Source organism: Bos indicus x Bos taurus, chromosome 29, assembly GCF_003369695.1.
Source record: "Bos indicus x Bos taurus breed Angus x Brahman F1 hybrid chromosome 29, Bos_hybrid_MaternalHap_v2.0, whole genome shotgun sequence".
Taxonomy (NCBI): Eukaryota; Metazoa; Chordata; class Mammalia; order Artiodactyla; family Bovidae; genus Bos; species Bos indicus x Bos taurus.
Window position 1 is genome coordinate 12,776,161 of NC_040104.1, and position 72,089 is coordinate 12,848,249.

At 41.7% G+C, this 72,089-nt stretch overlaps 2 pseudogenes; both read left to right on the top strand.

Annotated features, from left to right (window-relative positions):
• Positions 1-562: 562 nt before the first annotated feature.
• On the top strand, positions 563-12,983 carry LOC113886322 (annotated as a pseudogene).
• Positions 12,984-48,458: 35,475 nt separating this feature from the next.
• LOC113886004 lies at positions 48,459-56,045 on the top strand (annotated as a pseudogene).
• Positions 56,046-72,089: the final 16,044 nt, after the last annotated feature.

A 72,089-nucleotide genomic window follows, 5' to 3' on the forward strand; every position in this document is an offset into this window, starting at 1 on the left:
TAAATATTTAATGCAGCCTGGCATCATAAGTGCCCCTGATGTATGCCATTAGACCCCCTACCTAAAGCCAGTTGTATGTCCCTGGGCTGTCCCTGAGGTCTTCACTTTGTCATTTGACAACTTATCCTCCTAGCAATCTCCTCTCCAATGAAGATAGCAATGCATATCTCATGAAGTATCTAGGAAGAAGACATGAAACCACGAATGTCGAGCATGGCCCTTAGTATCCATTTTTATGATGTTTTATAGCAGTTTTTTTCTCCAAGTAGGCAAGGTTCTCCATCTTCTTAGATGTCCGTGCAGATCAGTTTGATTTTCCAACCAAGCTTCAAGAAAGACATTACAGTTCACTTCTCTGTATTCTGTGAAGCTTCAAAGTCCACTCGCCAAGGACACTGATGAAGGTAAAGATTTTATCGAGACCTTTGTGTTTTTTTCAGGCCTATTATTGGCCTAAATGGCTAAACTAGGGCATGTCAGAGCATATATAACTAGGGGCTCCCGGTCACCACTACATGCTAAGAACCTGAAATTCCCTGAGTACTCGGAGCCAGGAAAGAGCATGAAGTGGCTTGTGCTCCTCGGGCTGGTGGCCTTCTCAGATTGCAGAGTCATGTAAGTATGGAAACTGTAAGCCACATCATCTTCCTTTCTGTGATTTTTCTTTTCACCTGATTATTCTGCTACTCATCACGTTTAGAATGGAATGGAATATTTCCCTGACAATCTTAAAGTTTAACCCTTAGTTATTGATAAGTACCCTGCTATAGGAACTGTGAGATCCAAGGTTCTTGGTGTAGATTTGCATAGTTGCACAACTCTGGGGTCTAGTCATGTCATGACCTATTGAAATTGGAACTCCTTGCAATTGTTCAGTGCACCATCAATGCAGATGTAGGTGTGGTCCTGTGGAATAGCACTTTTCTACCTTTTATTTAGCATGTCCTCTTTGTTCCCTCTCTACTTCAGTGTGTATATGTCTATGTCTGCACCTCTGTATCACTATCATTTATCTCTCCATCCCTTTGGAAGTCTCTGTGAGTGTATTTTTCTCTGTGGTGTTTTCTTTTAACTTTTCTTTTAATTTTCTACATTTCCTGAACTTGTTCCTTATCTCCTGGATTCTTCTTTCAACTCTCTCTTGTCTTTCAACGTGAAGATAGATTGGGAGAGCTGCTTATACACTGCTTTATATCTGACAAGCAGTGTGACCATATCCAATTCACAAGCCTCTTGCATTTTAAACTCCTCCCCTGTAAAAGAGGATAAGAATCTGTGGGAGAGGGAGAGGGTGGGATAATTTGGGAGAATGGCATTGAAATATGTATAATATCATATATGAAACGAGTTGCCAGTCCAGGTTCAATGCATGATACTGGATGCTTGGGGCTGGTGCACTGGGACGACCCAGAGGGATGGTATGGGGAGGGAGGAGGGAGGAGGGTTCAGGATAGGAAACACATGTATACCTGTGGCAGATTCATTTTGATATATGGCAAAACCAATACAATATTGTAAAGTTGAATAAAATAAAATAAAATAAAAAAGAATCCCCCTTCTACCTCCTTCCCTGAGCTTCTTTGAGAAGGATACAGTGGGATGGCAACAGCAATGCTAATGGCTGTCGTTGTTGAGACTTCCTATTTATCTGGTGCCTTACATCCATCACTTCACTTTTCCCCAAGATATTCTATTTGCAAGGTTTGAATTGTTACATTCCACCATTTTACCAAAGGGGAGACTGAGACCCCACGTGGTCACCCAACATTATAGAATAGAATCTTTATTCAAACCTATGTCTTTGCCATGGAATATGAATAAAATTCTTATAATAAGGTTACTCATAAAAATGATGAGAAAATACACAGTGCCATTACAATGACAGTTATAGCTTAACACTGACAGCTAATTGTAGCATCTTCTTTGTTTTCTTTGTCAAATGTTTGGTGAAAGAATACCCCTAAGGAAAGTGAAAACCATGAGAAATACCTTCAGTGAAAAAAAATGCTGAACAATTTCCTCAAGGAACATGCTTACAGACTGTCTCAGATTTCTTCTCGTGGCTCAAATATAACTATTCACCCCCTGAGGAACATCATGGATGTGAGTGTTTTGGGAGGATGGTGCTCCACAGCGCCCCCTGGTGCTCCATCTTAGCATGGGGGCTCATCTGGATATGCCCCTTGGGATGTTGGGGCTGCGGCTCCTGCAGGAGGCAGAAACAGTGGGCAAAAGGGGCCCCACGCAGAGGAGAAGGCACTATCATCCTCAACTCTTGTCTTAGTGATTGGGCCCAGAAATTACCACGTGGCAGGTAAACATCCATTTCTGTGTCAAAGATGTGTCATTTATTTGAGGGAGATTGTTCCTTCTAAGCAGAAGGCAATGCAACCCACTACAATACTCTTGCCTGGAAAAACCCAAGGACGGAGAGGCCTAGTAGGCTGCAGTCCATGGGGTCACTAAGAGTCGGATACGACTGAGCGACTTCACTTTCACTTTTCACTTTCCTGAATTGGAGAAGGAAATTGCATCCCAATCCAGTGTTCTTGCCTGGAGAATCCCATGGACGGTGGAGCCTGGTGGGCTGCTGTCTATGGGGTTGCACAGAATCAGTCACAACTGAAGTGACTTAGCAGCAGCAGCAGCAGTTCTTCCTGAACTAAGGGAGTGAACTAGTTACAGATGAAGAATGAACCATCTCAGATCAGAAGGTAGAAGCAACTGCAAAGCAATTGTGAATGACCAGGCAGAGGAATTCAGTTTGCACAGATGCAAGAACCACAGCAGTAAAAAGTTACTGAACCCATATTCTGTGTAAGGCCATCAGAATCTAACACAGTGGTTACTGTTTTTAGATTAGAAAAAGGGCTTATTTTGTCTTCAAGAATGCCCATGCCAGCCTGAGAGGCACAGAGTAAATACATGTCAAATGAAAGGGTCACTTCTGTGGTGTTGATTGGATGTGGTCTGAGTTTAGAGGGAGTAGGTGGGGAAATGGCAACCCACTCCAGTGTTCTTGCCTGGAGAATCCCAGAGACGGGACAGCCTGCTGGGCTGCCATCTATGGGGTCACACAGAGTCAGACATGACTGAAGTGACTCAGCAGCAGGTGGGGTTGATCCAGAAGGACCTCGTGGAGAAGAGGGTGCTAAGGCTGGGTTTGAGGAGACTACAGAGTTTCTCAAATGAAGGCACCCGTACTTCCCTGGGTGTCCAACGGTCCTGGAGGTCCAGTGGTTATGCCTCTGCACTTCCAATGCAGAAGGTACCACTTCAACGCCTGGTCATAGAGTCAACATCCTGCATACAATGTAGCATAGGAAAAAAAAATCAAATGCAAGCACCTCTGTGATCAAAGGCTGTGAGCTTCACAGTGGTTGGAAAATGATCTAAAGAGACATGTGACACCCAGAGGGAGGCAGCAGTGTGGGAATAGAGGGTAGCCAGTTCTGCATTAATCCACTCCTTTCTTCTCCCTGCAGATGCTCTATGTGGGTAACATCACCATTGGAACACTCCCTCAGGAATTCCAGGTTGTCTTTGACACAGGCTCATCTGACTTGTGGGTGCCCGCCCTCTTTTGCCCAAGTCCAGCTTGTTGTGAGTAGACACCCTGTACCTGGACCATCCTTCTTGCCCTGCCGATCTGTTTCCAACCTTGGCACCTGATGACACTCATCTGTCTGTCGTGTCTGCAGCTACACAAGTTAGGTTCAGACGTTACAAGTCTTCCACCTTCCGGCCTACACCGAAACCTTCAGGATTGCCTGTGGATCTGGGAGCATGAAGGAATTTCTTGCTTATGACACCATTCGGGTAACATGTAAAGAGAAGCTGAGTCAGGACTGGCTGTGGAGTGACCTCTGCTTGAAAAACAGATGCAGGACCATCAGGTAGGACCCTTCCTAGCCTAACTCCCATAGATATTGGCCATCTTACCCAAAGGATCCTGTCCCTGGGGAGGCAGTGCCAGTGGTGACACACAAGAAAATGGATTAGCTAACCCAGAGAGTGGCTGGAGGTGTGGACTTGCAGCTCCTCTGCCCATGAGCAGTTCAAGGTTCATTTTGTTGGGAGCGAGAAGAGGGGAAAAGAACATCCACTTTTATATTCACAGACTGTTCCAGGCACTTTCAGGTAATAATTGGTTTAATCCTGCAACAACCCCACGCAGCAGGTGGTCTGATTAGCTCATGAGACATATGAGGAAACTGAGGTGCAGACAGCAAGGGCCTTGCTGAGGGCACACATGTGGTAATGGTGGAGTGGGGTTGGCTTTTCAGAACTGCAGTTGTTATAGGTTTTAGTGACAGGATAAAACTGATCTGGGTACCGTGAGGGCATCAAGGGCTTCAGGTATCCATAGTGGCAAACTGGAGGCTAGAGATGTAAAGGGGCCTGATAAATGATTTCTTACTCTAGGGTGCCTTTGAGAGTCTAATAAAATGTATGGCCTGCCTCCCCAGAGTACTTGAGAGTTCCCCTCTCTCTCTTTATCTATCATACACAGTCACACAAATACACACTTATCCCCAAAAGTGAACTTCCCAGGCAGTAGTTTCATAGATCCCTGCAAGCAAGAGTGTGTTTTCAGTTTCTGTCTTCCTGGACAGATGCAGAATCCACAGTACCTTACAGAGAATTCAGTCCATTCCTGTCATTATGTCATAGTGATGCCCGGGAATCATACCATCTTGATTATCTTGGTCGCAAAGATCTTTTTTGTACAGTTCTTCTGTGTATTCTTGCCACCTCTTCTTAATATGTTCTGCTTCTGTTAAGTCCATACCATTTCTGTCCTTTATCAAGCCCATCTTTGCATGAAATGTTCCCTTGGTATCTCTAATTTTCTTGAAGAGATATCTAGTCTTTCCCATTCTGTTGTTTTCCTCTATTTCTTTGCATTGATTGCTGAAGAAGGCTTTCTCATCTCTTCTTGCTATTCTTTGGAACTCTGTATTCAGATGCTTATATCTTTCCTTTTCCCCTTTGCTTTTCACTTCTCTTCTCTTCACAGTTATTTGTAAGGCCTCCCAAGATAGCCATTTTGCTTTTTTGCATTTCTTTTCCATGGGGATGGTCTTGATCCCTGTCTCCTGTACAGTGTCACGAACCTCAGTCCATAGTTCATCTGGCACTCTATCAGATCTAGTCCCTTAAATCTATTTCTCACTTCCACTGTATAATCACAAGGGATTTGATTTAGGTCATACCTGAATGGTCTAGTGGTTTTCCTTACTTTCTTCAATTTAAGTCTGAATTTGGCAATATGGAGCTCATGATCTGAGCCACAGTCAGATCCCGCTCTTGTTTTTGCTGACTGTATAGAGCTTCTCCATCTTTGGCTGCAAACAATATAATCAATCTGATTTCAGTGTTGACCATCTGGTAATGTCCATGTATAGAGTCTTCTCTTTTGTTGTTGGAGGAGGGTGTTTTCTATGACCAGTGTGTTCTCTTGGTAAAATTCTATTAGCCTTTGCCCTGCTTCATTCTGTATTCCAAGGCCAAATTTGCCTGTTACTCCAGGTGTATCTTGACTTCCTACTTTTGCATTCCAATCCCCTATAATGAAAAGGACATCTTTTTTGGGTGTTAGTTCTAAAAGGTCTTATAGGTCTTCATAGAGCCGTTGAACTTCAGCTTCTTCAGCATTACTGGTTGGGGCATAGACTTGGATTACTGTGATATTGAATGGTTTGCCTTGGAAATGAACAGAGATCATTCTGTCGTTTTTTAGATTGCATCCAAGTACTGAATTTTGGACTCTTTTGTTGACCATGATGGCTAGTCCATTGACTCCAAGGAATTCCTGACAGCAGTAGTAGATATATGATCACTCACCTAGAGCCAGACATCCTGGAGTATGAAGTTAAGTGGGCCTTAGACAGCATCATTTCAAACAAAGCTAGTGGAGGTAATGGAATTCCAGTTGACCTATTTCAAATCCTGAAACATGATGCTGTGAAAGTGTACACTCAATATGCCAGCAATTTGGAAAACTCAGAAGTGGCCACAGGATGGGAAAAAGTGAGTTTTCATTCAAAACCCAAAGAAAGCCAATGCCAAAGAATGCTCAAACTATGGCACAATTGCACTCATCTCACACGCTAGTAAAGTAATGCTCAAAATTCTCCAAGCCAGGCTTCAGCAATATGTGAACCATGAACTTCCAGATGTTCAAGCTGATTTTAGAAAAGGCAGAGGAACCAGAGATCAAATTGGCAACATCTGCTGGATCATGGAAAAAGCAAGAGAGTTCCAGAAAAACATCTATTTCTGCTTTATTGACTATGCCAAAGCCTTTGACTGTGTGGATCACAATAAACTGTGGACACTTCTGAAAGAGATGGGAATATTAGACCACCTAACCTGCCTCTTGAAAAACCTATATGCAGGTCAGGAAGCAAGAGTTAGAACTGGACATGGAACAACAGACTGGGTCCAAATAGGAAAGGAGCACATCAAGGCTGTATATTGTCACCCTGTTTATTTAACTTATATGCAGAGTACATCATGAGAAACAATGGGCTGGAAGAAGCACAAGCTGGAATCAAGATTGCCGGGAGAAGTATCAATAACCTCAGATATGTAGATGACACCAGAAAGTGAAGAGGAACTAAAGAGCCTCTTGATGAAAGTGAAAGAAGAGTGAAAAACTTGGCTTTTTCACTAAAGAGCCTCTTGATGAAAGTGAAAGAAGAGTGAAAAAGTTGGCTTAAAGCTCAACATTCAGAAAATGAAGACCATGGCATCTGGTCCCATCACTTCATGGGAAATAGATGGGGGAACAGTGAAAGCAGTGTCAGACTTCATTTTTTTGAGCTCCAAAATCACTGCAGATGGTGTTGCAGCCATGAAATTAAAAGATGCTTACTCCTTGGAATAAAAGTTATGACCAACCTAGATAGCATATTGAAAAGCAGAGACATTACTTTGCCAACAAAGGTCTGTCTAGTCAAGGCTTTGATTTTTGCAGTGGTCATGTATGGATGCAAGAGTTGGACTGTGAAGAAAGCTCAGCACTGAAGAATTGACGCTTTTGAACTGTGGTGTTGGAGAATACTCTTTAGAGTCCCTTGGACTGCAAGGAGATCCAACCAGTCCATTCTAAAGGAGATCAGTCCTGGGTGTTCTTTGGAAGGAATGATGCTATAGCTGAAAACTCAGTACTTTGGCCACCTCATGCGAAGATTTGACTCATTGGAAAAGACTCTGATGCTGGGAGGCATTGGGGGCAGTAGGAAAAAGGGATGACAGAGAATGAGATGGCTGAATGGCATCACCAACTCTATGGATGTGAATTTGGGTGAACTTCGGGAGATGGTGATGGACACAGAAGCCTGGCGTACTGCGAAACATGGGGTTGCCACAAGTCGGACACAATTGAGCGACTGAACTGAACTGAACTGATGCCAGAGAAGGCTACCTTACTCTCGACTCATTTTGTCCACAAGTTGGCACCAATGGGTCCTGGCCTGACTCGGTTGCACCACCTGGACAGAAGCCACAAGGCCAATTTTACTGACTCTGGTAGTGTTTTTCAGAGGGGCAGAGGTTTTAAAATTCACAGCCTCTCACAAATGGAACCCAAATTCCCCTCCCAGCTTGGTCTAACCATCTGATGTCCACCAAAGACACAGCCCATACTCAATTCTTCTCTGAGCATTTAATGGCAATGCACCCCAGCCCAGTCTTAGCCCCACTTCACATATCTGTAAGTGGGAACACTCTTTTCTCCCACAAATTGTGGACCTTGTAAGTACTGACCAGCTGTTTGGTCTAAGCATTATGGAATACGGGTGTGAGTGTGCACTTTTTGATGGCATCTTGGACTTGAACTACACCAACATATCCATCTTTGGAGCTATCCCCATCTTTGACAACCTGAAGAATCAAGGTGCCATTTATGAGCCTGTTTTTGCCTTCTACTTGAGCAATAAGTCTGATATGGACAATCCCTTTCAACAAATTAGCTGTAAGATACTTTCAGTTGAATGAAAATTATAGAACACTTGATAAAGAAGAATCCTGAGAGATAATCTAACCCAGGATAAATATAGCCCCAGGGCTGTACCTGGCTTCACCACTGGCCTTTATAAATAATGTTTTATTGTAACACAACCCTGTTCCTGGGCTTAAAACCAGTAACTTGGTCTAGGGGGTTGAGTGAGGAGGAAGACTAATGGAAGGCAATGGGAAACAAGTTGGAGGAAAAGGCAATACAATTTGCTTATGAATTTGATAAGGAAGGAAGGAGAAGGATGATGGACATCTTTCCTTCTTCATTAGCATTCCACTGGGAGCCCAGGACCAGCTACCCATTTGCGGGTGCCAGTGAAAATGAAAGTGTGGGACACAAAACAAACATGTGGGACCCCTTGTTCAAGAAATATTAGGCATTTCAAGACAAGCAGAGCAGAGGTGGGGTCCCTTCTGAGTGCGGGGCCCTTTGAATCGTAGAGGTCACAGGCCAGCGAATCCAACTCTGGGTGACCTGAACCCACACATTTAGAACTCCCAGGCTTTGATTTTCCTGAAAAGTGAGAAGCTGGACAAGGAGAAAGCCATTATGCTTCAGCATGGTGTCCTCTGAGTGTGTCTGAGCACTTAGGTAGCCGGAGGTAGGGCATCTTCAGAAGATAGAGTAGGTGGAGCCCAGCCAGGTGACTCAGCTTCTAACCTCCTCTCTGCCACTCTTTAGCCAGTAATCGAACTCAATCTGGATCTCAATCGCTCCTAGCCTTGATTTCTGCATCTGTACATGGGCACCTTATTAGGGCCTTGATGGGTGGACCAGCACAGCTCTCAGACAACGCTGTGGTTACTATCCTCCAAGGATCCCCCCCCTCTCTTCTCTCAACATATGCAGGGAAAAAGGCAGTGTGGTGATGTTTGGTGGGGTGGATAAATCCTACTACCAGGGAGTGCTCAACTGGGTACCATTGATCCATGTGGGCTACTGGAGTGTACACATGGACCGGTAACCTCTCCCTCTGAGGATCAGCCCAAGTGATGCTCCTGCTACTGTACATGGACACAGGCTGCTGTTGCTGCTGCTGCTGCTGCTGCTGCTGCTAAGTCACTTCAGTCGTGTCTGACTCTGTGTGACCCCATAGACGGTAGCCCACCAGGCTTCCCCGTCCCTGGGATTATCCAGGCAAGAACACTGGAGTGGGTTGCCATTTCCTTCTCCAATGCATGAAAATGAAAAGTGAAAGTGAAGTTGCTCAGTCGTGTCCGACTCTAGTGACCCCATGGACTGCAGCCCACCAGGCTTCTCCACCATACATGGACACAGGCAGACACACACAAATACATTCTCACACACATAGTCACACAGACGTATGCACCACCCACAATGACACAGACAGACACACAGACACATGGAAACACGTAAGCAGACACATATAAATGTACACAGAGACACATATAAACATGCATAGCTAGTCAGAGACATACAAGCACTCACAGAGACACATAGAAACACACATACAGACACATATACAAACTAACACACAAGCAGATAGATATGCAAACAACCCATGGGTTCATAATCCCCAAGACCTTCTGAAACCAGTGCTCTGACCAGGGTCCTAAAAGGGTCCAGAGAGGTATGGGCAGCTGGGAGAAGATTGCACCCACTGCCCTATGAGGCATGGAGTATGGTTAAAGGACTCTACAGTGTAGTGAACAGAGGACCAGGGAGAATTTCTCCAGCCTGAACAGAGGTATAAGATGACCAACTGTCTGGGGCTACCTGGGACCAAGGAAGTTCTCAGTACAGATAAATGTCAGTTTAAAAACAGGGGAAGTCCTGAGCAAATGGGGAGACTGGTCTCCTAAGGGAGCAACTACTGAGCAGTGTAGAGAGATTTTCTGAAGTCTTAAGACGTGAAAGCAACTAATAAAAAAGACACCCCACATTCATGGGCACATAGTGGGGCAGGGGCTATAACAGAGAATCAGGACAGTGGGATCCAGAAGTGACCTGAGGACAAGAGGCATAATTGATAGGATTCTGTGTGATACCCGAGACAAAAGCTGACCTGTCCTTTGGAGTTTCTGTGGGCTAGTCATGTATTTCCTGGCTAGTGTCTCAGGGTCTGAGCTGGTTGTGGGAGCAGTGCTGGCAGACTCCCTCTCCCAGAGGAGCCCTTCTTCCACCACTATGAGAATCTGCTGCTGTCGTGAATCTGCATCATCACTCTGCGATTGACCCATTACTTGTTCCCCAACAGATATAGCTCTCTGGATGTTCCTCATTCATTATTTTCACAGTCTTCATTCACTCACTAAACAGACAAGCCTTGGGCATCCACTGTGCACCAGGCACTTTAGGGAGGCAATGAGAATAAAACTCGCCCTCACATCTAAGAAGGCAGATGCACAGGAAATGAGACACACACATAGCGAATTGTGACTTTGGCACATGCTAGACATGAGGAAGTGTCTACAGAGACTGTCAAAAAAGGAGACTGATAAACAACGGGGGAAAGACTTCCCTGAAACCATGACAATTAAGCTGGAATCTGGAAGATGAGAAGAAATTTGCTAGTCAAAGGGAAGGGGGCTCCTCTAGGAAGGAAGACCAGCTTGTGTCAAGGAGCAAAAGAGCCTGGTGTATTCAAGTACTGCATTCAAGAATGTCAAGGAAGGTGCCGTGTCAGGAGCAAAGGAAAAGAGTCAGCACAAAAGATGAAGGGCTGTTTAGGAGATGGTCGGGAAGGGGGCAGCTCTGGGGAGACTCAGAGTGACCTTGATGCCTGCTTTGTCACACTGTCTCTCAGCATCTCCATGAAAAATGTTATTGCTTGTTCTGGCGGCTGCGAGGCCCTTGTGGATACTGGGACATCATTGATCCTTGGCCCAAGAAGACTGGTCAGTAACATCCAGAAGCTCATCAGTGCCATGCCACGGGGTTCCGAGGTGAAGGGTCATGCCCCAGGGTCACTCCCAATCTCCACACACAAGAAGGTTCTCCAGGGTCAACCTCTCTCCCTCTCTGTCTAACAACACTACAGTTCATGTTTTGTGGTCAATACCCTGTCCTCTATTATCTGCACCATCAATGGTTTCAACTACCCAGTCCCAGCTCAAGCCTACATCCTCAAGGTGAGGGCAGAACCCTAAGGGGTGGTTCTCAAATAGGAACTTGCAGGAACCCTTGGGCTGCTGCTGGGAAGAGGATGCCCTCTTCAGGCCATCTCACACTATTGCAGATGCTGCTGAGCCCTGGGGCTGTCCAGAGCCTCCAACAACATGAATCCCTTGAGAGTAAAGGGCCATCTGGGACACTGCACATCCTGAAATAAATGTGGAGACACCACGCCATGCTGGCATGGTGGGAGTCACAAGGAGAGGGGAAAACTCAGGTCCTCAGTCCTCAAAGAGCTTCAGTTCAATCTGAACCCTCATACGGAAGAACACAGAAAGTCAGCTCTAGCAGTCCCTGAAATAGGCCATGTTACAAGGAGAATGGCTGGGGACAGTCCCAGTGTGCTGTCCCACTATAGGGATTAACAGTCTCCCTTCCCTTCTCACAGTTTTCCTGGTTTGGATGATAAATTACATGGTCACCCAAATTATTGGATGCATCTTCCCCTAGGTCTGGCCTGGTGCCCCCTTTGTGAGTCAGGCTACCTGACCCCTCTGTGGGGAGGCTGGGTGCTAATGTGAATAAAGGGTTCACAGTGATTGCTCAGCCCCAGCACAGGGTGGAGGCTTCATTTCAGCTCCCTAGGGCAGTTCAGAGCTGGCTGATGGGCTCAAAGAAGACTTTGAGGAAGGGAGCGAATTTCAAGAATTCTAAAACTATAAACTCATGGAGCCATATGGAGGGTTTCTTGGTTCTAGGCAAAACTGCACTGGATTCCATGCAAATGGCATCCCAAGGTGCTCTGCACTGGGGCACTGGGGACTTACTCAGGGTGATGAGGGCTATGGACTGACCAGTGGAGATGGGGAACCAGAGTACGTTACCCACCCAAGCCTGGAGTGGCCAAAGAGGATGAGTGCGGGCCGAAGGAGGCTTCCCAGAGTTCCTAAGTTAAGTCTTCAAGAACGTGTTGTGGGCACTGCTCTATTTAAGATGGATAACCAACAATGAGTTACTGTGTAGCATGGGGAATTCTACTCAGTTATATGACAACCTGGATGGGAAGGGTATTTTGGGGACTAGGATACATGGATACATATGGTTGAGTCAGTTTACTGTCCACCTGAAACTCAGAATATTGTTAATCAGCTATACTCCAATACAAAATAAAGTGGTTTTTTTGTTTGTTTTTTAATAAAGTATGGGTTGTGGGGACGCAGGAGGAGAACCAGCATTCTCTGCAGAGGAAACAAGGAGCAGGAGTCAGAATGAAATAAACAGGGAGAGAGGAGAACTATGGACACTCTTTTTCTTTTCTAAAAATTTTATTGAAATGTGGCTAATCTTCAGTGTTGTGTTAAGTTTTGCTGCACAGCAATGTGACTCAGTTATACACATACAGAAATACATTTTCTTTTTCTTATTATTTCTCATGTGGTTTATGACTGGATAGTTAATATCTTTCCTTATGCTCTTCAGTAGGACTTTGTTGTTTATCATTCCTCTGTATCCCCAACTCCGAGTCTTCCACCCCCCCACACCCTTTCTCATGGCAACCTCATGTCTTGGCCCTTTTTCGTTGTGGATGAACTCTCATATCCCCTGCTAATGGGAAAATCCCATGATACTTACCAAAAGAGGGAAATAAAACCAAGAATTGTGCTGGATCTAGATATTTGTGGGAGTTGCAAGTAAGGGCTTAGTCTGACTGGTGTGTGTCTGACTGCCCCAGGATCCTAGAAGTCACTGCTATACCACCTTTAAAGAGAACACAGTGAGGATATCTAGAGAGACCTGGATCCTGGGTGACGTCTTCCTGAGGCTGTATATTTCAGTCTTTGATTGAGGAAATTACAGGCTTGGCCTGGCAGAGACAGTATAAATGCTTGGAGTGGTTCAGGAATCAGTAAGGCCCTCTGAGCAAACACTAAATCACACTTGGGGTACTCCTGCCCAAGATGCTGGTGAACTGTATTTGGTGGTCTACATACCCTATTTTCAATAAAGAATAAAAGGTTTCACACGTGTACACCTGTAGCAGATTCATGTTGATGTATGGCAAAACCAATACAATACTGTAATTAACCCCCAATTAAAATAAATAAATATATATATTGGAAAAAAAAAAAGGTTTCATTCGTAATGGTGCTGAAACAAATGGATGCCTCTGTTTGTGTCTGGGAGATGTACAATGATCGAGAAGAATCTAGAACAAAGTCTGAATCACAGTTGAGAGGAGCCCACCTACAACTAGCTTCAAGGAAAGGGGAGACTCACTGAAATGATTCTGGGAATCCAGGACTCAAGAATCAGAGCAAATACAAAGATCTCTGTGACTCGACCCAAGAAATCAGAAGTCATCAGTTCTCTCTTTCACACCCTCACTCTTTTATTCCCTCTTCTCTGATGGTCTTGGCTTGACAACTTTCTTCATTAAGGCATCTACACCGAGTGACAGAGTCCAAGCTACCTGCCCTAGGGTTTTATATCCTGAAACCATCTTTAATAAGGAAAGAAAAGATTGAAGACATCAGAGTTCAAGGGTGTTCTCTGAATGACCCACCTCAGATCACATGTACAGTCCTAGATCAGCCATCCTGGCAGGGCCATGGGGTCCTATGATTGGCTTTACATGGTCTTGTGGCCCTGATCCAGCAGCACACATGATTGTCAATTTCCTCCAGAACTACATGACTGAAGCTGGGGAGAGACAACCCCAAAGAAAGCGACTGGGAGATAGTCTAGGCCATGGAAGAGTTTGTGATGACCCACCAACTCCACCACCTCCTCATTCAGAGGAATTATAAAGGGTAATGAAATAGCCTCCCTTCATCCCATCTCAGATGAACTTATCACTGGGTTTCTCCTCCAGGGGAGTTTGGTAGTACAGGTGAGGTACTTCATGGAGAGCTGGTTCCCTTTTGTTCCACACTGAAAGGTTGTTGTTGAATCTTGCAAAGACGCCGGAATTCTTGGCCCCCTGAGGAGAAGAATTAAATCTGGGGCCAGAGACAAGGCTTGATCACTCAGAGCTTTCGTGTAATAAAGTTTTATTAAAGTATAAAGGAGATAGAGAAAGCTTCTGACATAGGCATCAGAAGGGGGCAGAAAGGGTACCCCTGCTAGTCTTCAGCTGGATGTTATATAGTCACTAGCAGTCTGTTAATGAAAGAAAGGAATGTCTTAAAACTCAGAATGGCACTAGGCCCCTCACCCATAAGATGTATTTTGGGATAATCTTGGCACCAAATGGTTCATCCTGGGCCATAAAATGATTAACTTGAATCTTGAAGAAGGGCAGATCACCATACAAATAGTTTCATTTACATAGTTTGGGGAACAATATCTGAGTATAACATACTGGTTTGCCAAGTAGGCTCTAAGCCAAGAGGCAGAACCGACTTGAAGACTGAGTTTGGAGTAAATGCATAGTACATTAGCATAGCTTAAGACAAATATTTCCATAAAAAACAGGCATTTGTTAACTCAAGGTTTGAGAATAGTTAACTTCAGGTGAAACCCGGTGTCATTATGGCAACACAGTATTTTAAGAGAAACTTCCTTTTAAATTTGTATAGAGAAGGAAAAAATATTGCTAGTTTGTTTCCTCCTGCCACTTAAGAGAGATAAAAATGTCTGACACTTGCAGGCTATTTCCTCCGTTTGGAGACCCCTGGCCTTCCTGCCTGTTACCCTCTCATTCCCCTCTTTTCTTTCAGGAGAATGATGTTGCCTAGGGAAAAGGGGTGTCATTCTCATTCCATAACTGCTTCCAAGCTGACAAGGGGCATTGCCCCTAAATTGGTGAGGCAACATATTCTCTTAATCCTCATATCGAGGATATCTGATCCAGGGGCCCTAAATAGTAGTTGGAGGAAGCTTCAGCAGTAGCAGGAGTTTGAGCAACCATTTGTAACTTAAAAGCTTTTATGCAGCTAGAAACAAATCCAGTTATACAGTTACAGATGCAGGGAGCAAACAGAAAAAACAAAACAATCAGAATTACTGTAATTAACATAGTTGTCCACCATGGGGAACTAGTTAACATCTCCCAAAGTGAGACAATTGAGGCTTCAGGAGTATCCATGGCCCCAAGCATCTTCTTCATGTGTTTAGTAAAATGAGTAACATTCATGCTCATATCAGGTATATATGTACAGCATTGGGTATGAATAATGGCACATGTTCCTCCTTGCACAGCTGTCAGAATATCTAAAGCCAATCTGTTTTGTAGAACCACTTTTCTAATTTGTGCTTGTTCGGCATTAAGAGCTGAAATAGCCTTTTGAGAATCTTGTAATGCCTGAGTAAAATTAGTCAAAGCATCCACTAGTAGTATAACATCTGTAGTTCCCAAAAAGGGAACAAACACTGAAGCCAAATAATCATACCAGTGAAATACAGACTTTGCCCACCGAGTTTTAAGGTGGGATAAATTAGCAGGCTTTTCTGGAAGCTCTGAAAATACAAAGCCGTGAGTAAAGGCTAGACCCAGGGTGCATCTCCCTATCTAACCAGGGGGAACCCATGCCCATAGGTTAGAGCCTCATATCCAATAAGTCCCATTTGGAGCAAGCCAGCATGACTGAGGTATCCAGTCCCAATTAGTGCCTGGCCAGACAAAGGGAGGACCTGAACTGGGGTTGGAAAACACAGAAATGATTACGTTGTAAATTTCCTGAGGCAAAAATACCAGTTGTTTTCAATCATTGTAATTAAGCTATTGGCTAACTTTTGGGGATGGCTCTGTTTGTTCCCAGCTTATAGGGGCAGTAGATATTAAACGTCCTTTTTCAGGTGTTAGCCATATAACCTCATTCCGTATTTGGTAAACAACAGGTAAAAAACCATTCGATCTAGACCTATTTGCCTTATGTGTAGCAAAATAGTAATTGAACCGAGACAATGTCTAATCAAAATTAAAAGTCACATTATGTCCATAGTTAAAGTACAAAGTGTTGCACCAGTCCATTTTAGGGTTGGTAGATGTCATCAGATGAAGAAGAGATATCGCATGTGATTGTTGTCAAAGGTATGCACAGACTTGGAGAAAGTCTTTTCCTTGAAGTGGAGATGTTCACCACGGGAAGCCTTCCACTGATGAAGAGGGGAGTGCTCCACAGACCCAGCAGTTAGACCAATTGTGGAATGCAGTGTAGGAGTGAGCCCAGGACAGGAAGGCATTGTCTTAAAGATCAAATGGCAGACTCAGGATTTCTGGAGTCAGCAGAAGTAGGCTCACAAAGATTATCAGGCCCATCTGAAAAGTACAAAGTCAGAGCACAGAAAGTAAAGACATAAAATGAAGTCACTTAGTCTTGGTCAGGGTGCCACCTCTTAACTCAAGTGTGATGTAGCCACGAATCAGTTCCTGGCACTTTGACAGCTGTGGGAGAAGAAAGAATAACCTGGTAAGGGCCTCCCTAGAGGGGCTCGAGTGATGGGCCCCCAGATCCCAATGTTTTTATGAGGACCTCAGTTCCTGGCTCAAATAGAGGCTTGCTTAACTCAGAGGCGGGGTCAGGAGTCCTCTCCTGGAGTTCTGTTAATGCCTGTTGAAAAGCTGAGAGCTGAGTTACATAACTAGTTAATTCTAAGGCTTCAGGGTCTATAACAATGTCTGTGCATAAGAAAGGCCTTCCATAAATACATTCAAAGGGGGACAGTCCCTCCTTTTTTGGGGCAGTTCGAGCCCTCATTAAAGCTATGGGTAGGACTTTAATCCAATTGTCCTGCATCTCTTGTGTTAATTTGTGCAAATGTCTTTTGATAATGCCATTAGCTTTTTCAACCTTTCTGGAGGTTTGGGTTCTCCAGGAAAAGTGTAAGTGATATTCTATCCCTAGAGCTTTAGATACCCGCTGAGTTACAGCGGCTTTAAAGGTGGAGCCATTGCCACTCTGAAGGCTCTGTGGCAGCCCAAACCTGGGGACAATTTCATGGATTAAAATCTTTATAACCTCCTTAGCCTGTTCAGTACGACAGGGAAAAGCCTCAATCCACCCAGTAAAAGTATCTACCCAAACTTGTAAGCAAGAATATGCATTAGCTTTTGGCATATGAGTGAAATCAATTTCCCAGTCCTCTCCAGGATACTTCCCACTTCGTTGTAATCCAGATTTTGCTAGCTTTTTAGTCTTTGGGTTATTTTTCTGACAAATCTCACAGCTTTTGATAATATTCTTTAAAGTTTTCTTTACATTTTTACCTTCAAACAAACGAGAAGCCATTTGGTAAGTACTGTCTGCACCCAAATGAAAACTCTGATGTAAACCCTTAAGAATTTTCCATTGCGCATTTTCAGGAATTATTAATCGTCCATCCTTGGACTGTAACCATCCTTTTCAATAATCTTTGCTCCTCGTTTCTCATATCTTTCTAATTCTTCCTCAGTATATTGTGGTTTTTCCTGTTCCACAGGACCTGTCCAGATCAAAGGCATCTGCAGTGAAGGGGTTTCGTAAAGTGCTGCTTCTGGCTTGACAGTCAGCCAGCTGATTACCTTAGGCTACTTTACTCCCATCCCTGCTGTGGCCTTTGCAATGCATAACAGCTACTTCTTTAGGAAAATATATAGCAGTTAAACGGAGAAGGCAATGGCACCCCACTCCAGTACTTTTGCCTGGAAAATCCCATGGATGGAGGAGCCTGGTAGGCTGTAGTCCATGGGGTCACTAGAGTCAGACATGACTGAGCGACTTCACTTTCACTTTTCACTTTCATGCATTGGAGAAGGAAATGGCAACCCACTCCAGTGTTCTTGCTTGGAGAATCCCAGGGACGGGGAAGCCTGGTGGGCTGCTGTCTATGGGGCCACACAGAGTCCGAAACGACTGACGCAACTTAGCAGTAACAGCGGCATAGCAGTTAAAAGTCTTTTGGTCTCTCTGAAATGCTTCATAGGTTCTCCTGTTGCCGTTTTAAGCTGTCTTTCTTTCCATATTGCAACATGAGCACATAAAGTCAAATAAGCATACTTAGAATCTGTGTAGATATTTACCTGCTGCCCTTTGCTTAACTCTAGAGCTCGGGTCAGAGCCACAAGCTCTGCTAACTGAGCACTGGTTCCCTGGGGGAGAGATTTTGCTTCCAAAACCTGTTCAGCAGTCACCACGGTGTAACCTGCTTTATGCTTTCCATCCCAAACAAAAGAATTGCCATCTGTAAATATTTCCGTGTCAGGATTGTTAATGGGGTATCCATTAGATCCTCCCGAGCTACATAGTTTAAAGTTAGGAATTGGGTACAATCGTGATCAGGTGTTTCATTTTCCTTTTCAGGAAGGAAAGTGGCAGAATTTAAATGTCCACAAACTTTAAGCTTAGTTATGGGTCCTTCTAACAACAATGACTGATATTTAAGAAGCCTACTGTCTGTCATCCAAATATTAACCTTAGAATTTAAGATTCCACTCACATTATGAGAAGTCAGTACAGTAAGGTTTCATCCATTAATTGTTCTTAAAGCTCCAGGTGCTAATAAAGCCGCTGCCCCAACTACTCTTAGACTGTGGAGCCACCCAGGTGAAACTACATCTAATTCTCTGCTTAGATAAGCAATAGGTTGCTGGTGAGGCCCTGGAGGTTGTGTCAAAACTTCCAAGACCACACCTTTTATTTCAGTGACAAACAAAGTAAATTCTGACCCTGTGGGCAAGCTCAGAGCTGGAGCTTGCAGGAGAGAAGTCTGAAGAACCTTAAAAGCCTTTTGAGTTTCTGGAGACCAACCCAGTTTGTCAGTTTGGGCCTGCTGAGTTTCAGCTATAAGTGTATATAAAGGCCAGGCAAGTTTCCCATAACCTGGAATCCAAATGCAACAGTAAGCTGTGATTCCCAAAAATCCTCTCTTAAAGCCATAGGTAGGGGATGATTTAGTATAGGTTTGATTCTCTCAGGGCCTATGGTCCTAGTCTTTTCTGATATGATTAGGCACAGATATCTAACTGATTGTTGACAAAGCTGAGCCTTTTCTCTTGATGCCTTGTAACCACAGCCTACCAGAAAGTTTAAGAAATCTTCTGAGGCTCGCGAACAAGCTTCCTCTGTTTCAGCACAGAGCAAAATATCATCTACATATAGTAACACCACCGCTTCAGAGCTATTAAATTTTTGTAGATCCCATGACAAACTTTGTCCAAATAAGTGAGGACTGTCACGAAATCCCTGGGGCAAAACTGTCCAAGTTAACTGAGAAGCTTGCTGTGTAGGGTCTTGAAAGGCAAATAGAAATTGACTTTCTTCCACCAAAGGCACTGAATAGAAGGCATCTTTCAAATCAATTGCTGAGAAATATTTGGCTCGTTCAGGAATTTCAGACAATAGAATATAAGGATTAGGCACCATGGGGTGTAAAGGAACTATAGCCTCATTTATTATACATAAATCTTGAACTAGTCTCCATTTACCATTTGATTTCTTTATACCCAGAATAGGAGTGTTGCAAGGACTTTACAGGGAATTAATAGTCCCTGCTCCTTTAAACTTTCGATGATGTGTTTTAACCCTTCCTTAACCTCAGGTTTCAGTGGATACTGCTTCTTATGTGGAAATAAGTGCAGGTCTTTGAGTTTGACAACTACAGGAATAGCATTTTGTGCTTGACCCACAGATTTTCCATCAGCCCATACTCTAGGATTTACATTTTGTTCAACTAAAGGGAGAGAAAGGGAGGGCTCCATATTCATGAAAACAGAGGCATGGACCTTGCTCAGTATGTCCCTCCCCAAAAGGGGTGCGGGAGATTCTGGCACGATCAGAAACTCGTGTGAAAATAGCACAGAATCCCAGTTGCAAGATAAAGAATAACTGAAATAATACCTTTTGGCTCGTCCAGACAGTCCCATTATGGAATCAAATCGGGAAGAAAGTGGACCAGGGGCTTCAGTAAGCACATAGTAAGTTGCCCCAGTATCTAAAAGGAAATCAACATATTTGCCTCGCACAATTATTAATACCTGGGGTTTCTCAGGTGTAATTAGGAAGGGAGCTTATGTGGGTTCCCCCAGGCACCTTCAGCCCTGACTGTCTTGAGAGTCCGACCTGGAAACCTACACCTCTGGGTGTAGTCTCTCCTCTAGTGTGGTCCTTTGCAGATTGGACGTGGAGCCGGGGGAGGCTTAGATGCCTGAGGGCAACCCCACTTGAGGTGGCCCTCCTTTCCACAGTAGTAGCAAGCCCATCCTTTTTCGCCTAGGTCCCTCTGGGCATTTTTCTCAGGCTGTTTAAGAAAGTTTTTCACAGCCATTGCGAAGGCTTCTGTCTTTTCCTTTGTCTTTTTTTGCCTTTCTTTCTTTTCTTCATATTCCCTACCATAATAGACTGTCTGAGCCAGTTGTAACAGAGTATCTAAAGACTGATTTGGTCCATACACCCATTTTAACAGCTTACGGCGGATATCTGGAGCCGACTGAGTGAGAGATCTATCCTTTAAGATCATTTTTCCCTTGTTCCTTATAGAACCGGTCTAATTGTAAAACAGTATTATAGTTAAGAGACCCTCCAACTGGCCACCATTCGCTGTCCTCCAATGGATACCGTGGCCATGCAGTATCACAGGAAAACCAGGTGTGTCTTCTTTACGCCCTGGGGATCAAATCTGTCCCAGTTTTTCAGGATACAGTTCAAAGGAGTGAGGCTGGAATTGTTAGCTCCCATCTGTAAGACAGAAAAAAAGTGACCAGCGCCATTTTTCTACTGGAGGAGTCCCTCCCTGCTCTAGATGGGGGTGTAGACAGATTTTACACCAAAAGCTTTTCCTTCCTGGTTGGACTGGGGGAAACATTCATCACCTGAGTGCCTATGCACGACCCTGAGTATATTCCTGACCACAATAAGAATGATAGGAACATAAAGCTGAGATGTTCCTTCCAAGCATCACCACACCAGTATAAGAGCCTCCTCTGGTTGACTAAGAGCCAGTGTTGCCAAAGGGGGGGAAAAATTGCAGTCCCAATCTGAGTAACCTTTAACCTCAGAGATGTTCTTGGAGCTAGAGCTCCATCTAGCTTCCGAACTTTCAATTCCTAGCGAGGCTAGGTGCTTTCTTGACTACCAATCCAAGTTTGGGACCTAAGCCACAGTATACAGTAACAGTATAGATCACAAGTCCCTTGAAAGTCTATCATCCAATAGATTAGGTTAGTACGTTTAATTCCCAAGGAGTTCTGAAATGGTCAAAGAGACCGAAAAGTTTGACCAAGAAAGGAGAGTTTGGTCCACATGCTTTGCCCATTTTCACCTACATAGAGACTTGTTAGGAGACAGGTAAGGTGATATGGAACTCCCATTTCCTTAAGAATTTTCCACAGTTTGTTGTGGTCCACACAGTGAAAGGCTTTAGCATAGTCAGTGAAGCAGATGGAAATGTTTTTCTGGGATTCCCTTGGTTTCTCTATGATCCAATGGATGTTGGCAATTTGATCTCTGTTTCCTCAAACCAGATTGTATATCTGGAAGTTCTCAGTTCATGTACTGTTGAAAATTAGCTTGAAGGATTTTGAGCATTGTCTTGCTAGCAAGTGAGATGAGCACAATGGCATGATAGATTGAACATTTTTTGTAATTGTCTTTCGTTTGGATTGGAATGAAAACTGACCTTTTCCAGCACTGTGGCCATTGCTGAGTTTTCCAAAGTTGTTGACATATTGAATGCAACACTGTTACAGCCTCATTCTTTAAACAGCTCAGCTGGAATTCCATCACTTTCCCTAGCTTTTCTTGTAGTGATGCTTCCTTAATCCCACTTGACTTCATACTCCGGTATATCTGGCTTTATGTGAGTGACGCCAGAATCATCCCTATCCTGCTCATTGTGAACATTTTTGTATAGTTCTTCTGTGCATTCTTGCCAACTCTTCTTAATCTCGTCTGCTTCTGTTAGGTCTTTGACTCTTCTGTCCTTTATTGTGCCCATCTTTGCATGAAGTGTTCCTCTGGTATCTCCACTTTTCTTGAAGAGATCTATAATCTTTACAATTTTATTGTTTTCCTCTAATTCTTGCACTGTTCACTTATGAAGACTTTCTTATTTCTCCTTGCTATTCTCTGGAAGTCTGCATTCCAATGAGTATATCTTTCCCTTTCTCCTTTGCCTTTCACTTCTCTTATTTTCTCAGATATTTTTAAGGCCTCCTCAGGCAGCCACTTTGCATTCTCACATTTGTTTTTCTTGAGGATGGTTTTGGTGACCACCTCCCATACAATGTTACAAACCTCCATCCATAGTTGTTCAGGCTCTGAGACTTAATCCCTTGAATCTATTTTTCATCTCCACTATATAATCATAAGGGATTTGATTTATGTCATAGCTGAATGTTCTAGTGGTTTTCCTTACTTTCTTCATTTGAAGCCTGAATATTGCTTGATTCTGCCTAAGCATTGCTTCCAGATCACCACCCACCACTCCCAGGGGGTGTGGAGCAAAAACACACAATTTGAGGACTGTTACCCTGAGTTTGTGCTTGGCTTTTCACATGATTAGCTGTGTGAGTTTGATCAAGTCTCTTAACCTCTGTTTTCTAATCTGGAAAATGGGCATCATGATGATAATTCCACCTTCTAGATTGCATGTGTACCTGCAAAGAGAAAGTGGCCCTGAGAGGGCTTTCTGGGTTCCTAAGTCTGGAACACATATGAATTATTCTGCCACCTGGAAGAAGGAAATCTTCTGTTTAGAGGTTATGGCTGCCATCACCAAGGCTAAATATTGATTCAAGCCAAATGACATCTATTTCTGAACCCTGACCCAGAATTCTGACTGAGCTGATGCTTCTGTTCTCTGGGCTCACACAATAGCTAATGATTACTGGCTCAGATTACTCTCTTCCTCAGCCTTACCAGTCAGCCTTTCCTTGTCAAGTACTTCTCCCCTGAAATCACACTACAAGCAAAGTCATAAAGGCTCTTGGCCTCTTTTCAGTTTCTCACATTTCCAGAGTAGCAACAAGTAGCTGTTATGGCTACTTGTCATAGCAACAACTATGGCAAACCGTACAGTTCAATCTCAGCCTATTAAATGAATCTTTCCCCATTTGGCTTCTCATGTTTAAATTACCTAGAGTTGCCTTAATAACCTTCCTATGCTTGTTGTTTAATGACGAAATATGTGTGGATTTCATCTAGTTTTCTATCCCAAGCATAATTCCAACCATGCAATTAAGTAATCAAACATTTAGTCATCTAACTACCCACGGGGATTGACAAAAACAAACAACCCATCATGCATTTTTGTTTGCCCCAAAACACCATTGAAGTGATCTGCTGAAACAATGTGATACATTGGCATGTACACTCCAGAAGGAACACTTTTTCTCTGGATTTGTTTTCCATCTAGTGCACAGCGTCTACCATAAGCCTGGCCCTCCAGCAGCTAGTCACCTAATTTTTGCAAACTCAGCCCACTCCAGATACCTTCCACATCCCTCAGTAAAATCTAGAGAACAGACTTAGTCAAACTTCTCACTCCATCAGAAAAAAGTGTTTTGTGTTTTTTTCGAAAGGAATATTTGGTAACATATTCAAAATCTTGTGCTCCTTGTCTTGAATTCAAGGACCTGCACCAGAGGATGGGAAGCCTCCCCTTCCACCTAAATCTTTCACCACTCCCACCAGGGCCACAGGCTTCACTGGACCCCAAAGACTTCTGCCTGCTCTCTGATGTCCTCTGTACATCAGTTCAGTTCAGTCTCTCAGTCATGTCCAACTCTTTGCTATATCATGGGGTGTAGCATGCCAGGTTTCCCTGTCCATCACCAACTCCCAGAGCTTGCTCAAACTCATTTTCATCAGGTCGGTGATGCCACCCAACAATTTCATCTTCTGTCTTCACCATTGCCTTCTGCCTTTAATCTTTCCCCATATCAGGGTCTTTTCTAATGAGTCAGTTCTTCCCATCAGGTGGCCAAAGTATTGGAGATTCAGCTTCAGCATCAGTCCTTCCAATGAATATTCAGAACTAATTTCCTTTAGCATGGACTGGTTGGATCTCCTTGTAGTCCAAGGGACTCTCAAGAGTCTTGTCCAACACCACAGTTTAAAAGTATCAATTCTTTGATACTCAGCTTTCTTTGTGGTCCAACTCTCACATCAACTCACAATATCTGGTAAAACTATAGCTTTGACTATACAGACCTTTGCTGGTAAAGTAATGTCTATGCTTTTTAGTATGCTGTCAGGGTTTTCATAGCTTTTCTTCCAAGGAGCTAACGTCTTTTTTTTTTTTTTTTTTTTTAAACAACTCTGGTCACTATCTATAGTGATTTCTGAGCCCAGGAAAATAAAGTATGTCACTGTTTTCATTGTTTTTCCAGGTGTTTGCCATGAAGTGATGGGACTGGATGCCATGATCGTCATTTTTTGATCTGTACATACCTCATCAAGATCATCTCAAAGAAAAAGAAATGCAAAAAGGCAAAATGGTTGCCTGAGGAGGCCTTACAAATAACTTAGAAAAGAAGAGAAGCAAAAGGCAAAGCAGAAAAGACAGACATACCCATTGAGTTTGTCTCAATGCAGAGTTCCAAAGAATAGCAAGAAGGATTTTTTTTTTTTTAAATTCTTCCTAAGTGATTAGTGCAAAAAATAGAGGAAAACATTAGAATGGCAAAGATCAGAGATCTCTTCAAGAGAATTACAGATAGGAAGGGAATGTTTCAGGCAAAGATGGGCACAATAAAAGAGACATGGGATGGAACTAACAGAAGCAGAATATATTAGAAGACACTGAAAGAATATATAGAAGAACTGCACAAAAAAGATATTAATGACCCAGATAACCACGATGGTGTGATCACTCACCTAGAGCTAGGCAATCCTGAAATATGAAGTCAAATGGGTCTTCAGAAGTATCACTAAGAGCAAAGCTAGTGGAGGTGATGGCATTGCAGTAGAGCTATATCAGATCCTAAAAGATGATGCTGTTAAGGAGCTGCACCAATATGCCAGCAAATGTGGAAAACTCAGCAGTGGCCACAGGATTGGAAAGGTCGTTTTCCTTGCAATCCCCAAAAAAGGTGATTTCAAAGAATGTTCAACTACCACACAGTTGCACCTCACATGCTACCAAAGTAATTTCTCCAAGCAAGTCTTGAACAGTACATGAACTGTGAAATTCCGTATGTTCACGCTGGATTTAGAAAAGGCAGAGGAACAAGAGATCAAATTGCCAACATTCTTAGATCATAGAGAAAGCAAGAGAATTCTAGAAAAACACCTACTTCTGCTTTATTGACCATGCAAAGCCTTTGACTCTGTGGATCACAACAAACTGTGGAAAACTTACAGAGATGGGAATACCAGACCATCTTACCTGCCTTCTGAGAAATCTGTATGCAGGTCCAGAAGCAACAGTTAGAACTGAACATGGAACAGTAGACTGGTTCCAAATCGGGAAAGGAGCACGTAAAGACTGTATATAGTCACCTTGCTTATTTAACTTATATGCAGAGTACAGCATGTGAAATGCCCAACTGGATGAAGCACAAGCTCTAATCAATATTGCTGGGAGAAATATCAGTAGCCTCAGATATGCAGAAGACACCACCCTCACGGCAGAAATTGAAGAGGAACTAAAGAGCCTCTTCAGGAAAGTGAAATAGAGTGAAACATCTGGTTTAAACTTCACGTTCAGAAAATGAAAATCATGGCATTTGGTCCCATCACTTCATGGCAAATAGATGGGGAAACAATGGAAACAGTAAGAGACTTTATGGTTGGGGGCTCCAAAATCACTGCAGATGACGACTTCAGCCATGAAATTAAAAGATGCTTGCTCGTTTGAAGAAAAACTGACAAACCTGTACAAATTTTTTAAAAGTAGAGACATTACTTTACTGAAAAAGTTCAGTATAAACAAAGCTATGATTTTGCCAGTTGTCATGTATGGATGTGACTGTTGCACCATAAAGAATGGTGAGCGATGAACAATTGATGGTTCTGAACTGTGGTATTGGACAAGATTCTTGAGAGTCCCTTGGAATGCAAGGAGATCCACCGAGTCATCCTAAAGGAAATCAATCCTGAATATTCACTGGAAGGACCGATGCTGAAATTGAACTTCCAATACTTTGGCCAAATGATGTGAAGAACTGACTCATTAGAAAAAACCCTGTTACTGGGAAAGATTGAAGGCAGGAGGAGAAGAGGATGACAGAGGATGAGATGGTTAGATGGAATCACCAACTCGATGGACATGAGTTTGCCCAAGCTCCAAGAGTTGGTGAGGAACAGCAAGCCCTGGCGTGCTGCAGTCCATGGGGTTGCAAAGAGTCGGACATGACTGAGTGACTTAACTGAACTGAGCATAGCACATAACAAATACTATTTGTAATGGGCATGTTTCTCAGCAAGACTGGGGCTCCCTAAGGCCCCAACACATATCCCCAATCAAGTTTGCACCCATGCACAGAAGTCAGTGCCTAGCATTCACAAGTCATTCAGTGAACTCTGATTGCAGGGGGACCTCGATTTTAGTCGACATAAAGGAATAAAGGACACATTTATCCTCCTGTATCAATAACTCAAAGTAGAAAAGATAAATGAAAGAGCATTGTTTTACATCAAACATCTGGCAGCAGAGAATGGATTTCCGAGGTGGGCAGCAAGCAAAGAGAGTTCTACAATTGCCCCAACTGTAGAAATAGTTTCCAACACATACATGAAAGGTGTACCTAGGCAAAGACAAACAGTCTCCCCAAGAAGAGAGATTTATGACTCTATATAATTAGAGTTCACAGGAGAGATCTACATACAGAGAACTATAGGAAGGTACAGGTGATACCCTTCCAGTTTTCTGCAGAGAGTTGATAGTACTTGTCTGAATTATAGGGAACAATCCTTGAGTCTCAAATTGAACCAAGTCTACTTGTGCCCCCACCCACCAGCATGGAAATTACTCATTTTTTAAAATATAAATGTATTTATTTTAATTGGAGGCTAATTACTTTACAATATTATATTGGTTTTGCCATACATCAATGTGAATCCACCACTGGTGTACACGTGTTCCCCATGCCGAACCCCCCTCCCACCTCCCTCCCTGTACCATCCCTCTGGGTCATCCCAGTGCACCAGCCCCAAGCATCCTGTATCATGCATCAAACCTGGACTGGCGATTCGTTTCATATATATTATACATGTTTCAATGCCATTCTCCCAAATTATCCCACCCTCGCCTCTCCCACAGAGTCCAAAAGACTGTTCTATACATCTGTGTCTCTTTTGCTGTCTCACATACAGGGTTATCGTTAATATCTTTCTAAATTCCAAGTATATGCATTAGTATACTGTATTGGTGTTTTTTTTTTTTTTTTTCTTTTTTCTGGCTTACTTCACTCTGTATAATAGGCTCCAGTTTCATCCACCTTATTAGAACTGATTCAAATGCATTCTTTTTAATGGCTGAGTAATGCTCCATTGTGTATATGTACCACGCCTCTTTTTTTTTTTTTTTTTTGAATCAACAGAAATTTATTCCTTCACATTTTTGGAGGCTGGAAGTTCCAAATCAAAGTATTGGCAGTGTTGGTTTCTCCTGAGGCCTTTTTTCTTGGTTTACAGATAGAAGCCTTCTCATTGTGTCTTCACATGTTCTTCCCTCTGTCTATGTTGTCTGTGTCCTTCTCAACTAACAACACCAGTCATATTACATTAGGTCCTACCCATATGCCTTCATTTCAACCACTTTAAAGGCCCTGTCTTCAAATGCAGTCACATTATAAGGTTCTGGCAGTGGGTCTTCAACTTGTGAACTTGGGGGATACAATTCAGTTTATAACAAGGCTAACTAAATTTATCTTTTACATTATCTTTTGATGGAGTAGTTTATTCCAGCTGTATCCATTACTCTTTTGGATGAGAGAAGGGTTAAAAAAGCAGTAAACTTTATTGCCAATCACCCCCTGGTGTTTCCAAACATGGCTGAATAACCAGTGTCACATTCAAACCAAAGCAAGAGAAACCCATTCTGGGTCCAATTCTCTGTCAAAATTATCTAGAATCGTGGGGATTTAGAGGTTACCACAGAAAGTTGTTTAAAGCTATCCAAACTGTTATCTGTACCTTTTTTAAAGCATTTCACATTAACTCACAATCTTTTGAGGACAGAGGGTTAAATTCCTTGAGTTTTATGTTTCTGTCATTTTCTTTTCATATGTAGTCGGGTTTATATTTCTTTTTTTAAATGTACTTTTTAAATATAAAGGTACTTTAATTGGAGGGTAATTACTTTACAATACTGTATTGGTTTTGCCATACATGAACATGAATCCACCACAGGTATACATGTGTTCCCCATCCTGAACCCCCCTCCCTCCTCCCTCCCCATACCATCCCTCTGGGTCGTCCCAGTGCACCAGCCTCAAGCATTCAGTATCATGCATTGAACCTGGACTGGTGATTCGTTTCATATATGATATTATACATGTTTCAGTGCCATTCTCCCAAATCATCCCACCCTCGCCCTCTCTCACAGGGTCCAAAATACTGTTCTATATATCTGTGTCTCTTTTGCTGTCTCGCATACAGGGTTATTGTTACCATCTTTCTAAATTCCCTGCATATGCCTTAGTATACTGTATTGGTGTTTTTCTTTCTGGCTTACTTCACTCTGTATAAATGGCTCCAGTTTCCTCCACCTCATTAGAACTGATTCAAATGTATTCTGTTTAATGACTGAGAAATACTCCATCGTGTATATGTACCGCAGCTTTCTTATCCATTCATCTGCTAATGGACATCTAGGTTGATTCCATGTCCTGGCATTACAAACAGTGCTGCAATGAATATTGGGGTACACGTGTCTCTTTCAGTTCTGCTTTCCTTGGTGTGTATGCCCAGCAGTGGGATTGCTGGGTCATATGGCAGTTCTAGTTCCAGTTTGTTTTTTTTTTTTAAGAAATCTCCACAGTGTTCTCCACAGTGGCTGTACTAGTGTGCATTCCCACCAACAGTTTAATTGGTTCCCTTTTCTCCACACGCTCTCCAGCATTTACTGCTTGTCGACTTTTGGATCACAGCCATTCTGACTGGCGTGAAATGGTACCTCATTGTGGTTTTGATTTGCATTTCTCTGATAATGAGTAATGTTGCTCATCTTTTCATGTGTCTGTTAGCCATAGGTATGTCTTCTTTGGAGAAATGTCTGTTTAGTTCTTTGGCCAATTTTTTGATTGGGTGGTTTATTTTTCTGGAATTGAGCTGCAGGAGTTGCTTGTATATTTTTGAGATTAATTATTTGTTGGTTGCTTCATTTGTTAGTATTTTCTCCCATTCTGAAGGATTTCTTTTCACCTTGCTTATAGTTTCCTTTGTTGTGCAGAATATTTCAATTTTAATTAGGTCTCATTTGTTTCCTTTTTGCTTTTATTTCCAATATTCTGGGAGGTGGGCCATAGAGGATCCTACTGTGATTTATGTCAGAAAGTGTTTTGCCTATGTTCTTTCTCCTCTAGGAGTTTTATAGTTTCTGGTTGTACGTTTAGGTCTTTAATCGATTTTGACTTTATTTTTGTGTATGGTGTTAGAAAGTGTTCTAGTTTCATTCTTTTACAAGTGGTTGACCAGTTTTCCCAGCACCACTTGTTAAAGAGATTGCCTTTAATCCATTGTATATTCTTGCCTCCTTTGTCAAAGATAAAATGTCTATAGGTGCATGGATTTATCTCTGGCCTTTCTATTTTGTTCCATTGCCCTATATTTATGTCTTTGTGCCAGTAGCATACTGTCTTGATAACTGTGGCTTTGTAGTAGAGCCTGAAGTCTGGCAGGTTGATTCCTCCAGTTCCATTCGTCTTTCTCAAGATTGCTTTGGCTATTCCAGGTTTTTTTGTATTTCCATACAAATTGTGAAATTATTTGTTCTTGCTCTGTGAAAAATACCATTGGTTTATTGATAGGGTTTGCATTGAATCTATAGATTGTTTTGGGTAGTATACTCATTTTCACTATATTGATTTTTCCGATCCATGAACACAGTATATTTCTCCATCTATTAGTGTCCACTTTGATTTCTTTCAGCAGGGTTTTATAGTTTTCTATAGATAGGTCTTTTGTTTCTTTAGGTAGATATAGTCCTAAGTATTTTAATCTTTCGTTGCAATGGTGAATGGAATTGTTTCCTTAATTTCTCTTTCTATTTTCTCATTAGTAGTGTATAGGATTTCAAGGTATTTCTGTGTGTTGATTTTATATCCTGCAAATTTACCATGTTCTTTGATTAGCTCTAGTAATTTTCTGGTGGAGTCTTTAGGGTTTTCTATGTAGAGGATCATGTCATCTTCAAATGGTGAGAGATTTATTTCTTCTTTTCCAATTTGGATTCCTTTTATTTCTTTTTCTGTTCTGATTGCTGTGACCAATACTTCCAAAACTATGTTGAATAGTTGTGGTGAGAGTTAGTACCCTTGTCTTGTTCCTGACTTTAGGGGAAATGCTTTCAATTTTTCACCATTGAGGATAATGTTTGCTGTGGGTTTGTCATATATAGCTTTGATTATGTCGAGGTATGTTCCTTCTATTCCTGCTTTGTGGAGAGTTTTTATCATAAATGAATGTTGAATTTTGTCAAAGGCTTTCTTTGCATCTATTGAGAAAATCATATGGCTTTTATTTTTCAATTTTTTAATGTGGTGTATTACATTGATTTGCAGATATTTAAGAATCCTTGCATCCCTGGGATAAAGCCCACTTGGTCATGATGTATGATTTTTTAATGTGCTGTTTGATTCTGATTGCTAGAATTTTGTTAAGGATTGTTGCATCTATGTTCATCATTGATATTGGCCTGTAGTTTTCTTTTTTGTGTGGCATCTTTGTCAGGAGTTGGTATTAAGGTGATGGTGGCCTCATAGAATGCATTTGTAAGTGTACCTTCCTGTGCAATTTTCTGAAAGAGTTTGAGTAGGATACGTGTTAGCTCTTCTCTAAATTTTTGGTAGAATTCAGATATGAAGCCATCTGGTCCTGAGCTTTCATTTGCTGGCAGATTTCTGATTACAGTTTCAATTTCCATGCTTGTGATGGGTCTGTTAAGCTTTTCTATTTTTTCCTGGTTCAGTTTTGGAAAGTTGTACTTTTCTAAGAATTTGTCCATTTCTTCCAAGTTGTCCATTTTATTGGCATATAGTTGCTGAGAGTAGTCTCTTATGATTCTTTTCATTTCTCTGTTGTCTGTTGTGATCTCTCCATTTTTATTTCTAATTTTATTGAGTTGATTCTTCTCCCTTTGTTTTTTGATGAATCTGGCTAATGGTTTCTCAATTTTATTGATCCTCTCAAAGAACCAGCTTTTGGCTTTGTTGATTTTTGCTATGGTCTCTTTTGTTTCTTTTGCAATTATTTCTGCCCGAAATTTGAAGATTTCTTTCCTTCTACTAACACTGGGGTTCTTCATTTCTGCCTTTTCTAGTTGCTTTAGATGTAGAGTTAGGTTATTTATTTGACTTTTTTCTTGTTTCTTGAGGTATGCCTGTATTGCTATGCACCTTCCCCTTAGCACTGCTTTTACAGTGTCCCACAGGGTGTGGCTTGTTTTGTTTTCATTTTCATTCTTTTCTATGAATATTTTGATTTCTTTTTTTATTTCTTCTGTGATTTGTTGGTTATTCATCAGCGTGTTGTTCAGCCTCCATATGTTGGAATTTTTAATAATTTTCCTCCTGTAATTGAGATCAAATCTTACTGAATTGTGGTCAGAAAAGATGTTTGGAATGATTTCAGGTTTGTTTTTGTTTTGTTTTGTTTTGTTTTTAATTTACCAAGGCGAGATTTATGGCCCAGGATGTGATCTATCTTGGAGAAGCTTCCGTATGCACTTGAGAAAAAGGTGAAATGCATTGTTTGGGGGTGAAATGGCCTATAAACATCAATTAGGTCTAACAGTTCTATTGTATCATTTAAAGTTTGTGTTTCCTTGTTAATTTACTGTTTTGTTGAACTAGCCATAGGTATGAGTGGGATATTAAAGTCTCCCACTATTATTGTGTTATTGTTAATTTCCCCTTTCATACTTCTTAGCACTTGTCTTACATATTGTGGTGCTCCTATTTTGGGTGCCTTTATAATTCTTATATCTTATTGGATTGATATTTTGATCATTATGTAGTTTTCTTCTTTGTCTCTCTTTACAGCCTTTGTTTTAAAGTCTGTTTTATCTGAAATGAGGGTTGCTATTCCTGCTTTCTTTTGGTCTCTATTTGCATGGAATATCTTTTTCCAGGCCTTCATTTTCAGTCTGTATGTGTCCCTTGTTTTGAGGTGGGGCTCTTTTAGATAACATATATAGGTGTCTTGTTTTTGTATCAGTTAAGCCAGTCCTTGTCTTTTGTTTGGGACATTCAACCCATTTACATTTGAGGTAATTATTGATAAATATGATCCCATTGCCATTTACTTTATTGTTTTGGGTTCGAGTTTATACATACTTTCTGTGTTTCCTGTCTAGACAAGATCCTTTAACATTTGTTGGAGAGCTAGTTTGGTGGTGCTGAATTCTCTCAGCTTTTGCTTGTCTGTGAAGCTTTTTATTTCACCTTCATATTTGAATGAGATCCTTGCTGGGTACAGTAATCTGAGCTGTCTGGTTTTTTTTTTTTTTTCTTTCATCACTCTGAAATTGCCCTCATTTCTTTTAATTCGTTTTTCTTTATCCTCTATTTCATTGATTTCTACCATTCTATCTTCTACCTCACTTATCCTACCTTCTGTGTCCGTTATTCTACCATTGGTTCCCTCCAGAGTGTTTTTGATCTCATTTATTGCATTATTCATTATATATTGACTCTTTTTTATTTCTTCTAGGTCCTTGGTAAACCTTTCTTGCATCTTCTCAATCCTTGTCTCCAGGCTATTTATCTGTAAGTTCTTATTGTTTTCAAGATTTTGGATAATTTTCACTATCATTATTCAGAATTCTTTATCGGGTAGATTCCCTGTCTCTTCCTCTTTTGTTTGGTTTGGTGGACATTTATTCTACTCCTTTACCTGCTGGATATTTCTATGCCTCTTCATCTTGTTTATATTGCTGTGTTTGGGGTCCCCTTTCTGTACTCTGGCAGTTTGTGGAGTTCTCTTTATTGTGGTGTTTCCTCTCTGTGGGTGGGTTGGACAGGTGGCTTGTCAAGGTTTCCTGGTTAGGGAAGCTTGTGTCGGTGTTCTGGGGGATGGAGCTGGATTTCTTCTCTCTGAAGTGCAATGAAGTGTCCAGTAATGAGTTATGAGATGTCAATGGGTTTGGAGTCACTTTGGGCAGCCTGTATATTGAAGATCAGGGCTATGTTCCTGTGTTGCTGGAGAATTTGCTTGGTATGTCTTGCTCTGGAACTTGTTGGCCCTTGGGTGGTGTTTAGTTTTAGTGTAGGTGTGGAGGCGTTTGATGAGCTCCTATTGATTAATGTTCCCTTGAGTCAGGAGTTCTCTGGTGTTCTCAGGATCTGGACTTAAGCCTCCTGCCTCTGGTTTTCAGTGCTATTCTTACAGTAGCCTCAAGACTTCTCCATCTATACGGCACCTATGATAAAACAGATAAGCCAATGGCACCCCACTCCAGTACTGTTGCCTGGAAAATCCCACGGATGGAGGAGCCTGGTAGGCTGCAGTCCATGGGGTCACTAAGAGTCAGACACAACTGAGCGACTTCACTTTCACTTTCCACTTTCATGCATTGGAGAAGGAAATGGCAACCCACTCCAGTGTTCTTCCCTGGAGAATCCCATGGATGGAGAAGCCTGTTAGGCTGCAGTCCATGGGGTTGCACAGAGTCAAATACAACTGAAGCGACTTAGAAGCAGCAGCAACAGTATGATAAAACATCTAGGTTAATGATCAAAATTTCTCCACAGTGAGGGACACCCAGAGAGGTTCACAGAGTTACCTGGAGAAGAGAAGAGAGAGGAGGGAGATAGAGGTTACCAGGAGTAGAAGAGGGGAAAACAAAAGAGGAGAGAGCAAGCTTCCAGTAATCACTTCCTTCAAATGTTCATTTGATGAATTCATTGAGGAGAAATTGGTCTCCCTGTCCTATTCCTCCATCACCTTAGGACTGCCCCCCAAATTACTCATAATTCCCATGAGATTAATAGGGCCATGAAGACAATATTGCCTTGCTAGTGGAGAATAGTAAACCTGGTCTAAAGGCTGGTTTCATCTCAGCTTAAAAAACTTTACAGCAAGCCTTCAAAAAATGCAATTGTTTTCAAGAAATTAACAGTGTTTGCAAACAGTGAAAGGAATAATTTATAAAAATTAAGAAAAAAAAAATCAAGTGTCCAAAGGTAGAGTGACCACATCCACAATCCAATTTAAAATTTCCATAAAAATTGTGAAATTATTTGTCGTAGTTTAATCTCAATTTTTTAAGGTAATTATCCCCTAAGATAAATAAATAAATTTAAAAAGAAAAAATCCAGATGTGTAAAGAAGCAAGAAAATGTCCACAACGAGAGAAAAATCTTGGTAAAAATACAAGTAAAATATACATTACATAATTATCAGAGAAGGACATTAAAATGCTTACTACATCAATAATCCTTATATTCATGAAGCTGAAGAATATTGAGTATGTTAAATAGAGACATGTAAAATAGAAATGCAAAGACTGTGGGAAAAAATTTATTGTGCATCAGAGAGCTTTGAAGTAACTTTAAGAGTGCTAAAATATATGTAAATGGAATCCCACAGGAAGTGAAAGACAGGAGAACAGAGCAAAGAACTTCATAATTACTGGCTGAAAAATTTCCAGGAATGATGAAAGCTTTAAACCCATTAACTCAGAAGCTCAATTAATTCAAGGACAAGAAATAAGACAACTCTACAAAGACACATCATAATTCATGGTTTAAGACAATCAACCAAATAAATGTAACCAGAAGGAAAAACAGACACAGTAGAACTAACAAATGGGGATGACAGCAGATTAGGCAAATGAAACAATGTTAGCCAGGGGACACTGGCACCACATCTTAAATGCTGAGAGAAACACAATTGACTCAGAATTCTATACCCAAGGAAAATACATATCAAAAACAAGATAAAATACTTTCTCTGACATACAACAACTACAAGACTGCATCACCACAAACAGACCAATGTAATATTTTTTTTTTTAAAGGTCTCAAGTCAGAAGGAATTTAAAACGAAGTGAAAACCTGGATCTACAGGGGGAATGAACAGTACCCAAAATATTAAACATATAATATGTATTAAAAGGTAAATATAAGGACTTCTTTGGTGGTCCAGTGGTTAAGGATCTGCTTTGCAATGCAAAGCATTTGCAAATGGCAAAGTTTTGTTCCTTTGCCAGGGAACTAAGATCTCACATGCCACTGAGCAACTAAGCTTGATTGTCTCAAATAGAGTTTACAGGCTGAAAGTACTGAGCTTGCCCTCCTCAAATAGAGAGTTCCTACCACAAAGAAGATCCTGCGTGCCACACTAAGACCCAGTACAGGCAAAAAAAATGATAAATAAATAAATAATTTAATAATTATCATAATTAATAATGATACACTGGCAAGTTAAAGATGCATACCATGGATCTTAAAACTACTTAAAAAACAGTTACAGTTAATAAAGTGACAAAGGATATAAAAGGGAATCAGAAAAACTACTCAATTACAGAAAAGTCAGGGATAAAAAGAGACGTGGAAAGAAAGAACATGGGACAAACTGAAGATAAAGAGCAAGATGATAGAATTAAACCCAACTAGAGTCAACCCCTCAAATGTGAACCCAGACTGAAGATATAACCCAGGGCCCAGATGACAGCAGATCCCCATACACTGCACTGTGCAGCCAAAACAGAGCCTGCCAGGCCTCAAGGCCCTATGTGCTTGGGCACAGAACAGCACCAAAAGTTTATATGGAACAGTAAATTAAAAGACTTCAATCATCCTCTGTTTATAAAGAAATGGCATTAGAAATCAGTGTTCACTGGACAGAAGAAGAATAAGGTGCTAGCATAGTGTGGACCTTCCCTCTTTTACAACTCTAATTCTTTTCAGGAGGGAGCAAATAAATTGACAGGAATTACATCTCTTTAATATTAGACATACTTGACATACATAGACAATGCTAGACATACATGTTTGATTTTCATGGTTCAGTTTCCTCTCTCTTCTCCTCTCTTGCTCATCCTGGGCAACAGGGACTGCTCCTCTAACCCACAGCTCAATCACTACACACAAAGCCAGATGATATCATCCGAGTCTTTCACATAAACCAGTGAAAACTTGTTTCCTCCTATATCGCACTCTTGGCTCTTTTCAACCAACCACGGCTCTTGTCCTACCTCCTGGGATTCTGGTCTTCCGTCACTTGCAGCCATGTTCCCATACACTGGGCCTCAATTACACCCAATGAAATTCCTATTCAGAGTGGCCATAATACAAGCAAAAAGGGAAAGAACAGGCAGCGCCTTACTCTCCTCTCTTGTTCCTTCACTACATACATTCACTGAAAACCTGTGTAGCAAGTTTGTTACATGCAAATGTTCAAGTAGAAAACTTTCAAATATGTAAAAGTACATTTGCATGTGCAATCACATCAGTTAGTTCACAGATCTGACACACATCGTTGTGGGCACATCCAAGACAAGTTGGTGTACATTTGTGTACTTTACTGTACAGAACTGTATGGAGTACAATAGTGCAGGGCTTTTATTTCAAGCCTACACTGTCTTCAAGGAAGCATAAATGCAGTGGTAATGTAGATGGTACTACTTTTCTATTTTTAAAAGTGTGCAGAGTTGCTCAGCTGTGTCTAATTTTCAACATATGGACTGCAGTCCACCAGGCTGCTCTTGCCATGGGGATTCTCCAGACAAGAATACTGGAGTGGGTTGCCATGCCCTATCCATGTACTGCAAGACTAAAAGTGTTTCTTTTATGGTCTTTGTTTTTTATGTATTATTTGTGTGAAAAGTATCATAAAGCTATTAAACTAGAGTAATATATAGCCAATTGTCTTAGTTGGCTGCCTAAGGAAATTTGCTGGATTTATGAAGAAATTTGGATTTTTGAACACCCTTTTCAAATGTAACTTGTTCATATACAGGGGACTTACTGTTCTGCTAAGACCTGTGGATCCAAAAGTGAACACATCCCCTCCAGGTCCAAGGAAGTCATATTATTGGTTGGGATTTTACAGGAAACATGAGATCTCCATAATTCTAGCCATTTCAGTCTTTGCAAAAGACCTTGATCAGGACAAACAAATACTAAAGTAGAAATAGTCATTGTGTTTCTACCCACTTCTAGAAAGTGCTGCTAAATTCTCAATGCTGGATGTTGTAATGCTGGTGGACTAGATGGACAAGTGATGTGAACAGAAATAAGGAAGGTGAGACAGGTAGGTCAGAATGTGAGGTAACAACAACAAGGTATTTAGAAGCTGAAGAATTGAGAGAGATTTGAAACGTGAGTTGAAAAAGCAGTTTTTAAACCATATTGGGTCATGTGTTATGTGTAATCCTCACTTCAGTCCTTATTAGATCTCTACTGACCAGTCTGCCTCTATTTTCTGGAGCACAGTTCAGATCCATCTAGCTGTTTCTCATTGCTGCTCCTTTCTTCTGGCTTCTACCCTGTGCCCAGCTGTTCAGCCTATTCCATTCTTTTTTGTTGTTGTTGTTCTTTAAGGCAGGTGCAGCAGGCTACCTACAAAATGATCTATTCTCTGCTTCTCTTTCAAAAGTTAAAATATTGTTATATAGCTACGAGCCCAATATCTACAGGACTGCACTTCCTACACACCCGTGCTCATGACAGGTGTCTTAGAGATGCAAGCAGATCTGTAAGAGGGATTTCTTAGAAGACTGCTTTCAAGGAGCTGAGCTGAGAGATGGAACTTTTCCCTTCCCCACCTACTTCCTAACTGTTTTCTGGATTTTAGTTGTGATGGCTGGAACTCCTGCAGTTGTATTGGACAATCATGTAACCTTGGGGATGGATAGCACACAACCTCTGGCTTGCCCACCTCCAGCTTTTTTTCAGTGGGAAAGAAAAATCAAGTTTATCTTGCTAAAGTTATAGTTGTTTTAGTTTTATGCAATGTACACCCAAACTTAATCCTGATACTACTATGTGTTTAATACGATATAGCTTTACTATTTTGTTGGGTTTAGTGAATATATTTCTATTTTACATTTCTCTTATTTTTTATTTTATGAATTCATTCATCAACCATTATACCTAAATTGTATAAATGCAAAATTATGATTATAAGCATGCTTTAGTTTAGATTTTCAATATTTATACATTTTTATCTTCTTTCATAGTACATCATGAGAAATGCTGGGCTGAAAGAAGCACAAGCTGGAATCAAGATTGCCAGGAGAAATATCAATAACTTCAGATATGCAGATGACACCACCCTTATGGCAGAAAGTGAAGAGGAACTAAAAAGCCTGTTGATGAAGATAAAAGAGGAGAGTGAATAAGTTGGCTTAAAACTCAACATTCAGAAAACTAAGATCATGGCATTTGGTCCCATCACTTCATGGGAAATAGATGGGGAAGCAGTGAAAACAGTGTCAGACTTTATTTTGGGGGCTCCAAAATCACTGCAGATGGTTGCTGCAGCCATGAAATTAAAAGACGATTACTCCTTGGAAGGAAAGTTATTACCAACCTAGATAGCATATTGAAAAGTAGAGACATTACTTGGCCAACAAAGGTCCGTCTAGTCAAGGCTATTGTTTTTTCAGTGGTCATGTATGAATCTCAGGGTTGGACTGTGAAGAAAGCTGAGCACCGAAGAATTGATGCTTTTGAACTGTGGTGTTGGAGAAGACTCTTGAGAATCCCTTGGATTGCAAGGAGATCCCACCAGTCCATTCTGAAGGAGATCAGCCCTGGGATTTCTTTGGAAGGAATTGTGCTAAAGCTGAAACTCCAGTACTTTGGCCACCTCATGCGAAGAGTTGACTCATTGGAAAAGACTCTGACACTGGGAGGGATTGGGGGCATGAGGAGAAGGGGACGGCAGAGGATGAGATGGCTGGATGGCATCACTAACATGAAGTATGTGAGTCTGAGTGAATTCCCGGAGTTGGTGATGGACAGGGAGGCCTGGCGTTGTGCGATTCATGGGATCACAAAGAGTCAGACATGACTGAGCAACTGAACTGAACTGAACTGATCTTCTTTCCTTTCTTTTTTTCTCCATATTTGTACAGCCTGGGCCATGTCCTCTCTTATAACCTCATCCATATCCATATTTACAGGCCAAAACAGACTGAGAGCTCTGTGGGGAGAATCAAAGAAGAATGAATTACAAAGACGTGAATGAAAGGTGGTGGCCTTTGTTACGCACTATGCATGTTCTGAAATAGGATCACATTCCCCTGCCCTTCTGTGTGCCCACCATTCCCAGGAATGCCATGACCAAGGAAGATACTTTGGCCAGTGGAATTTGAATAGATGTGATATCTCACTTCCAAATGGAAGTATTATTTTCTGTCCCATTAGCTGGAATGCAGATATAATGACAGGAGTGCTGTCATTATAATGCTGGAGTAGCCATGTTAGACCAGAGGTAAGTAGAATATGTGGAAGATGTGACAAGAAAGAAGTGGGCCCTCATCTCTGTGGAGAGACCTGAACTAACATTACATGACAGAGAATTGAAATTCAGTTCAGTTCAGTTCAGTCGCTCAGTCGTGTCTGACTTTTCAACCCCATAAATTGTAGCACACCAGGCCTCCCTGTCCATCACCAACTCCCAGAGTTCACTCAGACTCACGTCCATTAGTCAGTGATGTCATGCAGCCATCTCATCCTCTGTCGTCCCCTTTTCTCCTGCCCCCAATCCCTCCAAGCATCAGAGACTTTTCCAGTGAGTCAACTCTTTGCATGAGGTGGCTGAAGTACTGGAGTTTCAGCATTAGCATCATTCCTTCCAAAGAAATCCCAGGGCTGATCCCCTTCAGAAAGGAGTGGCTGCAGTCCAAGCGACTCTCAAGAGTCTTCTCCAACACCACAGTTCAAAAGCATCAATTCTTTCACACTCAGCTTTCTTCACAGTCCAACTCTCACATCCATACATGACCACTGGAAAAACCATAACCTTGACTAGACGGACCTTTGTTGGCAAAGTAATATCTCTATTTTTCAATATGCTATCTAGGTTGAAATTATATTGTATATAAGACAATGTTATTAAGGTTTGATTACTCATTGAACCTGTAACCTAACACTCATAATAAAATAACTGATCTTTGTGTTAGCCTTGTCTTGACATTAGGGTCTGAATGAGACAATATCTACTGATGTATACTTGCAAGTGAGTCAAGTGACAGCCCTGCCCTCTGGAAGCTGTGCTCTAGAGTGCGATTCAGAAACTCAAGCAAGGACAAAGCCACATGGCAGGAGAGCTTCAATATCCTGTAGGAACCCTTGGGAGGGGAACCTCAATCAGTCCTGACCTCAGGAGGTTCCTTGAAGTAGGGACAATCCTCTATCAGTCTCCTCATAAATAGGCCATGGTGCCAAGTTTCATGTAAAAGTGATTTATTTCAAATTCCTTCCAGAGTGTTTTCCTTTTGATCCAGTGTTTAAGATATGTGTTTAAGACATGGTTTGTGAAGATTCCAAATGCCCCATGTCAACTAACCCCTTGGCCACAACTACTGAGCCTGAGTGCCCTAGAGCCTGTGATCTACATTAAGAGAAGCACAGGATTGAAAAGCCAGTGCACTGCCATTACCGAGTAGCCCCTGCTCGCTGCAAATAGAGAAATCACAAGCAGCAATGAAGACCTGCTGCTGCTTGTAAGTCACTTCAGTCATGTCCAACTCTGTATGACCCCATAGACGACAGCCCATCAGGCTCCCCTGTCCCTGGGATTTTCCAGGCAAGAACAGTGGAGTGGGTTGCCATTTCCTTCTCCAATGAATGAAAGTGAAAAGTGAAAGTGAAGTAGCTGAGTCCTTTCTGACCCTTAGTGACCCCATGGACTGCAGCCTTCCAGGTTCCTCTGTTCATGGGATTTTCCAGGCAAGAGTACTGGAGTGGGTGCCATTGCCTTGCCTTCTCTGCAATGAAGACCTAGTGCTATGAAAATTAAAAAAAAAAAAAAAAAAAATTTCTCCCAGAGAAACCAGTGAGGTCAAGGGGAAGCAGGACATGAAAACGGATGAAACCAGTCTGGGTCTGATTTCATGCAAGTCATGGAGAGGGAACCTACAGCCTGTTTTCACAGGGAACTTGGGATATAAGTTGTGCCTCAAACGTGCCCCAACCCAAGGCTAGGTTGCTGGGATTTCACTCTCCCACTAGCACCTCCCTCTCATCCTTCAACTAACACCCAGCTGGTGTCTCCAAGCCCTTGTATTAGATCCTCCAAGGACAGATCAAAGGTGATACTAGAAGCAAAAGACAACAAAGCTCAGTAAAAGGCAATCTCAGATAATGTCTAGATTTCTGCAACCAGCCTGCCTTCTCCAGCATCATGTCTGAAATCCTGCGAATCTAAAGAACTCCATGAGTCTCTACATGTAAGCATTTTTTAACCAAAAATTGTGGTTTTAATTTATATAGGAGTGTATTTTATTTACAGCATTGTATTAATATTAGTTGTATGGGAAATTAATTCCCTTATACATACATACGTACCCATTGTTTCTTAGATTCTTTTCCCATACAGGATATTACACTATTGAGCAGAACTCCTGTGCTGTACAGTAGTTCTTTGTTGATTATCTATTAAATAAAGTAGTATACATATAGCATACATATATTAATCTCAAACTCTCAAACCTCTCCCACCTTTTCACTTTGTTAACTATAATTATTGTTTTGACTTAGGGAAGGGTCTAGGAACTTTTTGGATGAGTGTCTGTGCTGTGAGAGTGCAGTGGCCAGGGAAAGCAAGCCTGAGAGAGACTCATTTGAGATGATGCTAAATGTTGAGAAGGACCTGGCCATGCAAAAAGCTGGGAGAAAAACATTGTAGATGTGGGAAATAGCCCCTGCTAAGGACTAAGGTAACCAAGCTTAATAAATGGCTACCCTCCACTGCCAGCCTTCCTTCCATGCTTGGAACTTGGCCTACAGGTCAACCACTATGACCTCATCCCATGTTTCAGTTGTGAGTTAGCATCAATGAGCCATGTCACCCACCCCCCAACAAGAAGGGAGAAGCTGGGCCTATCACGAGGCTGAATATGCTATGAACTCAGGGACGTGTTCACAAACTGGTTATCACCAAGAGCATCAGGTGCCAGGGGCACCACCAATACCTCTGACTATTTCCATGTACTTGTTCTCAGGAGTAGAAATGCCAAGGAACCAATAGAGCAAAGAAACAAGTAATGACTCTTGTTTCATCTTGCCCTGTGTGATTCCCAGGGCCATTTGACCACACTGCTCTCTGCCCAAATACTCTTTGCTCTATTCCTTATTCAAAGGTGGCTTATGAATAACAGCAGCACCTGACTGTGAACCCTGGTGGCTGGGAGTCAACTCAGAGTCAGCTGCGACCCAGAGATGTCCAGCCTTGTCCTGTGTTTCTATCCCTTTTCTCCAACCAGATTCAAAAAGCAAAGTCCTGAAAAAACATAAGTGTGACTATAACCCTCCAAAGGCCTTTGAAGCTCCAAGGACTATTTTGAGCATCAAAGAGGGAACACATCTATTTCATGCAGGCTAGCCTCGGACCCCAGCCTCGCTTAGCCAGGGGTTCCCTGAGGAAATATATGACACTTTCTAAGTTACCAGAAGGCTGAGAAAGGAACATTTTTCTCTTGAATGCAGGTGCATGTTATCCAGTCACCCAAGGTCTGTGTTGTGTGAATGAGGAGCGGGAGCTCTTTGGATTCTGAGTTGGGAGTGAGTCAGTCACCACCTGCAGGACTGCCTCCTGGGGTCACTACAGCTGGGCCACCCCCACTGTGCCTGGAACCCAGAAGAAACAGCCCTGAATTTTGCTTTCCTGCTGCTACATGGAGGCAGGTCTGCTGATAAAATCAGAAAGAGACTTGAGGGGCAAAGGGAAAGGAATTTCCACTCTGGTGCTTGCAGATATCTGAGAGCTACCAAGCAGTGGACACAATTGAGCTTTCTCTCATCTTTCCCTTCCTGGAAGTCTCTTAGCCTGGGAAGCAGAGTTCCTTGGTCCCAAGTCTTCACTAACTTACCTGCAGCCTTAAGGTGAGCCATACACCCCAGGGTTCAGTTTCCCATCTCTTAGATGAGGAAGACTGGACTTGCTCCAGAACACTTGTTCCAGACTGAAGCTCAGTGCCAACCAGTGGACAAGTGTCTCAGAGGTGTGTCCTGCTGATGGTGCTGAGGCTGCCACAGGTGGGCAGGGGGCTGTAACTGTCTGGTGATGTTCATGGGTCCTGGGCTCAGGACTGGGAGTGGTAGACCACTTGGCACACAGCTGTTGTGACACCGAGGACTTGAGAGGCCTTGCCCACTGGAACTTACCATCATTTGGGTTCTATGGGATGAGATCAGGTGGTTATAAGTCAGAAGTTACCAATGGGGAAGCTTGTAGATTCCTCAGCAGAACCCAAATTAGGCTAATGAATCATCTCTCCTAAAAAAACTCTGGGAAAAAGATATGCCAGGACTCTTAGACAAATTTTGTAGTATTGTAAATACCATTTAAAGTAGGTCATCTTTTGGATGACCTGCCATTTGCTCTCTGGCTTGGGATTATACCCACAGTTAGAGTGGAATCAAAGGGCTCCTGGGGGAGGCTGTCCCTCTCCCCATGACTCATTAGCAGTGAGTACAGCTCTATCCCCTGCACATCTGGAGCAGAAATTAAAGCAGGAAGGACACAACCTCCAAGTTTAACAGGAAGACTCAGGTAGATCTGCCCCTCAGGTAGGCACTATTCTTTTCCCAGTGCTTCTTCCTTCCCTCCTGGGTCCTGGGCAGCTGCCCACCTCCTGCTTATTGGGTTGTGAATTCCTCCTCCCTTCTGCAAATATCCATGCAGTCTCACTTGTGGCTTCCTCTCTACCCAGGCCCTATCCCTCACTTGCAGATGGCAATAAAGAAGGGAAAACTAAGAAGAGGATTGCCCAGATCATTTTTTCTAAAAATGTCTGCATTCCTTCTCCTTCTAGATCCTGTCCTGAATCATCTAGATCTCCAACTAGATGACTCAGTAGCTTAGCAGGGGAGTGGAGATGCAGATAGAGTTGGAGGTAAGGTTGTCAGGTATCGGGGGATGGTTTTCAGATGACAAGAGAAGAGTTGGAGCAAGGAGCATGTGGTCCTCCAAACACTCACTCATTGGGGACCTGTCTAAATCTGCTATCTTGGGCCCCTCAGGGTATCACTAAGACAGAAACTTCATTCTATAAACTTCTTACTACAAAACTATTTCAAACATAACAAATATAAGAAGGAAGAGTGTCATGAACCCTATATTTCATCATTTGGCATCAATAACTACAAAACTAACCTCTTAGTCCCACAGGTTTTCATAGACCAGAGACTATGCAACTTCAATGTGGTGGACAATTGAGTTCCGGGTGAAGATATTCTTGACTTGCATCAGATCTTTTTCTTCTTGCTATGTTCTCATTTGTGGTGGTCGAAGGGAAGGAGGAAGAGGGAAAATAAGAGAGAAAAAGAGGGGGAGAGGGTAATCCCATCTAGAGGGACACCATCAAAACCCCATGTCAACTTGCATACCTCCCAAAGGCCCTACTTCCTAATACCATCACATTGGGAGTCAAAGTGGACACAATTCAATCCATAGCAGCTATGCAGGTCTGTTTTTAAATCAAGACAGACCCTCATTTCATTCACTATTTTACTCCTTATTTGCTTTTCCTGAAGTGTTTTAGGGACAAGATGACCATTTCACAAAATATATAATGAGTATTTGGGGTAAAATGATAGGATGTGAAAAAAATGCTCATTTGTTCCCAATAAAAATAGCATCTAATATCCAGTCCATGTACAAATGTCCCTGATTCTCAAAAAGCAGTTTTCAAAGTTTATTGAAAGTATGTTGTCATATGTTGCACTTGGTTGTTCTCCTTTAATACTAAATAACTATTTCTCTCCCAATTATAATGCCATTTATTTGTTCAGAAACTGGGCAGAAGCAAGGTGGTTTGTCTTACAGAATGTCCCACAATTGGGTTTAGAGCAGGAGTCCACAATACCAGCACAGTGGGTCAGGACCAGCAGCAGTCCAAGGTCTATCAGGAACCAGACCTCCACAGCAGGAGGTGAGCTGTAGGCCAGTGAGTGAGGCTTCATCTGTATTATAGCTGCTCCCCGTCACTCTCTCATCACCCCTAGAAGGGACAGTCTAGCTTGTTTTCCTGGAACTGTTTGTAGTTACATAACATATGCTTAATAGAAACAAAAATAGCATAAATACAGATGATTATTTTCCTTTCTCAGTGCTCAGAACGGTGAGTTGGTGCCCCAGGAATCTCTCACGGCAACAAATTAGATGTTGCCTTTTACCATTTGGACACATTTGGCCAGCTTAAAATTAAATTTTAGAAAACTAAGATCATGGGATCCAGCCTCATCCTTCATGGAAAATAGAAGGACAAAAGGTGGAAGCACTGACAGATTTCTTCATCTTAGCCTCTAAAACAACTATGGATGGTGCCAGCAGTCATGATATCAGAAGGCGTTTGCTTCTTGGCAGGAAAGCTATGAGAAACATAAACAGTGTGTTGAGAAGCAGAAACATGATTCTGCCCAGCAAATTGGTAGATATTTGGTCTTTTCATTTGGATTCCTATACTTTCTGTCCAGTCCCCATTGGTCTTTGAAGCCCCTTAACTTTCTGGTCCTTCACGATTCCCAAGATTATTTTGTGCATTTCTTTACCCAGTCCTGAAATCAGCCATCTCTTTAAGAATCCATGCATTGTCTCATAGGAAACGTATTTAGAAGCTACATGTTAGACCTCAGAATAGTCACTGTTATCAAGCTGTCATTGCTTGTAGGCTTTACATTGGTCAGAGTAGGAAGTACACATTTTCCTTAAAAAAATACAGTAAGAATGAATATAATTATTTGGTACAAAATTGCTTCCAGTTCAAGATTTAAGATAGCAGAGTTTTAATTAAACTTCTTTATGGTATGTGTGAACCTCTTTTTCTAGCCACTGAAAGGATTACTTCAGAACATTAGTTTTAAGTACTGTCTTGCTTTTACCTGTTAACATGCATAGGATTCTGTCACAATAACAGAAGTTATGAGGAACAATAAGTTGTTGAATATAGTTTCAGATTTCTTTCCTGTTTTTCTTTTGATTTTCTTTGGTTTTGTTTTGGATGGGCAGTATTTTTGTTTTTCCTTAGAAGATATTCCACTCTGAATGTAGTCATAATTCTGAATTTTAAAGCCACTTAAGTAATGTGTTGTTATGGGCAGCTAGTCACGAGCTTGATGCAATTAGATTTATCAGTCTCTTTGTTCTCAATTTGTTCAGTTCAGTTCAGTCCTTTCAGTCATGTCCATCTCTTTGCAACGCCATGGACTGCAGCATGCCAGGCTTCCCTAAGCATCACCAACTCCCAGAGCTTACTCAAGCTCATGTCCATCGACTTGGTGATGCCATCCAAACATCTCATCCTGTCTTCCCCTTCTCTTCCTGCCTTCAATCTTTCCTAATATCAGACTCTTTTCCAATGTGTCCATTCTTCCCATCAGGTGGACAAATAATTGGAGCTTCAAGTTCAGCATCAGGCCTTCCAGTGAATATTCAGGACTGATTTTTTTTTTTTTTTTTTTAGGATGGACTGGTTTGATCTCCTTGCAGTCCAAGGGACTCTCAAGAGTCTTCTCCAACACCATAGTTTAAAGGGTATATATGTATGTCATTTGTCAGTGATGTCATATTCCCCCTGTTGGGATTTAAACACCAGAACTGAATGTAAGCAACATGCAAAAATGCGGATTAAGTCACAGTGCTCCATCTAAACACACCTGGCAACAGGAGAGGTTCCTGTTTTATTCAAGGGACAGGCATGGATAGATCTCATGTAGGAATAGGCCCTGGGAGTCCTGGATGAGTCATTAAACACGATTGTCTTTACCTTGACTGTCACAGTTGTTTTGTCTTCTTTGATTGGGAAGACGCTTCAAACTTATTTTTGTGTATGTTTGGTTTGGCAGACAAAATTTTTCATGACATAGACCCTATGGGAAAATTATATCAGAAATATATCCATTTACCTTCAGCAGTTAAATTTTGTTGGTTTGTATGTCCCTGATGTTCTTTCTTTATAAATAGAAAGGAAACACACATGTTGAATATGCGTTCAGTCTCTTTTTAAATCAACCGACATGAATTAAATTCTACTCGGTCCACACTGCACTCCCAACTCTAGGTGAGAACTAAAAACCTGCAGAGACTGAAGGCTGATTCCAGCACACCACTGTGGATATTTCATTCCCACTGTTTTTGGGGAAAAAAATTAGTTGCTAACGTTAAAATCAGTAGATTGTACATAAATACCCAAACTTCCGATTCTCCTGAAAACATGGCCAACTGGCCTGCTTTCCAGCATGGGTGAAGTGGAGGAAAGGCTGCTCCTAGTGGTAAGGTCTGTGTTGCCCATGGTTCAATATGGCCACCTAGTCCTATAATCATATCTCCTGCCTCCGGGGACCATGACTTTCTGAGAATTAGACTGATAGCTCTCTTAAGATAAAGACTACTTTTGTCTTCATCAACTTTGACTTTGAAACTTTTAACCCAGAGCCTAGCACACAGTTCTTCCTTGTACATTTGTTGGATGCTATAAAATATCTTGTGGATGCATATGACATTTCTTCCAATACTGAAAAAATGGAATTGAAGTACTGCTCGGTCTTAAATCTTTGACGCAGACTGGCAATATAGGTGCCCCTGATGTCTGCCATTAGACCCACTACCTAAAGCCAGTTGTATGTCCCTGGGCTGTCCCTGAAGTCTTCACTTTGCCATTTGACAACTTATCCTCCTAGCAATCTCCTCTCCAATGAAGACAGTAATGCATATCTCATGAAGTGGCTAGGAAGATGACATGAAACGATGAATGTCAAGCATGGCCCTTAGTGTCCATTTTTATGATGTTCTTAGCAGTTTTTTTTTTAATCCAAGTAGGCAAGGTTCTCCCATCTTCTTAGATGTCCATGCAGATCAGTTTGATTTTCCAGCCAACCTTAAAGGAAGAGATTACAGTTCAATTCTCTGTATTCTGAGAAGCTTCAAAGTCCACTAGCCAAGGACAATGATGAAGGTAAAGATTTTATCGAGACCTTTGTGTTTGTTTCAGACCTATTGGCCTAAACTAGGGCATGTCAGAACATATATAACTAGGGGCTCTGGGTCACCACTATATGCTAAGAACCTGAACTTTCCTGAGTCCTTGGAGCCAGGAAAGAAGCATGAAATGACTTGTCCTCCTCGGGCTGGTGGCCTTCTCAGATTGCAGAGTCATGTATGGATGGAGATTCTACACCACATCATCTTCCTTTCTGTGATTTTTCTTTTCATCTGATTATTCTTCTACTCAGCAGGTTTAGAACAGAATGGAATATTTCCCTGACAATCTTAAAATTCAACCCTTTCCTGCTAAGTACTTTACTATAGGAACTGTGGGACCCAAGGTTCTTGGTGTAGATTTGCATAGTTGCACAACTCTGTGGTCCAGTCATGTCATGACCTATTGAACTTGGAACTCCTTGCAATTGTTCAGTGCACAGTCAATGCAGATGTAGGTGTGGTCCTGTGCAATAGCACTTTTCTACCTTTTATTTAGCATGCCCTTTTCGTTCTCTCTATACTTCAGTGTGTATATATGTCTATGTCTGTATCACTATCATTTATCTCTCCATCCCTTTGGAAGTCTCTGTGAGTGGATTTCTCTCTGTTGTGTTTTCTTTTAAATTTCTACATTTTCTGAACTTGTTCCCTATCTCCTGGATTCTTCTTTCAACTCTGTCTTCTCTTTCAACTTGGAGAAAGATTGGGAGAGCTACTCATACATTATTTTGTATCTGACAAGCACTGTGACCACAGCCAATTCACAAGCCTCTTGCATTTCAAATTCCTCCCTTGTAAAATAGGATAAGAGTCCCCCTTCTACCTCCTTCCCTGAGCTTCCATGTGAAGGATACAGTGGGATGGCAACAGAAATGCTAATGGCTGTCATTGTTGAGACTTCCTATTTATCAGGTGCCTTATATCCATCACTTCACTTATCCCCAAGATATTCTATTTGGAGGGTTTGAGTCATTACATTCCACCATTTTACCGAAGGGGAGAATGAGAGCCCACATGGTCATATGGCTTACCCAACTTTACAGAACAGAATCTTTATTCAAACATACGTCTTTGCCATGGAATATGCATAAAATTCTTATAATAAGGTGACTCATAAAAATGATTAGAAAATACACAGAGCCATTACAATGACAGTTATACCTTGACACTGACAGCTAATTGTAGCATCTTCTTTGTTTTCTTTGTCAAATGTTCAGTGAAAGAACACCTTTAAGGAAAATGAAGACCATGAGAAATACCTTCAGTGAAAAAAACATTATGAACAATTTCCTCAAGGAACATGCTTACAGACTGTCTCAGATTTCTTCTCGTGGCTCAAATATAATTATTCATCCCCTAAGGAACATCATGGATGTGAGTGTTTTGTGAGGTGATCCAAGCGTCCCCTGGTGCTATAGCCTAGCACTGGGGCTCATCTGGAGATGCCATGTGAGATGTTGGGGCTGGGGCTCCTGCAAGAGGCAGAAAAACTGGACAACAGGGTCCCCACACAGAGGAGAAAGCACTATCATCCTCAACTCTTGGTCTTGGTGACTGGGCCCAGAAATTACCAGGTGGCAGGTAAACATCCATTTCTGTGTCAAAGATGTGTCATTAGTTTGAAGGAGATTGTTCTTTCTGAGTAGAAGGCAATGGTGACCCACTTCAGTCCTCTTGCCTGGAAAAACCCAAGGACGGAGAGGCCTGGTAGGCTGCAGTTCATGGGGTCGCTAAGAGTTGGACATGACTGAGTGACTTCACTTTCACTGTGCACTTTCCTGAATTGGAGAAGGAAATTGCAACCCACTCCAGTGTTCTTGCCTGGAGAATCCCAGGGACGGTGGAGCCTGGTAGGCTGCTGTCTATGGCGTTGCATAGAATTGGACACAACTGAAGTGACTTAGTAGCAGCAGCAGCAGTTCCTTCTGAACTAAAGCAGTCAACTAGTTACAGATAAAGAGTGAAACATTTCTGATCAGAAGATAGAACTGACTGCAAAGCAATTGTGAATAACCAGGCAGACAAATTCAGTTTCCACAGATGCAAGAACCACAGCGGTAAAAAGTTGCTGAACCTGTATTCCATGTAAGGCCATCAGAATCTAACACAGCACTTACTGTTTTCAGATTAGAAAAAGGGCTTATTTTGTCTCCAAGAATGCCCATGCCAGCCTGAGAGATAGGCAAAGAGTAAATACATGTCACATGAAAGGATCACTTGTTTGTTGTTGATTGGATGTTGTTGGAGTTTAGAGGGAGTGGCTGGGGTTGATCAAGAAGGACCTCCTGGAGAAAGGGGTGCTAAGGCTGGGTTTGAAGAGACTATAGAGTTTCTCAAATGAAGGCACCAGGATTTCTCTGGGTGTACAATAGTCCTAGAGGTCCAGTGGTTATGCCTCTGTGCTTCCAATGCAGGAGGTACTACTTCAACACCTGGTCATAAAATCAATACCCTGCATACAATGTAGCATAGGAAAAAAAAATCAAAAACAAGCACCTCTGTGATCAAAGTCTGTGAGCTTCATAGTGGTTGGAAAGTGGTCTCAAGAGATATATAGCACCCAGAAGGAAACATCAATTTGTGAATAGATGGTAGCCAGTTCTGCACTAACCCATTCCCTCCTTCTCTCAGTAGATGCTCTATGAAGGTAACATCACCATTGGAACACCCCTTCAGGAATTCCAGGTTATATTTGACACAGGCTTATCTGACTTGTGGATGCCCTCCCTCCTTTGCCGCAGTTCAGCCTGTTGTGAGTATAGACACCCCATACCCGGATCATCCTTCACTTGCCCTGTCACCCTGTTTCCACTCTTGGCACCTGATGACACTCATCTCTTGTGTCTGCAGCTAAACAAGTTAGGTTCAGACATTACAAGTCTTCCACCTTCCGGCCTATCCAAGAGACCTTCAGCATTGCCTATAGATCTGGGAGCATGAAGGGATTTCTTGCTTATGAGACCGTTCAGGAAACTTTAAAGAGAAGCTGAGTCAGGACTGGCTATGGAGTGACCCCTTTTTGCAAAACAGATGCAGGACCATCTGACAGGACCCTTCCTAGCCTGACTCCCATAGACATTGGCCATCTTACCCACACGATCATGTTCTGGGGGAGGCAGTGCCCATGGTGACACATGAGCAAACAAATTAGCTAACCCAGAGAGTGGCTTGAGGTGTGGACTTGCAGCTCCTCTGCCCACGAGCAGTTCAAAGTTCATTTTGCTGGAAGCGAGAAGAGGGGGGGAAAGCACCCACTTTTATATTCACAGACTGTTCCAAGCATTTCAGATAATAATTGGTTTAATCCTGCAACAACCCCATGCAGCAGGTGGTCTAATTAGCTCATGAGACATATGAGGAAACTGAGGTGCAGTCAGCAAGGGCCTTGCTGAAGACACATGTGGAGAGCAGAGGTGTGGTCCCTTCTGAGTGTGGGGCCCTTTGGACAGTAGAGGTCACAGGCCAGTGGAGCCAACTCTGCGTGACCTGACCCCACACCCTTAGAACTCCCAGGCTTTGATTTTCCTGAAAAATGACAAGCTAGACAAGGAGAAACCCATTATGCTTCAGCACCGTGTCCTCTGAGTGTGTCTGAGCACTCAGGTTGCAGGAGGTAGGGCATCTTCAGAAGATACAGTGGGTGGAGCGCAGCCAGGTGACTCAGCTTCTAACCTTCTCTGTGACACTCATTATCCAGGAACTGACCTTAGTCTTGATCTCAATCACTCCTACACTCAATTTCTGCATCTGTATTGGGACCTTATTAGGGCCTTGATGGGTGGACCAGCAAAGCTCTCAGACAGTGCTGTTGTTACTGTCTTCCAAGGATCCCCTCCTCTCTTCTCTCCTCATATGCAGGGCGAAAGGCAGTGTGGTGATGTTTGGTGGGGTAGATAAATCCTACTGTCAGGGAGCGCTCAACTGGATATCATTGATCAAAGTGGGCGACTGGAGTGTATACATGGACCGGCAACCTCTTCCACTGAGGGTCAGCCCAAGTGATGCTCCCACTACAGTACGTGGACACAGGCATACACACACAAATCCATTCTCATACACACAGTCACACAGACATATACACCACCCACAACGACACAGACAGACACATAGACACATGGAAACACACAAGCAGACACATATAAACATACACAGAGACACATATAAACATGCATAGCTAGTCACACACACACAAGCACTCACAGAGACACATACAAACACACATACAAACGCATATACAAACAAACACACATACAGATAGATATGCAAAAAACCAATGGGTTCATAATCCCCAGGCCTTCTGAACAGGGTCCTAAATGGGTCCAGAGAGGTCTGTACAGCTGGGAGAGGATTGTGCCCACTGCCCTGTGAGGCATGGAGCATGGATGGAGGACTCTACAGTGTGTTGAACAGAGGATCAGGGAGAATTTCTCCAGCCTAAACAGAGGTATAGGATGACCAACTGTCCGGGGCTACCTGGGACATAGAAGAGTCTCAGCACAGATAAATGTCATTTTAAAAATGGGGAACGTCCTGAGCAAATGGGGAGAACTGGTCTCCTAAGGGAGCAACTACTGAGCAGTGTAGAGAGGTTTGCTGAAGTTTTAAGACTTGAAAGCAACTAATAAAAAAGACACCACATGTTCATGGGCACACAGTGGGGCAGAGGCTATAACAAAGAATCAGGACAGTGGGATCCAGAAGTGACCTGAGGACAAGAGGCATAATTGATAGGATTCTGTGTGATACCCTCAGACAAAAGCTGACCCGTCCTTTGGAGTTTCTGTGGGCTAGTCATGTATTTCCTGGCCAGGGTCTCAGGGTCTGAGCTGGTTGTAGAAACAGTGCTGGCAGACACCATCTCCCAGAGGAGCCCCTCTCTCCCACCACTATGAGAATCTGCTGCCCTCATGAATCTCCATCTTCACTCTGCGATTGACCCGTTATTGTTCCCCACAAGATACAGCTCTCTGAATGTTTCTCATTCATTATTTTCACAGTCTTCATTTACTCACTAAACAGATAAGCCTTGGGCATCCACTGTGTGCCAGGCACTTTAGGGAGGCAATGAGAATTAAACATGCTCTCACATCTAAGAAGGTAGCTGCACAGGAAATGAGACACATACATAGTGAATTGTGACTTTGGCACATGCTAGACATGAGGAAGTGTCTACAGAGACTGTCAAGAAAGGAGACTGATAAACACCGGGAGAAAGACTTCCCTGAAACCATGACAATTAAGTTGGAATCTGGAAGATGAGAAGAAATTTGCTAGTCAAAGGGGAGGGGGCTCCTCTAGGAAGGAAGACCAGCTTGTGTCAAGGTGCAAAAGAGCCTGGTGTAATCCAGTACTGCATTCAAGTATGTCAAGGAAGGTGCCGTGTCAGGAACAAAGGAAAAGAAGGCAAGAGACAAAGGGCTGTTTAGAAGACAGTCGGGAAGGGGGCAGCTCTGGGGAGACTCAGAGTGACCTTGATGCCTGCTTTGTCATAATGTCTCTCAGCATCTCCATGAAAAGAAAGGTTATTGTTTGTTCCAGCTGCTGTAAGGCCCTTGTTGATACCAGAACATCACTGATCCTTGGCCCAAGAAGACTGGTCAATAACATCCAGAAGCTCATCGGCGCCATGCCACAGGGGTCCGAGGTGAGGGGTCATGCCCCAGGGTCACTGCCAGTCTCCAACCCCAAGAAGGATCCAGGGCCAACCTCTCTCCCTCCCTCTCTAACAGCACTACGTTTCATGTTTTGTGGACAATACCCTGCCCTCTATTATCTTCACCATCAATGGTATCAACTACCCAGTCCCAGCTCAAGCCTCCATCCTCAAGATGAGGGGAGAACCCTGACGGGTGGTTCTCAAATAGGAACTTGCAGGAAACCTTGGGCTGCTGCTGGGAGGAGGGCGCCCTCTTCAGGCCATCTCACACTATTGCAGATGCTGCTGAGCCCTGGGGCTGACCAGAGCCTCCCACAAGACGAACCACCTGAGAGTAAAGGGCCGTCTGGGACACTGATCATCCTGAAATAAATGTGGAGACACCACGCCATGCTGGCATGGTGGGAGTCACAAGGAGATGGGAACACTCAGGTCATCAGTCCTCAAAGAGTTTCAGTTCTATCTGAACCCTCAGCTGGATGAACATGGAAAGTCAGCTCTAGCAGTCCTTGAAATAAGTCATGTGACATGGAGAATGACTGGGGACAGTCCCAGTGTGCTGTCCCAGCATAGGGATTAACAGTCTCCCTTCCCTTCTCACAGTTTTCCTGGTTTGGATGATAAATTACATGGTCACCCTAGTTCTCGGATGCATCTTCCCCTAACTCTGGCCGGGTGCCCCCTTTGTGAGTTGGGATACCTGACCCCTCTGTGGGGAGGCTGGATGTTAATGTGAATAAAGGGTGCACAGTGCTGCTCAGCCCCAGCACAGGGTGGAGGCTTCATGTCAGCTCCCTAGGGCAGTTCAGAGCTGGCTGATGGGCTCAAAGAAGGCTTTGAGGAAGGGAGGGAATTTCAGGAATTCTAAAACTGTAAATTCATGGAGCCATATGGAGGGTTGCTTGGTTCTAGGGAAAATTGCACTGGATTCCATGCAAAAGGCATCCCAAGGTGCTCTGCATTGGGGCACTGGGGACTTACTCGGGGTGATGAGGGCTACGGACTCACTGGTGGGGATGGGGAATCAGAGTACATTACCCACCCAAGCCTGGAGTGGCCAAAGAGGGTGAGTTGCGGGCTGAAGGAAGCTTCCCAGAGTTCCTAAGTTAAGTCTTCAAGAATGTGTTGTGGGCACTGCTCTATTTAAGATGGATAACCAACAATGAGTTAATGTGTAGCACGGGGAATTCCACTCAGTTATATGACAGCCTGGATGAGAGGGGTATCTTTGGGACAAGGATACATGGATACATATTATTGAGTCACTTTACTGTCCACCTGAAACTCAGAATACTATTAATCAGCTATACTCCGATACAAAACAAAGTTTTTTAATAAAGTATGGATTGTGGGGACACAGGAGGAGAACCAGCATTCTCTGCAGAGAAAACAAGGAGCAGGAGTCAGAAGGAAAGAAATAGGGAGAGAGAAGAACTATGGACACTCTTATTCTTTTCTAAATATTTTATTGAAGTGTGGCTAATCTTCAGTGTTGGATTAATTTCTGCTTCACAGCAAAGTGACTCAGTTATACACATACAGAAATATATATATATATATATATATATATATATATATATATATATATATATATTTTCTTATTCTTTTTCATGTGGTTTATGACTGGATATTTAATATATTTCCTTATGCTCTGCAGTAGGACTTTGTTGTTTATCATTCCTCTGTGTCCCCAACTCCAAGTCCTCCACTCCCCCACACCCTTCCACATGGCAACCTCATGTATTGGCCCTTTTTGGTTGTGGATGAACTCTCATATCCCCTGCTAATGGGAAAACCCCATGATACTTACCAAAAGAGGGAAAGAGAACCAAGAATTATGCTGGGTCTAGAAATTTGTGGGAGTCACACATCAGAGCTCAGGCTGACTGGTGAGTGTCTCTGACTCCCCCAAGATACTAGAGGCCACTGCTATACCAGCTTTAAAGAGAGCAAAGTGAGGACATCTAGAGAGACCTGGATCCTGGGTGATGTCTTCTTGAGGCTGTTTTTCTCAGTCTTTGATAGAGGAAATGACAGAATTGTCCTGGCATAGGTGGTATAAATGCTTGGAATTGTTCAGGAATCAGTAAGGCCACTCTGAGCAAACACTAAATCACACTTAGGGTACTCCTGCCCAGGATGCCTGTGAACTGTATTTGGTGGTCTGGACACCCTATTCTCAATAAAGAATAAAAGGTTTCACTCGTAATGGTGCTGAAACAAACGGGTGCCTCTGTTTGAGTCTGGGAGGTGTAACGATTGGGAAGGATCTAGAACAAAGTCTGAATCACAGTTGAGAGGAGCCCACCTCCACCTAGCTTCAAGGAAAGGAGAGACTCATTGAAATGATTCTTGGAATCCAGGACACAAGAATCAGAGCAAATTAAAAGATCTCTGTGATTGGACCCAAGAAATCAGAAGTCATCAGTTCTCTCTTTCACACCCTCACTCTTTCATTCCCTGTTCTTTGATGGTCTTGGCCTGACAACTTTCTTCATTAAGGCATCTACACCTAGTGAGGGAGACCAAGCTACCTGCCCTAGGGTTATATATCCTGAAGGCATCTCCAATAAAGAAAGAAAAGATTGAAGACATCAGAGTTCAAGGGTGTTCTCTGAATGACCCACCTCAGATCACATGTACAGTCCTAGATCAGCCATCCTGGCAGGACCATGGGGTCCTATGATTGGCTTCACGTGGTCTTGTGGCCCTGACCCAGCAGTACACATGATTGTCAATTTCCTCCAGAACTACATGACTGAAGCTGGGGAGAGGCAGCCCCAAAGAAAGCAACTGGTAGATAGTCTAGGCCATGGAAGAGTTTGTGATGACCCACCAACTCCACCACTTCCTCATTCAGAGGAATTATAAGGGGTAATGAAATAGACTCTCTTCATCCCATCTCAGATGAACTTATCACTGGGCTTCTCCTCCAGGGGAGTTTGGGTGAGGTACTTAATGGAGAGCTGGTTCCCTTTTGTCCCACACCCAGTCACCAGGTCACTGTGGCATATGCCTGCTCTGTCCTTTCCAGTCCTAGTTGGTAAGTGATGGCCCCAGTGGGGCCATACCCCTCCTCCAGGGCCCAGAATGCCCTTTCCTTGGCATCCAGTGCTGCTGGGGAGAATGCAACACATGTATAGGGAGACCCAGGGTACACGGGGCTTTCAGTCTTTCTGAGCTGCTCCATGGGTGAGGCTACAAACTATTTGCTTGGAGCTGCCATGGTTAGGTACTTTTGCAGTGGAAGCATCCATTCTTTCCACCTGGAGGCCCTCAGTAGATGCCTCAGCTGAGACAGCAGGGGTCACAAGTTGATTTCCTTTCAGATTGACTGGTTTGATCTCCTTGTTGTATAAGGGACTCTCAAGAATCTTCTCAAGCACCGCAGTTCAAAAGCTCGTTTCTTTGGCATTCACCATTTCTCATGGTCCAGATTGCACATCTGTATCTGATTACTTTAAAAACCATAGCTTTGACACTACAGACCTCTGTAGCAAAGTGAGTCTCTGCTTTTTAATACACTGTGAAGGTTTTTCATAGCCTTTCTTCCTTCCAAGGAGCAAGTGTGTTTTAATTTTGTGGCTGCAGTCAAGGTCCATATTGATTTTGGAGCCCAAGAAAATAAAATCTGCCACTGTTTCCACTTTTCCCTCATCTATATGCCATGAAGTGGCTGGACTGGATGCCATGAATGTTGAGTGTCTTTTCGTGAATAGCTTTTGGAATGTTGAGTTTAACCTAGTTTTTTCATCTCATCTCATCATCTAGAGGCTCTTTAGCTCTTTTTTGCTTTCTGCTATTAGGGTAGTGTTATCTTCATATCTGTGGGTGTTGATACTTCTTCCAGAAATCTTGATTCCAGCTTGGGATTTATCCAGACCAGCATATTGAATGATGTATCCTACATATAAGTTAAATATCCAGAGTGAGAATGTATACCTTGTCATTCTCCTTTCCCAATTTTAAATCTTTCAGTTGTTTCATGTATGATTCTAACTGCTGCTTTTTTACCTACATGGAGACTTCTTAGGAGGCACGTAAGGTGATATGGAACTCCCAGTTCCTTAAGAATTTTCCAATACAGTATATTAAGGCATATATATGGAATTTAGAAAGACAGTAACAATAACCCTGTATACAAGACAGCAAAAGAGACATTGATATATAGAACAGTCTTTTGCACTCTGTGGGAGAGGGAGAGGGTGGAATGATTTGTGAGAATGGCATTGAAATATGTATAATATCATATATGAAACGAGTCACCAGTCCAGGTTCAATGCATGATACTGGATGCTTGGGGCTGGTGCACTGGGTCGACCCAGAGGAATGGTATGGGGAGGGAGGAGGGAGGAGGGTTCAGGATGGGGAATGCATGTATACCTGTGACAGATTCATTTTGATATGTGGCAAAACCAATACAATATTGTAAAGTTTAATAAAATTAAATTTAAAAAAAAAAAGAATTTTCCACAGTCTGTTGTGGTCCACACAGCGAAAGGCTTTAGCATTGTCAGTGAAGCAGATGGAAATGTTTTTCTGGGATTTCCTTGTTTTCTCTATGATCCAATGGATTTGGCAATTTGATCTCTGGTTCCTCAAACCAGTTTGTGTATCTGGAAGTTCTCAGTTCATGTACTGCTGAAACTTATCTTGAAGGATTTTGAGCATTAACTTGCTATCAAGTGAGATGAGCACAATGGCATGATAGGTTGAACATTCTTTGGAATTGCCTTTCGTTTGCATTGGAATGAAAACTGACCTTTTCCAGCACTGTGGCCACTGCTGAATTGTCCAAATTTGCTGACATTTTGAATGCAGCATTTTACAGCCGCATTCTTTAGGAATTTTAAACAGCTCAGCTGGAATTCCATTGCTTTCCCTAGCTTTTCTTGTAGTGATGCTTCCTTAAGCCCACTTGACTTCATATTCCAGTATATCTGGCTTTATGTGAGTAATGCCAGCATCATCCCTATCCTGCTCATTGTGACCATTTTTGTATAGTTCTTCCGTGCATTCTTGTCACCTCTTCTTAATCTCATCTGCTTCTGTTAGGTCTTTAACTTTTATGTCCTTTATTGTGCCCATCTTTGCATAAAGTTTTCCTCTGGTATCTCCACTTTTCTTGAAGAGATCTATAATCTTTACAATTTTATTGTTTTCCTCTAACTCTTGCACTGTTCACTTATGAAGACTTTCTTATCTCTCCTTGCTATTCTCTGGAAGTCTGCATTCCATTGATTATATCTTTCCCTTTCTCCTTTGCCTTTCATTTCTCTTTTTCACTCGGCTATTTTTAAGGCCTTCTCAGGCAGCCACTTTGCCTTCTCACATTTGCTTTTCTTGAGGATGGTTTTGGTGACCACCTCCCATACAATGTTAAAAACCTCCATCCAAAGTTGTTCAGGCTACCAGACCTAATCCCTTGAATCTATTTTTCATTTCCACTATATAATTATAAGGGATTTGATTTAGGTCATAGCTGAATGTTCTAGTGGTTTTCCTTACTTTCTTGAATTGAAGCCTGAAAATTGCTTTCTTCTGCTTAAGCATTGCTTCCAGATCACCACCCACCACTGCCAGTGAGTGTGGAGCAAAAACACACAATTTGAGGACGGTTACCCTGGGTTTGTGCTTAGCTTTTCACATGTTTAGCTATTTGATCTTGATAAAGTCTCTTAACCTCAGTTTTCTCATCTGGAACATGGGCACCATGATGATGATTCCACCTTCTAGATTGCATGTGTGCCTGCAAAGAGCAAGTGGCCCTGAGAGGGCTTTCTGAGTTCCTGAGTCTGGAACAAATACGAATTATTCTGCCACGTAGGAGAAGGAAATCTATTTAGAGCTTATGGCTGCCATCCCCAAGGCTAAATATTGATTCAAGCCAAATGACATCTATTTCTGAACCCTGACCCAGAACTCTGACTGAGCCGATGCTTCTGTTTTCTGGGCTCACACAAGAGCTAATGATTACTGTCTCAGATCACTCCCTTCTTCAGCCTTACCAGCCTTTCCTTGTCAACTACTTCTCCCCTGAAATCACACTGCAAGGATAGTTGTAAAGGCTCATGCTGTCTTGTCAGTTTCCCACATATCCAGGGTAGCAACAAGTAGCTGTTATGGCTACTTGTCATAGCAACAACTATGGCAACCTGTACAGTTCAATCTCAGCCTTTTAAATAAATCTTTCTGCATTTAGCCCTTCATGTTTAAATTACCAATATTTGCCTTAGTAACCTTCCTATGCTTGTTGTTTAATGATGAAATAAGTGTGGAGTTCATCTAGTTTTCCTTCCCCAAGCATAATTCCATCCATGCAATTAAATAATCAAACATTTAGTCATTTAACTACCCACAGGAATTGACAAAAGCAAAAAACCATTCATGCATTTTTGCTTGCCCCAAAACACCATTGAAGTCATCTGCTGAAACAATGTGATACTTTGGCATGTACACTGCAGAAGGGACACTTTTTCCCTGGATTTGTTTTCCATCTAATGCAGAATGTCTACCATAAGTCTGGCCCTCCAGCAACTGGTCACCTAATTTTTGCAGACTCAGCCCACTCCAGATCCTTTCCACACCCCTCAGTAAAATCTAGAGAACAGACTTAGTCCAACTTCTCACTCCTTAGGAAAACAGTGTTTTGTTTTGTTTTTGTTTTTGTTTAGAAAACAATATTTGGTAACATATTCAAAATCTTGTGCTCCTTGCCTTGAATTCAAGGATGTGTACAAGAGGATGGGAAGCCTCCCCTTCCACCTAAATCTTTCACCACTCCCACCAGGGCCACAGGCTTGACTGGACCCCAAAGACCTCTCTCTGCTCCCTGATGTCTTCTGTACATCAGTTCAGTTCAGTTCAGTCTCCCAGTCATGTCCAAATCTTTGCTATATCATGGGGTGTAGCATGCCAGGTTTCCCTGTCCATTACTAACTCCCGGAGCTTGCTCAAACTCATGTTCATCAGGTCGGTGATGCCACCCACCAATTTCATCTTCTGTCTTCCCCTTTGCCTTCTGCCTTTAATCTTTCCCTGCCCCAGGGTCTTTTCTAATGAGTCAGTTCTTCCCATCAGGTGGCCAAAGTATTGGAGGCTCAGCTTCAGCATCAGTCCTTCCAATGAAGATTCAGGATTTATTTCCTTTAGCATGGACTGGTTGGATCCCCTTGCAGTCCAAGGGACTCTCAAGAGTCTTTTCCAACACCACAGTTTAAAAGTATCAATTATTTGGTACTCAGCATTTTTTATGGTCCAACTCTCACATCCACTCACAATATCCAGTAAAACCATAGCTTTGAATATACAGACCTTTGCTGTTAAAGTAATATCTCTGCTTTTAATATGCTGTCAGGTTTTTCATCGCTTTTCTCCCAAGGAGCAAGTGTCTTATTTTTAACAACTGTGGTCACTATCTATAGCGATTTTGGAGCCCAGGAAAATAAAGTATGTCCCTGTTTTCATTGTTTTTCCAGGTATTTGCCATGAAGTGATGGGATTGGATGCCATGATCTTCGTTTGTTTGTTTGTTTGTTTGTTTTTTGATCTGTACATACCACATCAAGATCATCCCAAAGAAAAAGGAATGCAGAAAAGCAAAATGGTTGCCTGAGGAGGCCTTAGAAATAATTTAGAAAAGAAGAGAAGCAAAAGGCAAAGGAGAGAAAAAAAAAAAAAAAACATACCCATCTGAATGTAGAGTTCCAAAGAATAGCAAGAAGAGATTAAAAAAAAAAAAGAAAAAGAAAAAGAAAAACCTTACTAAGTGATCAGGGCAAAGAAATACAGAAAAACATTTGAATGGTAAAGATGAGAGATCTCTTCAAGAGAATTACAGATAGGAAGGGAATGTTTCAGGCAAAGATGGGCACAATAAAAGAGACATGGGATGGAACTAACAGAAGCAGAATATATTAGAAGACACTGAAAGAATATATAGAAGAACTGCACAAAAAAGATATTAATGGCCCAGATAACCACGATGGTGTGATCACTCACCTAGAGCTAGACAATCCTGAAATATGAAGTCAAATGGGTCTTCAGAAGTATCACTAAGAGCAAAGCTAGTGGAGATAATGGCATTTCAGTAGAGGTATATCAGATCCTAAAAGATGATGCTGTTAAAGTGCTGCACTCAATATACCAGCAAATGTGGAAAACTCAGCAGTGGCCACAGGACTGGAAAGGTCATTCTCCTTGCAATCCCCAAAAAAGGTGATTTTAAAGAATGTTCAACTACCACACAGTTGCACTCATCTCATATGCTACCAAAGTAATTTCACCAAGCAAGTATTCAACAGTACATGAACTGTGAAATTCCGTATGTTCATGCTGGATTTAGAAAAGACAGAGGAACAAGAGATCAAATTGTCAACATTTGCTGGATCATAGAAAAAGCAAGGGAATTCTAGAAAAACACCTACTTCTGCTTTATTGACCATGCAAAGCCTTTGACTCTGTGGATCACAACAAACTGTGGAAAACTTACAGAGATGGGAATACCAGACCATCTTACCTGCCTTCTGAGAAATCTGTATGCAGGTCAAGAAGCAACAGTTAGAACTGAACATGGAACAGCAGACTGGTTCCAATTCGGGAAAGAAGTACATAAAGGCTGATTGTTATCACCTTGCTTATTTACCTTACATGCAGAGTTCAGTTCAGTTCAATCGCTCAGTCATGTCCAACTCTTTACGACCCTATGAATCGCAGCATGCCAGGCCTCCCTGTCCATCACCAACTCCCGGAGTTCACTCAGACTCACGTCCATCGAGTCAGTGATGCCATCCAGACATCTCATCCTCTCTCGTCCCCTTCTCCTCCTGCCCCGAATCCCTCCCAGCATCAAAGTCTTTTCCAATGAGTCAACTGTTCACATCAGGTGGCCAAAGACTGGAGTTTCAGCTTTAGCATCATTCCTTCCAAAGAAATCCCAGGGCTGATCTCCTTCAGAATGGACTGGTTGGATCTCCTTGCAGTCCAAGGGACTCTCAATAGTCTTCTCCAACACCACAGTTCAAAAGTATCAATTCTTCAGCGCTCAGCCTTCTTCACAGTCCAACTCTCACATCGATACAGGACCACAGGAAAAACCATATCCTTGACTAGATGAACCTTTGTTGGCAAAGTAATGTCTCTGCTTTTGAATATGCTATCTAGGTTGGTCATAACTTTCCTTCCAAGGAGTAAGCGTCTTTTAATTTCATGGCTGCAGTCACCATCTGCAGTGATTTTGGAGCCCCCAAAAATAAAGTTTGACACTGTTTCCACTGTTTCCCCATCTATTTACCATGAAGTGATGGGACCAGATACCATTATCTTCTTTTTCTGAATGTTGAGCTTTAAGCCAACTTTTTCACTCTCCACTTTCACTTTCATCAAGAGGCTTTTGAGTTCCTCTTTACTTTCTGCCTAAGGGTGGTGTCATCTGCATATCTGAGGTTATTGATATTTCTCCTGGCAATCTTGATTCCAGCTTGTGTTTCTTCCAGCCCAGCGTTTCTCATGATGTACTCTGCATATAAGTTAAATAAGCAGGGTGACAATATACAGCCTTGATGAACTCCTTTTCCTATTTGGAACCAGTCTGTTGTTCCATGTCCAGTTCTAACTGTTGTTTCCTGACCTGCATATAGATTTCTCAAGAGGCAGATCAGGTGGTCTGGTATATGCAGAGTACATGATGTGAAATGCCCAAATGGATGAAGCACAAGCTGGAATCAAGATTGCTGGGAGAAATATCAATAGCCTCAGATATGCAGAAGACACCACCCTCGAGGCAGAAATTGAAGAGGAACTAAAGAGCCTCTTGAGGAAAGTGAAATAGGAGAGTGAAGCATCTGGATTAAACTTCACATTCAAAAAATGAAGATCATGGCATCTGGTCCCATCACTTCATGGCAAATAGATGGGGAAACAATGGAAACAGTGAGAGACTTTATGTTCAGGGTCTCCAAAATCACTGCAGATGATGAGTGCAGTCATGAAATTAAAAGATGCTTGGTCATTTGAAGAAAGACTATGACAAAACTATACAAATTTTTTTTTTAAAGTAGAGACATTACTTTGCTGAAAAAGTTCAGTATAATCAAAGCTATGATTTTTCCAGTTGTCAGGTATGGATGTGACAGTTGCACCATAAAGAATGGTGAGCAATGAAGAATTGATGGTTCTGAACTGTGGTGTTGGACAAGACTCTTGAGAGTCCCTTGTACTGCATGGAGATCCACCCAGTTATCTTAAAGGAAATCAATTGTGAATATTCATTGGAAGGACCGATGTTTAAATAGAACCTGCAATACTTTAGCCAACTGATGTGAAGAACTGACTCATTAGAAAAGACCCTGTTACTGGGAAAGATTGAAGGCAGGAGGAGAAGAGGATGAAAGAGGATGAGATGGTTAGATGGAATCACCAACTCGATGGACATGAGTTTGCCCAAGATCCAGGAGTTGGTGAAGAACAGCAAGCCCTGGCGTGCTGCAGTCCATGGGGTTGCAAAGAGTCGGACATGACTGAGTGACTTAACTGAACTGAACATAGCACATAACAAATACTATTTGTAATGGGCATGTTTCTCAGCAAGACTGGGGCTCCCTAAGGCCCCAACACATATCCCCAATCAAGTTTGCACCCATGCACTGAAGTCAGTGCCTAGCATTCACAAGGCATTCAGTGAGTTCTGATTGCAGGGGGACCTCCATTTTAGTTGACATAAAGGAATAAAGGACAAATTTATCCTCCTGTCTCAATAACTCCAAAGTAGAAAAGACAAATGAAAGAGCATTGTTTTACCTCAAACATCTGGCAGCAGAGAAAGGATATTTGAGGTGGGGAGCAGTCAAGGAGAGTTCCACAATTGCCCCAACTCTAGAAATAGTTTACAACACATACATGGAAGGTGTACCTAGGCAGAGACAGTCTCCCAAAGAAGGGAGATTTACGACTCTATATATTTAAAGTTCACAGGAGAGAGCTACATACAGAGAACTGTGGGAAGGTACAGGTGATACCCTTCCAGTTTTTTGCAGAGAGTTGATAGTACTGGTCTGAATTATACGGAACAATCCTTGAGTCTTAAGTTGCACCATGTCTACTTGTGTCCCGACCCACGAGCATGGAAATTACTCATTTTTTAAAATATAAATTTATTTATTTTAATTGGAGGCTAATTGCTTTACAATATTGTATTGGTTTTGCCATACATCAAAGTGAATCTGCCACGAGTGTACACGTGTTCCCCATGCTGAACCCCCCTCCCACCTCCCTCCCTGTACCATCCCTCTGGGTCATCCCAGTGCACCAGCCCCAAGCATCCTGTATCATGCATCAAACCTGGACTGGCGATTCATTTCATATATGTTATACATGTTTCAATGCCATTCTCCCAAATCATCCCACCCTCTCCCTCGCCCACAGAGTCCAAAATACTGTTCTATACATCTGTGTCTCTTTTGCTGTCTCACATACAGGGTTATTGTTAATATCTTTCTAAATTCCATATATATGCATTAGTATACTGTATTGGTGTTTTTCCTTCTGGCTTACTTCACTCTGTATAATAGGCTCCAGTTTTATCCACCTCATTAGAACTGATTCAAATGTATTCTTTTTAATGGCTGAGTAATACTCCATTGTGTATATGTACCACACCTTTCTTTCTTTCTTTTTTTTGAATCAACAGAACTTTATTCCCTCACATTTCTGGGGGCTGGAAGTCCCAAATCAAAGTATTTGCAGTGTTGGTTTCTCCTGAGGCCTTTTTCCTTGTTTTATAGATAAAAGCCTTCTCATTGTGTCTTCACATGTTCTTCCCTCTGTCTATGTTGTCTGTCTCCTTCTCGCCTAACGACACCAGTCATATTACATTACGGCCCACCCATATGCCTTCATTTCAACCACTTTAAAGGCCCTGTCTTCAAATGTAGCCACATTATAAGGTTCTAGCAGTGCGTCTTCAACTTGTGAACTTGGGGGATAAAATTCAGTTTATAACAAAGCTAACTAAATTTATTTTTTACATTACCTTTTGATGGAGTAGTTTATTCCAGCTGTAATATCCATTACTCTTTTTGGTGAGAGAAGGGTTAAAAAAGCAGTAAACTTTACTGCCAATCACCCCCTGGTGTTTCCAAACATGGCTGAATAACCAGTGTCACATTCAAACCAAAGCAAGAGAAACCCATTCTGGGTCCAATTCTCTGTCAAAATTATCTACAACCGTGGGGATTTAGAGGTTACCACACAAAGCTATTTAAAGCTATCCAAACTGTTATCTCTACTTTTTTTTTTTAGCATTTCATATTAACTCACAATCTTTTGAAGACAGAGGGTTAAATTCCTTGACTTTTGTGTTTCAGTCATTTTCTTTTTATATGTAATCAGGTTTATATTTCTTTTTTTTTTAATGTACTTTTTAAATATAAATTTATTTTAATTGGAGGTTAATTACTTTACAATATTATATTGGTTTTGCCATACATCAACATGAATCCACCACAGGTATACATGTGTTCCCCATCCTTAACCCCCCACCCTTCTCCCTCCCCATACCATCCCTCTGGGTCGTCCCAGTGCACCAGCCCCAAGCATCCAGTATCATGCATTGAACCTGGACTGGCGATTCGTTCCTATATGATATTATACAAGTTTCAATGCCATTATCCCAAATCATCCCACCCTCCCCCTCTCCCACAGAGTTCAAAAGACTGTTCTATACATCTGTGTCTCTTTTGCTGTCTAGCATACAGGGTTAACTTTACCATCTTTCTACATTCCATATATATGCGTTAGTATACTGCATTGGTGTTTTTCTTTCTGGCTTACTTCACTCTATATAATAGGCTACAGTATCATCCACCTCATTAGAACTGATTCAAATGTATCCTTTTTAATGGCTGAGTAATATTCCACTGTGTGTATGTACCACAGCTTTCTTATCCATTCATCTGCTGATGTACATCTAGGTGGCTTCCCTGTCCTGGTTATTATAAACAGTGCTGCGATGAACATTAAGGTACACGTGTCTCTTTCAATTCTGGTTTCCTCGGTGTGTATGCCCAGCAGTGAGATTGCTGGGTCATAAGGCAGTTCTATTTCCAGTTTTTTTAAGGAATCTCCACAGTGTTCTCCATAGTGGCTGTACTAGATTGCATTCCCACCAACAGTGTAAGAGGGTTCCCTTTTCTCCACACCCTCTCCAGAATTTATCGCTTGTAGACTTTTGGATCACAGCCATTCTGACTGGCATGAAATGGTACCTCATTGTGATTTTGATTTGCATTTATCTGATAATAAGTGATATTGAGCATCTTTTCATGTATTCGTTAGCCATCTGTATGTCTTCTTTAGAGAAATGTCTATTTTGATCTTTGGCCCATTTTTTGTTGGGTAGTTTCTTTTTCTGAAATTGAGCTGCAGGAGTTGCTTGTATATTTTTGAGATTAATTTTTTGTCAGTTGCTTCATTTGCTATTATTTTCTCCCATTCTGACGGCTGTCTTTTCATTTTGCTTATAGTTTCCTTTGTTGTGCAGAAGCTTTTAAGTTTAATTAGGTCCTGTTTGTTTATTTTTGTTTTATTTCCAATATTCTGGGAGGTGGGTCATAGAGAATCCTGCTGTGATTTATGTCGGAGAGGGTTTTGCCTATGTTCTCCTCTAGGAGTTTTATAGTTTCTGGTCTTATGTTTAGATCTATAATCCATTTTGAGTTTATTTTTCTGTATGGTGTTAGAAAGTGTTCTAGTTTCATTCTTTTACAAGTGGTTGACCAGTTTTCCCAGCAGCACTTGTTAAAGAGATTGTCTTTATTCCATTGTATATTCTTGCTTAATTTGTCAAATATAAGGTGTCCATAGGTGTGTGGATTTATTTCTGGTCTTTCTATTTTGTTCTGTTGATCTATATTTCTGTCTTTGTGCCAGTACCATCCTGTCTTGATGACTGTGGCTTTGTAGTAGAGCCTGAAGTCAGGCAGGTTGATTCCTCCAGTTCCATTCTTCTGTCTCAAGATTGATTTTCCTATTCGAGGTATTTTGTATTTCCATACATGTTGTGAAATTATTTGTTCTAGCTCTGTGAAAAATACCATTGGTAGCTAGATGGGGATTGAATTGAATCTATAGATTGCTTTGGGTAGTATACTAATTTTCACTATATTGATTCTTCGGATTCATGAGCATGGTATATGTCTCCATCTATTAGTGTCCTCCTTGATTTCTTTCACCAGTGTTTTATAGTTTTCTATATGTAGGTCTTTAGTTTCTTTAGGTAGATATAGTCCTTAGTATTTTATTCTTTCCGTTGCAATGGTGAATGGAATTGTTTCCTTAATTTCTCTTTCTATTTTCTCATTATTAGTGTATAGGAATACAAGCGATATCTGTGTGTTGATTTTATATCCTGCAACTTTACTCTATTCATTGATTAGCTCTAGTTATTTTCTGGTGGTGTCTTTAGGGTTTTATTTGTAGAGGATCATGCCATCTGCAAACAGTGAGAAATTTATTTCTTTTTTTCCAATCTAGATTCCTTTTATTTCTTATTCTGCTCTGATTGCTGTGGCCAAAACTTCTGAAACTTGTTGAATAATAGTGGTGAAAGTGGGCACCCTTGTAGTTATTCCTGACTTTAGGGGAAATGCTTTCAATTTTTCACCATTGAGGATAATGTTTGCTATGCGTTTGTCATATATAGCTTTTATTATGTTGAGGTATGTTCCTTCTATTCCTGCTTTCTGGAGAGTTTTTATCATAAATGGATATTGAATTTTGTTAAAGGCTTTCTCTGCATCTGTTGAGAAAATCATATGGCTTTTATTTTTCAATTTGTTAATGTGGTGTATTACATTGATTGATTTTCGGATATTGAAGAATCCTTGCATCCCTGGGATAAAGCACACTTGGTCATGGTGTATGATCTTTTTAATGTGTTGTTGGATTCTGACTGCTAGAATTTTGTTAAGGATTTTTGCATCTATGTTCATCAGTGATATTGGCCTGTAGTTTATATATATATATTTGTGTGTGTGTGTGTGTGTGTGTGGCACCTTTGTCAGGTTTTCATATTATGGTGATGGTGGCCTCGTAGAATGAGTTTGGAAGTTTACCTTCTTGTGAAATTTTCTGGAAGAGTTTGAGTAAGATAGATGTTAGCTCTTCTCTAAAATTTTGGTAGAATTCAGCTGTGAAGCCGTATGGACCTGGGCTTTTGTTTGCTGGAAGATTTCTGATTACAGTTTCAATTTCCATGCTTGTGATGGGTCTGTTAAGATTTTCTGTTTCTTCCTGGTCCAGTTTTGAAAAATTGTACTTTTCTAAGAACTTGTCAATTTCTTCCAAGTTGTCCATTTTATTGGCATATAATTGCTGATAGTAGTCTCTTATGATCCTTTGTATTTCTGTGTTGTCTGTTGTGATCTCTCCATTTTCATTTCTAATTTTATTGATTTGATTTTTCTCCCTTTGTTTCTTGATGAGTCTGGCAAATGGTTTGTCAATTTTATTTATCCTTTCAAAGAACCATCTTTTGGCTTTGTTGATTTTTGCTATGGTCTCTTTTGTTTCTTTTGCATTTTTTTCTCCCCGAATTTTTAAGATTTCTTTCCTTCTACTAACCCTGGGGTTCTTCATTTCTTCCTTTTCTAGTTGCTTTAGGTGTAGATTCAGGTTATTTATTTGACTTTTTTCTTACCACAGCTTTCTTACCCATCCATCTGCTGATGGATATCTAGGTTGATTCCATGTCCTAGCATTATAAACAGTGCTGCAATGAACATTGGAGTACAGTTGTCTCTTTCAATTCTGGTTTCCTCGGTGTGTATGTCCAGTAGTGGGATTGCTGGGTCCTAAGGCAGTTCTATTTCAAGTTTTTTAAGGAATCTCCACACTGCTCTCCATAGTGGCTGTACTAGTTTACATTCTGCCAGCAGTGTAATAGGGTTCCCTTTTCTCCACACCCTCTCCATTATTTATTACTTGTAGGCTTTTGTATCACAGCCATTCTGACTGGCTTGAAATGGTACCTCATTGTGGTTTTGATTTGCATTTCTCTGATAATTAACGATGTTCAGCATGTTTTCATGTGTATGTTAGAATCAATGCAATCCCTTTCAAGCTGCTAATGGTATTTTTCACAGAGCTAGAACAAATAATTTCACAATTTGTATGGAAATTCAAAACACCTTGAATAGCCAAAGCAATTTTGAGAAAGAAGAATGGAACTGGAGGAATCAACCTGCCTGACTTCAGGCTCTACTACAAAGCCACAGTCATCAAGACAGGATGGTACTGGCACAAAGACAGAAATATAGATCAACAGAACAAAATAGAAAGACCAGAAATAAATCCACACACCTATGGACACCTTATATTTGACAAATTAAGCAAGAATATACAATGGAATAAAGACAATCTCTTTAACAAGTGCTGCTGGGAAAACTGGTCAGCCACTTGTAAAAGAATGAAACTAGAACACTTTCTAACACCATACACAAAAATAAACTCAAAATGGATTATAGATCTAAACATAAGACCAGAAACTATAAAACTCCTAGAGGAGAACATAGGCAAAACCCTCTCCGACATAAATCACAGCAGGATCCTCTCTGACCCACCTCCCAGAATATTGGAAATAAAAGAAAAAATAAACAAATGGGACCTAATGAAAATTAAAAGCTTCTGGACAACAAAGGAAACTATAAGCAAAATGAAAAGACAGCCTTCAGAATGGGAGAAAATAATAGCAAATGAAGCAACTGAAAAGAACTAATCTCAAAAATATAAAAGCAACTCCTGAACCTCAATTCCAAATAAATAAATGACCCAATAAAAAATGGGCTGAAGAAGTAAACAGATATTTCTCTAAAGAAGACATACAGATGGCTAACACGCACATGTCTCTATCAATTCTGTTTTCCTTGGTGTGTACGCCCAGCAGTGGGATTGCTGGGTCATATGGCAGTTCTAGTTCCAGTTTTTTAAAGAATATCCACAGTGTTCTCCATAGTGGCTGTACTAGTGTGCATTTCCACCAACAGTTTAAGAGGGTTCCCTTTTCTCTACACCCTCTCCAGCATTTACCGCTTGTCGACTTTTGGATAGAAGCCATTCTGACTGGCGTGAACCTCATAGTGGTTTTGATTTGCATTTCTCTGATAATGAATGATGATGAGCATCTTTTCATGTGTTTGTATATTCTTGCCTCCTTTGTCAAAGATAAGGTGTCCATAGGTACGTGTATTTATCTCTGGGCTTTGTATTTTGTTCCATTGGCCTATATTTCTGTCTTTGTGCCAGTACCAAAGTGTCTTGATGACTGTGACTTTGTAGTAGAGCCTGAAGTCAGGCAGGTTGATTCCTCCAGTTCCATTCTTCTGTCTCAAGATTGCTTTGGCTATTGGAGGTTTTTTGTATTTCCATACAAGTTGTGAAATTATTTGTTCTAGCTCTGTGAAAATACCGTTGGTTTCTTGATAGGGCTTGCATTGAATCTATAGATTGTTTTGGGTAGTATACTCATTTCCACTATATTGATTTTTCTGATCCATAAACATGGTATATTTCTCCATCTATTAGTGTCCTCTTTGATTTCTTTCACCAGTGTTTTATAGTTTTCTGTATATTGGTCTTTTGTTTCTTTAGGTAGATATAGTCCTAAGTATTTTAATCTTTTGTTGCAATGGTTAATGGAATTGTTTCCTTAATTTCTGTTTCTATTTTCTCATTATTAGTGTATAGGATTGCAAGGTATTTCTGTGTGTTGATTTTATATCATGCAAATTTACCATATTCTTTGATTAGCTCTAGTAATTTTCTGGTGGAGTCTTTAGGGTTTTCTATGTAGACGATCATGTCATCTGCAAATGGTGAGAGTTTTATTTCTTCTTTTCCAATTTGGATTCCTTTTATTTCTTTTTCTGTTCTGATTGCTATGGCCAATACTTCCAAAACTATGTTTAAGAGTTGTGGTGAGAGTCAGCATCTTTGTCTTGTTCCTGACTTTAGGGGAAATGCTTTCAATATTTCACCATTGAGGATCAAGTTTGCTGTGGGTTTGTCATATATACCTTTGATTATGTTGAGATATGTTCCTTCT